The sequence below is a fragment of the Nicotiana tabacum genome, chromosome 7 (assembly GCF_000715075.1).
Source record: "Nicotiana tabacum cultivar K326 chromosome 7, ASM71507v2, whole genome shotgun sequence".
NCBI lineage: Eukaryota > Viridiplantae > Streptophyta > Magnoliopsida > Solanales > Solanaceae > Nicotiana > Nicotiana tabacum.
In genome coordinates, this window is record NC_134086.1 from 160159767 (window position 1) to 160231855 (window position 72089).

The following is a 72089-nucleotide window of genomic DNA, read 5'->3' on the forward strand; positions in this document are numbered from 1 at the left end:
CAATAAAGCGTATAAGCTGCAGAATGAATAAAGAAGCTCTTTATATAGAGCAGAGTTACATCCAGAAAGATACAGAAGAATATGCGTAAAGATACATAAGGATAAGAAGAGATATAAACCTAACAAACTCCTAAAAAATAGGTTAACTGAAGGATAGAGAAAGACACAAAAAGATACAGATAAACTAGTACAAAATCTCCTATGTTAACAGGGCATTAGTCAAGAGTGCCTTACACCCCCCCACCCCACCCCCACCCCGCAAGGTGGGGCTTATGTCAACAAGACCCAACTTGGGATAAATACGTAGCAATGCAGAACAGGGCAGCAACTTGGTAAAAATATCTGCAACTTGATCCACAGAATAAAGATGATGTACCTCGAAAACTTTAGACTAGACAAGCTGACGAACAAAGTGAAAGTTGATTTCAACATGTTTCATATGGCTATGAAAAGCTGGATTGGAACAAATGTAAGTAGTGCTTATGTTGTCACAGAGAACTCGAGTAGGACTTGACAACGTGAAGCGAAGTTCACGAAGCAAGTTGGTGAGCCAAACAACTACAGAGGTTGTAGCAGCAACATCTCTATATTCTACCTCGGTAGACAACTGAGAAACATAGCGTTGCTTTTTAGAAGACCATGAGATGGGAGAATTGATATAATAATGCCCCATAGTAATGCTTCGGGATTGTCATTGTATTTATCAAGCAGTACATAAGTATAAGAGACAAGAATACCCTTATTTAAAAGAGTAATATACAACAATTCCTAGGCTAACATAGTAAAAGATACATGTATATTATCACGCCCCCTCAATCAAGTGTGGGAACATGTGAAGATTCCTCGAAGAGTCTTAAATCGATGAGAGGATAGGCCCTTGGTAAGAATGTCAGCTAGTTGACACTCCGTTGGAAGATAGCGAACAAGAATAGATTCATAGGCTACATGTTCCCATACAAAGTGAAAATCAACTACAAGATGCTTTGTATGATAATGATATATAGGATTCATCGTAAGATATAAGGCACTTACATTATCACAGAAGACGAGTGGCGCATCAGAGAGAAAAATTATGCAAGTCCCGTAGCAGTTGTTGAATCCATAATACCTCAGCCACAGTGTGAGCCATGGCACGATACTCAACCTCGGTACTAGAGCGAGAGACAATATGTTGCTTCTTAGAAGACCAAGAAATGAGATTTGAACCAAAGAAAACCAGAGATCCAGTGGTAGACCGACGAGTATTAGGACAACCAGCCCAATCAGAATTCAAATATGCATTAAGAGAATAGGTAGTAACTGATTTCAATAACAACCCAAAATCGAGAGTACCGACAATATAACACAAAATACATTTAACAGCAGCAATGTGAGCGGAAGTAGGAGCATGTGAGTATTGACTAGCTGTATTTATCGCAAAGGCAATGTTTGGTCGAGTCAGAGTCAAATATTGTAAAACACCCACTAGATTGTGGTATAAAGTACCATCAACAATAACAAAGTCCTCAATAGTGGCAGATCGAGAAGAAGATGGAGTAGAGATAGGCTTGGACTGTAACAAACTAGCACGATCAAGAATATCTCGAGCATACTTACTCTAAAAAGATGCAAACTATTCGCCAACCGAGTGACGCGAACACCCAAAAAATAATGAAGATTACCAAGATCAGTAATAGAAAACTCGGAGTTAAGTAATCTAGAAAACCAAGATATTAAGCTAGGATCATAGCCGGTCAGTAAGATACCATCCACATATAATAACAAGAAAAGATATTGACCACCAGATGAATAAACAAATATAGATGAATCTACATGGCTATTCTGAAACCCATGTGCTAGTAGAAAGGAACCAAACCGACTAAACCATGCACGAGGCGCCTGCTTGAGACCATATAATGCCTTATATAGTTTGTAAACATAGTATGGTCGGACAGAGTCAATAAACCCATGTGGTTGCTCCATATAGACATACTCATGCAAATAACCATTAAGAAATGCATTTTTACATCGAACTGATGAATAGACCAACCACGAGAAATAGCAATAATGACAACTATGCATATAGCAGTGGGACGAACAACAGGACTCAAGGTCTCACCATAATCCACACCAGGTGCCTGAGTATAGCCCTTGGCTACCAATCTTACCTTAGAACGATCAAGAGAGCCATCAGACTTGTGCTTAACTCGATAGGCCCATTTGCAGCCAACAACATTAACAATAGATGGATGAGAAACAAGAGACCACGTCTGGTTTGCAAGTAGGGCATTGAACTCTTCTCCATAGCACTACGCCATCTAGCATCCTTAGTTGCAGAGCTGAAACAAGTAGGCTCAAAAGACATAGAATTAAGAGCATACTTCGGATTTGGTTTAATCACACCACACTTAGATCGAGTAATTATGGGATGAGTAGAATCAGAGATTGAAGGTGATGGCTCAATAGTGGAGGTGGATATAGGACATGAATCAGTACTAGATAACAACAAGGAAGAGAAGTCTAAGGAGATAGGAAGAAGGGAAGATAAACTAGGAGATTCAATCGGAAAAAAGGGGGGACACAAAAGTAGTGGCATAACTAGTAGACTCGAGTGCAGTAGGCGTAGGACTAGGTAATGCAGTAGGTATAAGGAGGAGAACATAGGACACAAAAAAACGAGGAGGTAGAAAAGCAGATAAATTTACATATGGAAAATAATGCTCAATAAAGAGAACAGACCGACTAATATAGACACGACTAGTATCAAGATGTAGACCTCGATATCCCTTGTAACTAGAATTGTACCCTGAAAACATACAAGGAGAAGAAGGTGAGTCAAGTTTGTGAGAACGATAAGGATGCAAATTAGGATAAAAAAGACACCCAAAATGTTTTAAAATGGTATAGTTAGGTGAAACCCCAAATAGATTCTCATAGGGAGAGAGCTTAGCCAGGAAAGAAGAAGGAAGGTGATTAATAAGATGAACATCAGTAAGAAAAGCTTCAAACCATAAAGAAAGAGGGGCATGAGTATGAAAAAGTATAACGCGAGCAACATTTGTGATATGACGGTGCTTACGCTCAGCTACACTATTTTACTGAGGTGTATGAGGACAAGATAATTGATGATGAATACCATGTGAGCGGAGAAATTAGATAAAGGAAGAACTTTGATACTCGCCCCCGCCATCTGAATGAAATATTTTAATAGACCCACATATTGATTTTCAACAAGAAGTTTAAAATGGGTAAAATAAGATATGACATCACTTTTATGACGAAGAGGATAAATACATGTGTAATGAGTGAAATCATCAATAAAAAGAACATAATAATGATAACCACTAACTGAGGGCACATGGGACTGCCAAACATCAGGATGAATTAACTCTAAAATATAAGAAGTAGTTGAAGTACTTAAAGAAAATGGCAAAGCCGAATGTTTAGAGCTTAAACAAGAATTACAAAAAAATAATAGAAAAAGGCCTAGACAATGAAATTAACTTTCTAGATCTAAGTAAATCTAAGACAATATGACTTGGGTGCCCCAAACGTAGATGCCAAATAGAACTAGAGTCATGTAGAGCAGCAAAAGTTGATGGTTGAGCAGACGATGACAATGCAGAGGAAGACAGAAAAGGATAGAGAGGCCCATCAGTGCGGGAGTGATGCAGAACTTTCCCCGTCGCCAAATCCTTAACATCAAAACACCAAGGAAGAAAGTTAGTACCACAATTATTTTCTTTGGTAAATTGATGAACAAATAATAAATTATTGCAAAGATGCGAACATATAAAACATGAGACAAAGTAAAGAAGCAAGAAGGAGTAGAAAGAGAAGTTAACTAACACCATTAACAAGAATATGAGTACCATTACCAGCCAAGATGGAATCATTTGAAACAAGAGAAAAGGAAGAGAGATTACCCAAATCATTAGTCATGTGTGTGGTTGCACCAGAATCCAAGTACGAATTCTTGTCTGGAGGGGACAACAATGAGAGTGCTGCCATATTCGCCTGAAGACTAGGAGCAATATAAGCGTAGTTATGGCGTTGAGGACAAGCAAGTGCCATATGACCAGAAAGATCATAAATCTGACAAATCACAGTAGTAGAAGTGGGAGTAGGAGCCACAAATGCAGGCAAGTGATAAGGTGAGGGAACCAAGATACCACGACCAAAGGTAGAATGCTGGAAAGGACCACCACAAGGAACTGGGGAAGGTGACGGGCTATAATGAAACTGTGAAATATTACCACGACTGTAATCTTGAGCACGACCTCGGCCACGACCACGGCTACCTCCACGATCGCGACCATGACCATGACTACATCCACGATATCCCGAAGAGGTTGAGAAAAGAGGATCAACTACTGTAGCAACCAATGTCGTAGTAGGTGATACTAGATCAGGAGAAGGCAAAGTACGAGCCTTATGAGTAAGAAGCATCATCCACAACTCAGAAAATCGAGGAGCAGGACACATGTGCAAGGCCATAATCACAAAAGATCATAAGACAATGGAAGTCTATTCAAAGCACATCGAACCAACTCAGAGTCATTAACACTACGGCCAGTAGAGTGGAGGCAATCAGCCAAGTCCTGAATCTTAGACATATAAGTATTTGTAGAGAGATCTCCCTTTTTAATAGTATATAATTGATGCTTGTACTGCATTTCTCACGCCGTGGATTAATGGAGAAAGTGATTTTTTAATGTGGTCCAAGCACCTGCAACTGTAGAACAATGCTATAACATAGGAATAAGGTCACTGTGAATTATTGCTTGAATCCAAGTAAGAAGAAGACGGTCTTGCTTTCTCCACGTAACAAAGGCAGGGTTAACTGACTTGGAAGTACCATCACAAGAAATATTAAATTCAGAAGGAGGTGATTCAGAACCATCAATGTGTCCAAACAAATCATACATCTCAATAACAAGTTAAATGAGATGTATCCATTTAAGATAATTAGTTTGATCTAAAACTTTAGGAACAAGATCCTTAATATGCACAGAAAAAACAGTTCCAACCATATTAATAATAAAAGAATATGTAGCAAGAAACGAAATTGAAAGAACAAAATAACGAGAGATGGGCTTTCTTCTTCTTTTTTTTAATTTTTAAATATCAGAATTGACTGGGGGGGAAAAGAAAAGGCAAAGAACAATTCTGTATCTAATGGTTTAAAGAAGAAAGACCAAAAGTAAAGAACTGTGGTATGTAATGCGGGGCACACAAGAAAGTTAAAAGAATATTAAAAAATCTATAAAGTAACAGTGGAAAGGATTAATTAAATAAGGCTTGATAGCAAAAAGAAGACATAAGTAATAGAGAAGGAAAAAACGTGGAGAAAACAAGAGATGCTTCAGCCGTGAATTTCATCGACGGTCGATGCTAGGGGGTTAGGGTAGGATCTTTAGGCTTCTGATACCATGATATAATAATGCCCTATAGTAATGTTTTAGAGTTGTCATTATATTTATAAAGCAGTACATAAGTGTAAGAGATAAGAATACCATTATTTAGAAGGGTAATATACAATAATTCCTAGGCTAAATGGTAAAAGATACATGCTAAAAGAACCACCAAGAAATACAATATACCCTATGATAGAAGTACGATCAAGTCGGTCATTAGCCCGATCCGAAAAAGAATAGGCAACCAATTGAGCAACAGATTTTTTAGCAAGCTTAATACCAATATGAGTAGTATGACAAAGATATCTCAAAAGATGCTTGACAACTTTCCAATGAGAAACACCCGGTTGATACATAAATTGAGATAATTTACTTTCTGCAAAGGCAATGTCAGGCCGAGTGAAGAATAGGTAATGAAGCTTTCCAATGACTCAACGATAAAGAGTGACATCCATTTTGGAATCCTCAAGTGAAGTTTCAAAGGTACATGTAGATGTCATGGGTGTGAGAACACTTTTGCATTCAGCTATGTTAACATCTTGGAGAAGATATTTGATATACTTATGCTAAGATATGAGCAAACCATCTGCTGTGCGTAGAAAGGGTTCCCCCACCAAAGGCATCTCGACTGCTTCCAAAATCAGGTCATCAATCAATAATGCGACTTGTAGAAGACTCCCTACCTATACCTAGCAGAGTTAGCACTAAACCAATAAGGAAAGCAGAAAGCAGCTAGTTGTCATCAGGAGTAACCTCTAGGGGTGGGCGTTCGGTATTTCAGTTCGGTATTTGCGCACTTCGGTTCGGTAATTCGATATTCGATTTATCGATTGTGTATACCAAATATCGTACCAAAATAGTTCGGTACGGTTCAGTATTTCTTATTTTGGTTCGTTACGGTTTCGTTTTGATACATTAATGAGTAAAATTTAAAATATAGACGCGTCAACTACTGAAATTTTTGTTTCAATATTAAATTTTGATACTGCTTCAATATGAAGTTTCTGCTCCAATATTAAGCTGCTTTTTCATATAGACGTGTCAAGGCTGTCAACTACTGAAATTAAGTTGTTGAAGCAGATTAACCACGCATAAAAAATGCATTAACAGGAAAATTTAAAAAAAACACACAAACTGCTGCTACTATAGCACTGTTAGGAACTAAGGACAAAATGATTTTTTACAACAATTGTGTTGCAAGCCTGCAACCATCTTCATACGCACAACAACAGCCAACAAGCATATAATTATAAGTTGTAACTAACATTTAACATATAGCCTTCAGTCCTTCATTCTTAAATAGACACAGGCACACAACAGAATTAGACTGAAGGCTTTAGGCCATGTAACAAGTATCTGCAGCGAAGCTAATAGATCTGCAGCCAAGCAAGAAAAAACAGAATTATTCTTGTCATTCTTTAGAAGAGATGGCTAGCATTCAGATTTCAGGCCATGTAACAAGCATCTGCAGAACACCTGAACAACCAAACCATCTGCAGAACACCTAAACAGCCAAACATTTACATACTGCCAAGCTGCAATTGTAACTAACATGTAGCAGCAACATCAGGAACACCTGAACAGCCAATTGCACTGTGCCAATTACATTTACACACTGCCAATGCCAAGAACAACTGAACAACCAAACCATAAACACAAATACACAACATTTAAGATAAGACAATAGCAGGCAGCAGCCAAAAAAGTCTAACAGGCTCAGACTCTAAGTCTCTAACACAATAGCAGCCAAATAAAAAAAGTGCAAAACAGAGAGGGCATCCCTCAATTCAAGTTTACACTAATAGTCTCGAATCAACTTAGTCTTAATTCTTAAATACAGATTCCAGGAAGACGCGCAAGACAACGCTATATATGCTTCCTTAAACCAGATGTTCCATTCCTCTTTGGATTAACATTATAGTCTTGACCACAATGCTTGCACTCTACTTTGCGAACTTTTTCGTTATCTTCTTTCACTTCAAAGTGTTCCCAAATATCAGAGCGTACTTTAGGAGCATCGGGCATGATTGCACTTGAACCTAAAAAAATATAAATCATAAGTTAGAATATTATTTTTTGATGATAATAAAACAAAACTACAAAAGTATATCACCAAACAAATAGAGTATTAAACTTACCACTCGAATTGCAAGTTGCAACTATACGTCAAACAATGCTAGTAGTGCTTCCATTATTTTCCATATCTAAAGATAATTCGACCAAATATGTCATACAAATAAACAAGTATGATATATTATTTTGAACTAAAATATACACAAAATATTAAAGCTTACCAAGCTCGAGTTCCTCAAGATACTTCAAATCTTCTTCAACACTAATAGGATTCTTCTCTTCTCTAAGACAATCTTGAAAACAAATAAGAGCTTGCACACATTTAGGAGTCAATGAACTCCTAAATGAATCAAGAGTACGGCCACCAGTGCTAAACGCGCATTCTGACGCCACACTAGAAATTGGAATGGCCAACACATCACGAGCCAACTCCGAAAGAATGGAAAATCTAGGAGCATGTGTTTTTCACCCACTTAAGATATCATATTCTTCACTAAAAGGCTCTTGTTCTTCACTAATGTATTTATCCAACTCCGATTTAGCACCCCCACTTCCACTGTCTTCCTTTTATTTCTTCAAGTAAAGCTTCGTCCTTATTAAAGATGCATTTATAACACTCTCACTAGATGTATTAGATATGTTGTTAGATGAAGTAGAACTAGATGGAGATTGAGGACAAGATCCGGTTGAATACTTTTTTAGATACTCTCCAAACAAAGAGTTCATATAAGCATACACCTCAACATTTATTTTCTTCCCTTTTTCCTCCCCAAAAAGTTTCTCAAGTGCTCCCTCAACATATTCAAATTTATTACGTGGATCCAAGACGGAAGCAATAAAAATTATTTTATTCATCTTTTCAGGCTCACCCCAATACTTCTTGAACTTTTCTTGCATTTGCTCAGCCATTTTTCTCAAATGCTCATCCTCACTAACTAACCACATTTTCAAATGACAATAAAGTTCAGATACATCCTCAAAATAAGAATTACAAGGGACATAACGTGAACCTGAAACTTTTTTAGTTAGCTCGTGAAATCTTTTAAGGAACTCTATCACATTCCTCACATTCACCCAATCATCAGATTCAAGAGGACCTGTACTACTACCATCTTCACAAAGATGAGAACATTGATAAGCAGAAAATCCATCATCAAAAAAATGTAACTTGTCAAAGGCCTTTTCAAAGTTTTGTGTCGTACAACATCAAATAGGTAGAATTCCACCTAGTAGGAACATCCAAACACAACGTTTTGGTACATTCTACCTTTACATGTGCACAACACTGTTTAAACTTTAAGGTCCTTGCAGGCGAAGATCTCACATACCTCACAATATTTCTAACACGTGTCACATAAGCATCAAGTTCTTTCAAACCATCTTGCACAATTAGATTTAGTATATGAGCCATGCATCTCACATGAAGATGTTTACCATTCATCATATTAGTTTTCTACATATCTAACTGTTTAGATAATTCTTTGACTGTGACATCATTTGAAGAAATATTGTCCACGGTAATAGTGAAAACCTTGTCTAATTTCATTCAAGCAAACAATCCCTAATAAGATTTAGCCATCTCTTCACCCTTATGACTAGTGATAGGGCAAAAATTTAGTATTCTTTTATGCAACTTCCAATCCCTATCAATGAAGTGAGCTGTCAAATACATATAATTTATTCCTTGTAATGAAGTCCATGTGTCTGTTGTGAGGCAAATTTTTGGTTGTGCTTCTCTAAAAGACCTTCTTAGATTTTGATTCAATTCAACCGTAAACTTCATAACAATCCCTTGTTATTGTTCTACGAGAAGGAAGACGAAATAATGGTTGAGTTTTTTTCATAAACTTCATAAAGCCTTCATTTTCTACAAAGCTAAATGGTAGTTCATCAATAACTATCATCTCAATTAAGGCCCTCCTAACCACTTCTTGATCAAATTTCCAAAGTGATCCTTCATCATTTTGGCAAGATTGAAAATTTATCTTTGTTTGACTTTTATCTTTAACAATGTTAAGTGGGTATTCTTTGTATCTAAGCAAATGATTCTTCAATCATGTTGTTCCATTCTTAGATGAATTAGCAGCATAAGCTTGCTTACAATATTTACATCGTGCTTTACCAACCCTATTTACCTTAAATTTATCAAAATGGTTCCAAACGTCAGACCTAGGTTGCATGGCTTTCCTTTTCTTAGTATCTTGAGTATCAATGGTGTTGGTGTTGCTATCTACCGTAATAGGTAAACTTTCACTTGAACCAACATCACTTACTCTACTTTCTTCTGCCATCTATACAAAATTCAACAAATATAAACACAGATTAAGAATCACTTACAGACTCATGTTTCGCACATTTAAAGAGTTGATCAGGTTACAGGTATATAAGCATAAAAGTAAATAGCAGCCATCCCCACATTCTTGTAGAAACATACCTTTGAAAATTGAAACTATCACAAGTTTGCAACAACAGTGTTTTCGTTTGCCCGGAAATTTGTGAGGAGTGAGGAGTGAGGAATCGGAGCTCGAAAATCGCCAAATCGCCTACTCAATCAGGTTGTCAACTGTATCTGTATTTTGTACTGCCAAATTGCTAATGGCCTAACCTAATGAATTAGCCCTAATCTTTAGAGTGGGCTGGGGCGTTGGGCTGGAGCGCTGGGAAGTGGGAATTAAGTCAAAAAAAGTTTGGACTTGGGCACTGGGGCTGGGAAGTGGACTGGGCAATAAGAAAATATTTTTTAAAAAATCGGTATTTCAGTATTTCGGTATACTGAAATTTCAAATTTCTAATACCGAGGACCGTACCGAAATACCAAAATTGCAATACCGAATTAGACCGAAATACCGAAAAAATCAAAACCGAAATACCGAATTAATTTGGTTCGGTTCGGAATTCGATTTTTCGGATTTTATGCCCACCCCTAGTAACCTCAACACTGAGAAAGCAATGAAGCAACCCAAGATCTTTAAGAGAGAACCTTGAAGACAAAGCATCAATTATGGACTTCATTGTCTGTGGCTAGTTACCAGTCACAATTATATCATCCATATAAACAATGATGTATACAGTAAATTCATATTTATATAGAATAAAAAGAGATGCATCATATTCAGACTTAATAAAACCAAGGGTGAGAAGATGATTTTTCAGCTCATTGTACCAAGCTCGTGAAGATTTTTCAGACCATAGATAGCTTTATTAAGGTTACATACATGAGTAGGATGCAAAGTAGATTCAAAACCTGTAGGCTACCTCATTTAGACATTTTTTCAAGCTTTCTTATAAGAATGGGTCATTGACTTCCAACGGGTGAATGGGCCAAGATAGTTGAGTAGCAATAGCAAGAACTAAACGAACAGTTATGAGTTTAATCACCAAACTAAGGGTGGAATGATAGTCTAAACAGGTCGCTGAGTAAACCCCTTTCGCAACAAGTCTTGCTTTGTACCTATCAACTTAACCATTAGGCTTATGCTTAATCATAAATAACCATATGCAATCAACCTCATTCTGTTTCTGACTAAAATATCAAATTCAGACTGCATGACAACTCACTAGTAAGGGTGGGATTGGGTTTATTTGAAGGTGTTTGGTATAGGTTCAGATAGGTTTCAGACTGTTAGTCTGAGAGCATGCGGTCATTAGATGACGAGGGGGAGAGGGAGGGTGATTAGAGTTGGTCCTAGGGAGTGAGAGTTGATTGTGGGTTGGTGCAGGTTGTTGAGAGAGGGCGTTTCGACTTTGGTAGGTTATGGTGATAGGTGGGTTGGATCTTCGAAGAGCTGCTGAATGTTGATTTGGAATTGGGGATTGATTCCGATTATTTTGGCCAGAAGGGTTACTTTCAGGTGGTGAAGTTTGAGATGAAGTAGAGTTTGAAGACAAAGTGGAGAGATCATTACTTGAACGCGATGATGCACACATAGGAAGATTAGGAGCACTCCATGACTGTATATGCATGGAAATTAGAGATGGCAATTCAAAACTTACACTTAAAGGAGATATATCACTGTGTTCTTTTTTAATATCTTTAACCAATATATCCCATGCTGAGAGTTTATTAGTATCCTTATATTGTTGGAAAATATTTGCAAAAGGGATAATTATATTTCAAAAATACGACATCTCGGAAAAGATATATTTTGGAGGTGACAAGATCAAAACATTGATGAGAATAATATTTATTCGAAAAATCTAAATAAACATATGGTTTTGACTTTGGTTCTAATTTATTTTTGGCATATGGTCTAAGCCATGGATAGCATAAAAAACTAAAAAATTTAATAGACTCATAATTCGGTGCTTCTTTAAATAAAATTTTATACAAGCACCGATTATTTAAAATTTATGTAGTGAGTCTATTTATTAGATATACAGCTTGATGACAAGCAAAACTCCAAAAATTAGAGGATAACGAGGCTTGGTATAGAACTGTTTTTGCAGTTTCAATAACATGTCGATGACAACGTTCTACCAAGGCAACTCGTTGTGGAGTGTATGGTAGGGAAACCAAGTATTCTATGCCCTATAATTTTAAGTAGGAAGTTAAGCTTTGGAATTCACATCCTCCATCAGTGTAAAAAGAAGAAGTTTTTGTTTGAAAACGTCTTTCTAAAAGTGGATGTAGTGTTTTACAGACTTCCTAAACTTCTTGTTTAGATTTTAAGGTGTACAGCCACATATATTTTGAAAAGTGATCCATAAATGGAATATAATATTATTTTTTATCAATGGATAAAATTGATGCAGGCCCCCCACAAATCACTGTAAATTATTTGGAGGGGTCGTTGACTCTTCAAAGAATTAACTGAAAAAAGTAATTTGTGGCCTTTATTAGAATTGCAGGAATTACAATAAGAACTTATTCTAGAAGAACTAACAGACACTGATAACTTATGCAAAATATTGTTTAAAGTGCGACGATTTGGATGACCCAAACGTCGGTGCCATAGTTGAATTGGAACATCCACATTGTACTTAAGATTGCTAGTTGGTGGTCACGCATCCAGTCGCATGTTACTCCGCCCTTGAACTAGCGGCACCCCCGTACTCATATCCTTCACATGATTAAAAAAAAAAGAAATATTTTTCCATGGAGGTGTTATTGTCACGATAAAATTGAGAGACATATATGAGATTATTTTTTATAGCAGGAGAGCAAAGAGTATTAGATAGGGTGAAACAATAATTGATGATTTTAGTTCAGTATTACCATTTTGGGAGATTGGTATGATGGTACCATTACCAATAGCGATTTCCTCTGGCCCGTCGTAGTCTTGAGCAATTGCTAGGCTTTGAGCATCATAGGCAATGTGATGGGTGCCCATGTGTTGATGATGATGCTTGTTGTAGTAGTTGACGTCCAGAAAAGTTGGCTCTAGCCTGAAAATGGTTGTGGGAGTAGTTGCGATAGACTCGGGCAAAGTGACCAAGACGATCACATGGTTGACATGTCAAATTGTTATCAGGCTGAGCAGAGTTCTTTCTAGATTTCCATGGTTGGCCTTGATTGGGTTAATTGTTGTTTGCTGTATTGATACACCTATGTTGGTGTTGTTTCGAGATTGCGCAATAGAGCATTGTGCGACAACATCAGTAACGGAATTTAAGAGAGAAGAGCGAATATCATGATGTTTCAAGAAAAGTTCATGATCAAGTAACTTCTCATACAACTCTTCATATGAGATAGTAGTATCTCGTGTCCGAATAGCTGCTGAAAATTCTTTGAATTTAGTTTCAAGACCAGTGATGATCTTCACAATAAGCTTCTCGTTGGTAACAGAAGCACCAACGGTAACAAGTTCATCACAAAGAGAGTGAACTTAATGCATATAGTCAGTATCAGGTAGAGCATTCTTTGCAAGGCAAGCTAAGCGATCACGTAGACTAAAAATGCGCATTTGGGATTTATTTGCATACACTATGTGAAGCGCATCCCAAGCAGCCTTTAAAGCGTTGGCTGAAGCAACATATGCAGCAATGGTAGAATCAACTAAAGCCAGGATGGCATTTTGAATTAGTTGATCCTGGTGAAACCAAGTTGGGTACGCAAGGTTGGTAACAGTTTCGTTGCTCGAGGAGATAGTTCGGCTAGGAGCAGGGTAGTTCTATCAAGATGGCCATACAGATTGGGGCCAAGCATAAACATCAACACCTGAGCCTTCCAAAGGGAAACATTGTGACTACCTACTAGCTTAATGGGAAGTTATGTGACAGAGTTAAACTGAACAATAGTGTTGTTCGTCACATCAGAGTTGACAACATAAGCCATTTGAGTCGGATAGGGATGGGAAAAGAAATTAGGATATGACTCGCAAGAGCTCCTTTAAGCTTCTAATACCATAAAACGTATAAGTTGCAGAATGATAAAGAAGCTCCTTGTATGAGCATAGTTACAACTAGAAAGATACATAAGGATAAGATGAGATATAAACCTAACAAACTTCTAGAATATAGGTTGACTGAAGGATACAAAAAGATACAAATAAACAAGTACAATATTTCCTATGTTAACAGGACACTAGTCAAGAATCCTTTACACACAACACCTCCTCCATGCATAACATCAATTAGATCGTTCATCCACCCCTATCTCCACCATTACAAATAAAATCCCTTTTATTTTTTCAATTGCATCGCCACACTCTGCAAATTGACTTGAATCCATACGAATTTGCTTAACAACTGCTCCTTCAATTTACAACATAATAACCACCATTTTTATTTTATATCTACTATATCTCATCTTGCTGCCATACTTAATCCATTGTCAATATCAACTTTAATTCACAAAAATGCACACATGAACAATATCACCTTCATTTACCAAACGTGATATCCTTCACATCTTCTTATTTTTCCATTTCTCATACACAACTTAAAAGCTCCATTATCTTTTAGAATTTGAAAATTCTCACAACCTTTTGTTCTCTAAAATTGTTCACAAAAAGTTAAAGATGACTTTGACAAAGCAACAAAAGTCGATTTAACAATTGGTGAAAAAAAGTTTACGGGCATTTTGTCCAATTAGTATTAAAATAAACTAGAGTATGAAATTGGTGATGCATATTAATTCCGGTAGAATTGAGAACTTAAGCATATTTTGATGAATTTGTCGATATTAGTATGTTTGACTAATTGAAGTTTGCTAAAACTTTAGGAAATGAGGTTTTTTTTAGTGGTTTTCAGTGCAAAAATTGTAGCATTCGCCATGCCTTATTGTCGCTAGTAAATGTAATGCCAAAATTTTTAAACCTTGATTTATTCTAACTTGTTCAAATTTGCCAATGAACTATGCAAAACGATTGAGATTTTCCCTTGAACTATTTGTTAATGGTGGAGATCAATCTTTTATAATGGAACCTAGTCACTGAAGAAAAATTGAACCCATTTTTATACTGTAACAACAAAGATTGATCTAACAGCAATTAGACAAAACTTGATCATTTTGCATAGTTTTGGAGACAAATTTGTATCTTTTGCATTGAAATAATGGGCGAGTCTTTCTTTTTGTCACTATAAGAGGGTTCTTGAAAATCACAGAACATCAGGGTGTAATATGTAATTATCCTAAAAGATCCAAATTACAATTCAAAATATACCAAGGACTTCAATGCAAATATAGAACCTATATATAGAAAACTCTAACCCTCCTTCAGTTGTTATTCTAGGGTTTCGCTGACAGACCCAACCGGAGCGCGGCAGCCACTCTCACACCACCGTACGCCACCAAACAGCCACCATGGGTCGTATGCACAGTCGAGGGTTCGTTCATTATTACCTCCTGTTTAAGTATCACTTGTTCATGCCACATTGTACTGATTTTTGTATTTTGTCAATCTTTTTTTTGGGGTGCTTAGTAAGGGTATTTCAGCTTCAGCTCTTCTTCACAAGAGGACTCCACCAAGCTGGCTGAAAATCTCTGCTCCTGATGTAAGGAATTTTTTGCTTATTAAAAAAATTGAATTTTCCTTTTGTTCCTTTCCTACATATAATTTGATAACTAATAAAATGGGGAAGAAAAATATAGAGGTTGTAATGATACCTTGCCTGAATTCTAAATTTCTACATAATGACAGGAGTGAATCCTCTAAATACTAAAACCTGGATAAAGCAAAGTATTCATATAGCTGGTTGTTGATTTACTTATTTAATACTTGTTTAAAAAATTACGGAAATGCTGAATAGCTAGTTTCTTTTAATGATGATTATGTTATTAGTTGGGACCTAAATATGTGCGCATCTTTAGCTTGCGGGTGGGATTTCTAGGTCTAGGAGTGTTGTAAATTCATTTGAAATTTACTGAAGCACCGATATAAGGGATTAACTACTGGCCTTAGGAAATGTGACCTTTAGGATAAGTTACTGCTGCCTCTTCAATGCCTGTAGTTTCTACATGGATGCACGATGACAGATTTCCACTAACATTTGTGTAATCCTTTCTCCATGTTGTTTGAACGTGTGATTTCAGTTCACCATACCTCATGATATAACTTTTTAGGCTTTGGTCCATTGAGAGTTTCAAGTTTTATGTAGAGGAACGGTCTTTGAATTCAAAACGGTCAACTGACTGGTGTGTGACTGTTGAAACGTGATCAAATTATTTCAGCTTTTCTCAAGTAACAGCAATATTGTGCTTTCCAGGTTGAGGATAACATCTGCAAGTTTGCAAAGAAAGGTTTGACACCTTCTCAAATTGGTGTTATTCTTCGTGATTCTCATGGAATTGCTCAAGTGAAAAGTGTCACCGGTAGCAAGATTCTCAGAATCCTGAAGGCTCATGGTACTCATTTTTCTTTTTTGTGTATCTAAGTTGTTCCTTGATATAAGTTTTCTAAAGGAATACTTGTTTAACCTATTAATGTTTCCTATCAGGACTTGCTCCTGAGATTCCCGAGGATCTCTACCACCTTATCAAGAAAGCAGTGGCCATCAGGAAGCATCTTGAAAGAAACAGGAAAGACAAGGATTCCAAGTTTAGATTGATTCTCGTCGAGAGCAGGATTCATCGACTTGCTCGCTACTATAAGAAAACAAAAAAGCTTCCACCAGTCTGGAAGTAGTAAGTTCATTCTTGTGTATTTTATTTTAGCGATGAACTGCTTGTGATTTAATCATCTAGAACACATTTTATTTTGGTTTTGTATGTGTTATATGTGTGCAAGTTGAAATTTTGTTTCAAAATATCTTGTTTTCCCTGGGATGTTAAATACTTGTCATAGGAAAATTTATTAGCTAAATTAATTCTACCTGGAGGCTCTCTGTGGTTCCACCAAATGTGCTATGTAGGTCTATGAATGAAGTGGTGGATTAATTTTAGTTCGGGACTTGTATTATTTGATTTAATAAATTTGTTACTGCTTTTATGCATCCCTTACCTTTTGGCATTGCCTTGATGTGCAAAATACCCAACATTGCGCTCGTATAGATCTTTTACGATGGTCACTAGTGAGGTGCATACCTTGTAAAGTTTTACTTGCAGCTCTCTGTGTGCACAATGTGGTCGAGTGTGTTATAGTTGCTTTGGGTTATATCAGATGAGTTTTATTAACGCCCCCCACTTTAGCCCTTTTTACTTCCTGCATTTCGTATAATTCTACAAAATCTAGTGAATTGCATTACTAAGGTCAATTTTTGCCTTGCAGTGAATCAACCACCGCCAGTACTCTTGTGGCTTAGAGAAGTCATGGCACGGGATTACTAGTTTCTTGGTTAAGTCCCATCTTCAAAATTATAGACTAAGTTGTTTTTGTATGGGCGAGTTTGAATGGAACAAATTTTGTTTTGAGAGATGATAAGGGAACATTTCCAGCTTTAAATTGGCATCCGATTCTCTTAGTACTTCTGGTATATTTATGTTTAGCTAGTGTTTTTCATTTTCCGTCTCATCAATGCTTTGCAAGTACGGCTACATAGTAATTCTACCACATGCTACTAATTGATGAACCTTGTGTAAACCTGAATAGAATTTGAATTATGCTTAGCGAGATAACTAGTTGCTCTTTATCTTGTCCTAAACAAATGGAATGTCGTCAAACTTGGCACTACGTACACAGCTGGTAGTCGGTTGGATGGTTGGACTTGCTCATTAGCATTCGAATACCTCTATGAATATTTGGATTCTGTCTCTGGTTCTCGCCTATGGATCGGTGCTTGGACCTCGACTACTAAGAAGAGCTAAAGGAGGTGAAGGAAGAAATAGTACGCCTTTCTATCAGGGACTATGTTGAGGGTAGAGTGATCTTAATTGTTCAATCACATCCCTAGGTGGTTCAATGTGGATTGGACTCGCTAGTTTTGAATTATTTGCAGGGTTATTTTCTCCCTGTCACGGAATGCCGTGTCTTCCTTTGATTTGTTAGCAGAAACAAATCTCATCAAAATACTTGGCAACTCAATTGAACTCTCAATTGCCGAGTGATGGCGGGATTCTCACTGTTAAAATGTCTGTTAGACCAGTTTGTTCGCAATAGTTTGTGTATTATAAGAGCCAATCCATTTTAATCTGAAATAGTTCAAGGATCTCGGATTTGTATAACCGTTCTTGCAAATCCTCCAACCTCACCAGTAGCGATGAATCTTGTGAACATATAACTTAACATAAAATCTCGTATAATTAATACAATGTTTGATTGCAACATAAAACACAAAGCTAATACTATAAAATATTCACGTAATTAATATAAATGGTGGTTTTTGGCATTATAATTAATGTAACATTGGATTTCTTATATTTGTTATGAATAGTTTGTACATTGGATACTACTTTGAATGCTACATTGGATGCCCATGTTGTGAATAACTTAAAGATTAAATTTCCTACTTTATGTCCATCATCTTTACTTTTTACGCCTATAAAAGGCCATGTAATTGCAATGGAAAAATACACCAAAGTGAAAGAAGAAAACACTTCTCCCTTCTTTCTTTCTCTTCTTATTTACATTTTACTGCATTACTTTTATTTTATAACACGTTATCAGCACGAAGCTCTAATTTTATTCTTAACTCCCGCTAAGTTGAGCCATATTTTATTAAGGTATGTATCATTATAATCATCTTATTTATGGCAGTACATATCATATGCTCACTGTTTGCAGATTACTTGTGCGCTTGAGCATCTTAAATAGTTTAAGTACATTGCAGTGATTAAATAACTATTTCCTTCCGTGTTCAACTCTTAGAGGACCTCAAAGTCATCAAACTAGTTATGCACTAATGTCATGGACTCCCTGGATCAAAATATATCTTTAAGACATTTTGAAGAAAATGAATTGACAAGCAATAATTTTTTAATTACTTTATATTTATTGGAACATATAAATAATGTTAGTCATGTTCAATTCTATTAACACATATATATCAATAATATAAAGTGAAATGAAACAAGTATGTAATTTCTACTTTATGGCAAGAATAAAATGAAATAGTAGATTGTTAACATGATATAGCTCTATTTTCATTTCTTTTACCTTAATCGTTTTGTTTTCATTAATTGTTTATTATTATAATTATTTCTCTAACTTATTCATCTTTTATGATAGTTTTCACTATGTCAAATTTATCAAAACTTGAATTTGTGGCACTTGACATCACCGGAAGGAACTATTTATCATGAGCTCTTGATGTTGAAATTCACCTTGACACTAAAGGTCTTGGAAATACTATTATACAAGGAAATGAAGCATCAAATCAGGATAAAGCGAAGGCCATGATTTTCCTTCGTCATCATCTACATGAAGGGTTAAAAACTGAATATTTACCCGTAAAAGATCCACTTGAATTATGAATTAATTTGAAGGATCAATATGACCACCTAAAACTTACGGTATTACCGAAAGCTCGGTATGAGTGGATACATTTAAGGTTGCAAGACTTTAAAACCGTAAGTAAGTATAATTCTGCTACCTTTAAAGTAAGTTCTCTATTAAAATTATGTGAAGACACTATCACAGATGAGGACTTATTGGAAAAAATATTTTCTACTTTTCACACTTCAAATGTGGGCTACAACAACAATACTGTGAAAAAGGTTTTAAGAAATATTTTGAGTTAATCACATGCCTACTTGTGGCTGAGCAGAATAATACTCTATTAATGAAAAATCATGAAGCTCGTCCCACTGGGTCAGCTCCATTTCCGGAAGTGAATGTTGTAGCAACGTATGATAAGTTTGAAAGAAAACAAAATAATTACCGTGGTCGTGGACATGGTCGTAAACGTGTACGTGGCATGGGGCAAAACAATTATCGTCATTATGGTGGAAATAAATTGGAGAACAATAAGGGTTCTCAAATTAATCATTCAAAAGGTAAAGCTAGTATGTGTCACCGATGTGGTATGAGAGGTTATTGAGCACGCATTTGTTGTACGCCATAACATTTTGTCAAACTTTATCAAGCCTCCCTAAAATAAATGTGGAGGCACACTTGACCTTTCAAAATAATGATGAAGCAGGTCCCTCAAATAAATATGATTCTAAGGCACATCTTGCATATAAAGATCATTATTTTGAAGGCCTAACAAATATTACTCATTTAAAAGTTGGAGACTTTTTTGAGGATATTGACTGAAGAACTAATCATCTTACTGGGGAATGAAGCTATAAAAGTTGTTATTTTTATGTTTGCAACTAGTTTATTTTTCTTGAGTGTATTTTACTAATGCATCATATGTTGCTAGTTTCTACATTCCTAATGTATTTCTTAATGTTTTTTTTTTCGCTTGTCTTTCATATTTCTTATGATGTATTTTTTTTTTTATGAAGAATATGAAAATTCCCCAGTCTTCAGTTGGACTCAAGATTGATATGTCTTCTGGATAGTGCTACAACACACACTATTTTAAAAGATAAGAGATATTTCTCTTATTTGGTAATGAAAGAAGCGAATGTTAATACAATATCTGGTAGTACAAGATTAATTGAAGGTTCTGGAAGAGCCAATTTATTACTACCAGGAGGAAAAAATTTGGTTATTGATGAAGCACTATATTGTAGTAAATCTCAAAGAAACTTATTAAGTTTCAAAGATATTCGCCAAAATGGCTATCATATTGAGACTACAAATGATGAAAAGATTGAATATCTTTATATTACTACAATAATGTCCGGTAAGAAATATGTGCTTGAAATGTTATCTACTCTTTCCTCCGACTTATACTACACAAGTATTAGCAGGATTGAAACACATGCCATAGTAAACGAGAAGTTTACTAATCAAGATAATTTTATTATTTGGCATGACCGGTTGGGCCATCCTGGTTCTAATATGATGCGTAAAATAATTGAGAATTCACATGGACATGCAATGAAGAATCAGAGGATTCTTCAATTTAAGGAAATTTCTTGTGCTGCATGTTCTCAAGGAAAATTAATTATTAGACCATCAACTATTAAAGTTAGGATGGAATCTCCTGCATTTCTGGAACGTATACAAGGTGATATATGTGGACTCATTCACCCTCCATGTGGACCATTCAAATATTATATAGTTTTGGTAGATGCATCTACAAGATGGTCACATGTGTGCTTACTATCAACTCGCAATATGGCATTTGCGAGATTGTTGGCTCAAATAATAAAGCTAAGAGCACAATTCTAGATTATGCAATTAAGACAATTCGTCTTGATAATGCTGGTGAGTTTACATCCCAAGCCTTTAATGATTATTATATTTCAACTGGGATAACAATTGACCATCCGGTTGCTCATGTTCATACACAAAATAGTCTAGCAGAATCATTAATCAAACGCCTCCAATTAATTGCTAGACCAATGCTTATGAGAACAAAACTTCCTATTTCAGTATGGGGTCATGCTATTTTGCACGCAGCAGCACTTGTGCAGATAAGGCCCACAAGTTATCATAAAGTCTCCCCATTGCAATTGGCTTTTGGTCAGGAGCCAAATATTTCCCATCTTAGGATCTTTGGTTGTATCTTCCAATTGCTCCACCACAACGCACAAAGATGGGTCCTCAAAGAAGGTTGGGGATATATGTTGGATATGAATCTCTTTCTATTATAAAATATCTAAAGCCGATGACTGGAGATTTATTTACGGCAAGATTTTCTGATCGTCATTTTGATGAATCAGTATATCCAACATTAGGGGGAGAAAATAAGAAGCTGAAAAAGAAGATAGATTGGAATGCATTATCAATGTCTCATTTAGGTCTTCGAACAAATCAATGTGAACAAGAGGTTCAAAAGATTATTCATTTACAAAATATTGCAAATCAATTGCCAGATGCATTCACTGACCTACCAAGGGTGACTAAGTCACATATTCCAGTTGCTAATGCTCCAATTCGAGTTGATATCCCGGAAGGACAATTAATTAAAGCAAATGAGTCTAAGCCATGCTTGAAACGTGGTAGACCAATCAGTTCTAAAGATAAAAATCCTCGAAGAAGAAAAGGAGCAAGTGATCAAAGTGAACATAACACAGAGGTAGTGGCTCAAGAAGAGCCCCAAGACGTAACAAATGATAAGACCTTAGGAGAGGTCCAGGTACCTGAAAATCATAAAAATGAAGAGACATCAATAAGTTATGTCCCAATCGGGAAAAGATGGAACCGAAATAATATTGTTATCGATAACATTTTTGCTTATAATGCTGCTGTTGAAATAATCAACAAGATGAGGATCTTGAACAAAAATCTGTCAATGAATGTAGACAGAGAAATGATTGGCCAAAATGGAAAGACGCTATCCAGGCAGAGTTAACTTCACTTGAAAAACGTGAAGTCTTCGAACTCATAGTTCGAACACCTGAAGGCATAAAGCCAATAGGTATAAATGAGTTTTTGTGCGAAAACGAAATGATAAAAATGAAGTCGTTAGATATAAAGCGCGACTTGTGGCACAAGGGTTTTCCCAAAGGCCTGGAATTGATTATATGGAGACATATTCTCCTGTAGTGGATGTTATCACCTTCAGGTATCTCATAAATATGGCAGTGCAAAAAAACTTGATATGCATCTAATAGATGTTGTTACAGCCTATTTGTATGGATCATTAGACAACGAAATTTTTATGAAAGTACCTGAGAGATTTAAAGTGCCAGAAGCATATAAAAGTTTTCAAGAAACTTGTTCAATAAAGCTTCAGAAATCTTTATACAGATTGAAACAGTCAGGTCGTATGTGGTACATTCGCCTGAGTGAATACCTGTTGAAAGAAGGGTACAAGAATGATCCAATTTGTCCTTGTGTCTTTATAAAAAGGTCTGGATCTGAATTTATTATAATCGCCGTGTATGTTGATAATTTAAAAATCATTGAAACTCCTGGAGAGCTTCCAAAAATAGTAGACTGTTTGAAGAAAGAATTTGAAATGAAAGATCTTGGAAAGACAAAATTTTGTCTTGGTCTACAAATTGAGTATATGAAAGATATAATATTTGTCCATCAATCAACATACACCGAAAAGATTTTAAAGCGATTCTATATGGATAAAGCACATCCATTGAGTACCCCGATGGTTGTGAGATCACTTGATATAAAGAAAGATCCATTCCGACCTCATGAAAATGATGAAGAGCTTCTTGGTGCCGAAGTACCATATCTTAGTGCAATTGGGGCATTAATGTATCTTGCCAATAATTCCTGACCAGATATAGCTTTCTCAGTAAGCTTATTGGCAAGATTTAGTACTTCGCCAACACAAAGACACTGGAATGGTATTAAACATATATTCAGATACCTCCAAGGGACCATTGATATGGGTTTATTTTATTCAAATGAATCCAAGCCATCATTGATTGGTTATGCAGATGCAGGATATTTGTCTGATCCACACAAAGGTCGATCTCAGACATGCTATTTATTTACAAGTGGAGGTACAACCATATCATGACGTTCGACAAAACAAACTATGGTTGCTACTTCTTCAAATCATGCAGAGATAATAGACATTCACGAAGCAAGTCGAGAATGCATTTGGTTAAGATCTATAACTCAACACATTCAGCAAACATGTGGTCTTTCTTCGAAAGAGAATATTTCAACAATATTGTATGAAGACAATGATGCATGCATAGTGTAGACATGTGATTTTTGACCCTCCCCAAGATCTTTTATATATTAGCGTAAAATAATTAATTTAGGCATAATATAGATATTTTAAGTAATTTTGACTCTTTTACTCTATTTTACTACAAGAAAACAAAATTACAAAAAAACAATAAGTTCATTAATATTTTGTAGTCATTTTAATCTAAAAAAAAATATAAAAATAGTATCGTATTTTTATTTTTAATATAATGTTTGAAAATACAAAAAATAGATTTGTTTTAATGGTTAGTTTTGTTTTAATAATTATTTTAATAGTAGGACTAATTAATAAATGGGCGCGTATTTTTAATCTCATTCGCGTCAAAAGAATAGAGCTTGGGCTCGAGCAACCCATCTTTAGGCCTATTTTGGACCTAGCCCACAATTGTCAAGCTCATAATTCCTAGGCCCATACTCCTTAACCTAAAACCCTACAACTTAGACTCTACACTATAAAAAAGAAGACTAAAGAATAAGAAAGAGGGAAGGAAAAAACCAAAAGAAGGAGCAACTGAAAAAGCTGCGCGACCCCACCCCCTCGCGCATCGTCTTCTCAAAGAGACCCCCTTCTCCGTTGGTCATCTCCTTCAATAACAATAACCAAAAAACATAGACCCCCAAGGCATCCAAAACAAAAATCAGCATTTTTTTTACGATAGGTCCCTCCCCATCGAGCTTTTCCTTCATCTCGCCATTTTCCGATTTGAAAACCTATCCAAGTCTTGAGTCCTCTTCTTCGCCGACTGAACTCCCTAACTACCGGAAATGGCCAAAAACTGGCGACGGAAGTTTGTTTCGTCAATGGAGTTCGTTTAAAGCTTGTGGAGAGTTCGTTTGAGTTTATCGACTGAGTTTCAAGTTTGTCATTATATTTGGTTTAACATTCCTGTTGAGATTGAGTCCTGTTACAGCGCATTCTCGCTGAATCCGTTGGATCCGTTTGTTTTTTTTGGGGTTGCTGAATTCCGTTCGATTCAGACGTTTTCTTCTTCAATGTAATACCAGTCAACATATTAATATATTGAAGTCGCCGTTCACCTGAAAGGTCACACTTCTAACTTTACTTTTCCTCTGACCTTCAGATTTTGTGTCATGAATGTTGATATTGTTTGTTTGATTTCTCCTGCTGATACGCTCATGCTCTTTATTTCGGAACTGGTATATCAAATGGGTATTTTAAAATTGTATAGTTGTTTGTCTTTTCTTTCGTGGAGTACTGTGAGAAGTTGGTTCATTAATTTCATACAGGTATTTGACCCTTGGTCTTTTCATTATTAGCATAATATTGGATTAGTGAAAGTGATTAATGGATTAATAAAAGGGGCGGCGCTGATTAGTTTATCTTGATTTGGTTGGTGATTTTGTACATTAATGTAAAGGAAATATTTGGGCCATAAGGTTTATAGTAGGAATCAATTTACTCTGGACCATTTGAGAAGTCAAGCAATTATTTAGGCTACTTAGTATTTGGCCTAGTGATTAAAGAAGGTCCAAACTGCCTTCCTTTTAAAATGAATTCGGCATTATATTTGATTAAGAGCCAATTTCATAGACATTTGGTTGAACTTACTTCTTTGAATATCGGTCAAGACATGGCCCTCACATTAATATTAACTCAGTATAGAAAACACCTTTGAACATCCGTATTTGCTTTAGGCGCATTTTAAATAATTCATCATAGCTACGGGTATGGTTCCCGTGACGTAGCTGTGGTACCTAATTCCTAAACTAGGGTGTGCATTGATGCGACCCAAATCTAAGTCTCGACGAAGTCGAAACGTGTTGATAACCACGGGTGCATTGATTGCGATGTGGTTCGAAACGCGTTTTCACGACGTTGCAATTCTTTTAAAATAAATAATGATAATAAGCGGTTTGTCAAGTAAAAGGCACATAAGCTAGCATGTATTAAAATCAGATAAAATCAAATACAACAGTTAAGTGACCGTGCTAGAACCACGGAGCCCGAGAATGCCTAACACCTTCTTCCGGGTTAACAGAATTCCTTACTCGGATTTCTGGTATGCAGACTGTTAACAGAGTCATAAATTTCCTCAGTTCGGGATTCAACCGGTGACTTGGGCACCATTAATCTCTCAAGTGGCGACTCTGAATTAATTAATAATTAAATCCCGCTCTGATTGTCCTTTAAATGGAAAAACTCCTTTGCACCCTTGCGGGTGTAGGTAAGATAAAGGAGGTGTGACAGCTCTGGCGACTCTGCTGGGGATCGAACCTAGAATCTCCGATTCAGGGTTCAGAATTCGAGTTTAGATAAATTGTTGTATTTAATTGTATCTGGTTTTCCTACATGCTTTATGGTGAGTGTGCTAAATGCTGCCGCTTTGATATTATCTGAACTGTATATAAACTGTGCCGACACCCTTCTCTCTTCACCTCCGGGGATGTGCTTACTGGTTGAGACTCCCTATTCTGTTAGTGTCATACCTTGAAATAAGAAAGAGGCCGGACAAGTTACGAAGCCGGATGGCCTTTTGGTTCCCGGTAAGTTGCCCCCTCCTCGACTCGAGTTGTCTGCTTGGGTACACAGTCTAGAACACTGACCCAGGTTTTGAATATAGAATAACGTGACCTCATGCCGGATCCCTAGTAGGAACGCTTATTTGCATCACGTTGCATTTGACTTAGGGGACTCAACACAGGGGTTGGGTCCGTCTAGGACTAGCAACCTGAAATAAAAAGACCATCCTGATGCATCCTACTTGTTTTCTGCATTTATTTGCTTCAGACTTGCATGCTGACCGGCTTTTGAATATCAAAAAATTGAGAAAGAGAAAAAGAGAGAAATAATAGTGTAGAGAGCTAATTGCCTATTTTTTTAGAAAAAAAACCAATGCCCAAATACTGCCGAAACTCTGCTGAAATTTTGAGAAAATGAAAAATTATTCTAGTTTTAAATAGTTTGTGTTACTCAAAAAAAAAAAATCTCTGTTTTAGTTTGGAAAAATAAGTTGTTTTATTATTTGTTAAAAAGAAATAGGAACGAGTCTTTTATTTTTAGTTTGGAAAAATAGGTCGTTTTATTGTCTGTTGAAAAAGGAAAAAAAAAGTCTTTTATTTTTAGTTTGGAAAAATAGGTTGTTTTATTGTCTGTGGAAAATGAAAAAGAAAAAAAGAGTGTTATTTTTAGCTTGGAAAAATAGGTTGTTTTATTTGTTGAAAAGAAAAAGAAAAAAAGAGAGTATTGTTTTTAAAAATAGTTTTTATTCGCTTATGAAATGCCAAAAATAAAAATGGAAAAGAGTCATGTTTTAAAATAGTTCGGTTAATTTTCCCGAACTACGCATGGTTTGATTCTCACAGGGCATGAGATACGTAGGCAACCCTCATCGGGTCCAACCTCCTCTTTTGCAAAAATAACCAAAAAAATATCAAAATTTTAATTTTTGTCATAAATAAACCAGGTGATGCCGTTTTTGTCAAAAATAGCCAAATGTTCCCAAACGGGGCGCCCGAAGACTGACTTTGTATAAACAACCACCTTTGGTCGTATTTTGATTTTTGACCCTCACAGCCTTAAAATCTTCGCCCCCGAGGCGCAGGAAGGCCGTGTTTGCAATACCCAGTCATTTATTTTAATTTTGAAAAAACAAGAAAAGAGTCAGTGGTCAAGTGAATACCGTTCGTATTATTGGGTCAAAGTTGGCATATAGGGGAAGGAATCTGTCATTTTGGGGTTTGTATTTCTTTTGATTAGAGTATATGGGTCGTTTGATTTTCGAGTCTGTATTTCATCATTAAGTTGGTTAGTTTTGTTGTTATTATGAAAATGGGAAATTCCAAAAAAATGTTTTATTGTCGTTTACCTTTTATTTGCAAGAACTACGCACGGTCTGATTCATGCGGGGTCATGATACGTAGGCAATCTCCATAAGATTTGACCACAACCAAAAAAAAATGAAAAATGAAAAATGGAATAGAAGAATTTAAGAAAAACGGAAAAAGATGTTGTGAATAATGAGGACCGACCCAATCCATTCTAACATGTTTTGTTTTGAATTGTGAAGAAAGTTGAGGTGGTCGGTTGTGGTAAGCTGGAAACACAAGATCCAAGGAAAATGATAACTGACATCGAAGCTGTTACGAGTGCTCAAGAGACTCAGGGTCAGAGGATTCAACAAGGGTCTACTGTGGTTGAGGAAAATAGAACACTGAAACAACAAATGACCAAAATGCGTCAAGCCTGGGCCAATGGCCAAGGACAGCCTTGTCACGAGTCACAATTTGCTACACAGCAAGAATAATACCACTATCCCGAGTACCACTCGTACTCGTTTGAGCTTCCTGTAAACATCGAGAAGCCTGCCCGAAAAAGAGTACAGGAAGAAATAACCCAAAGAGTGAAAAGATTAGAACAACGGTTGAAAAACACGCAAGCAATGGCAGGTCAAAAGAGCGTTGCCTTCAGAGATCTATACATGTTCCACGATGTCCACTTCCCTCCTGGCTTCAAGGTTCCCAAATTTGAAAAGTACAATGGACATGGAGACCCCATAGCCCACCTGAAAAGGTATTGCAACCAATTGAGAGGTGTGGGAAGAAATGAGGAATTGCTTATAGCTTATTTTGGGGAAAGCCTCACAGGAGTAGCATCTGAATGGTTTTTGGATCAGGACACATCTTGTTGGTACGTCTGGGATGACATGGCACGAGCCTTTGTCAAACAGTTTCAATACAACATCGACATCGCCCCAGACCGCATTTCCCTTTCTAACCTAAAAAAGAAACCAACTGAAAGTTTCAGGGAATATGCCATCAAATGGAGAGAGCAGGCAGCTAGAGCTAAGCCACCCATGGATGACCACGAGTTAATCACTGTCTTTCTACAGGCTCAAGAGCCAGATTATTTTCAATACATGACACCGCAGTGGGTAAATCCTTCCCGGAAGCAATCAAAATGGGAGAAATGGTGGAGAACGGTCTAAAGACAGGCAGAATTATAAGCCAAACAGCTCTCAAAGCTGCAGCTCAAGCTGTCCAAATTGAATCTGGTAACACGAATGAGAGGGATGAAGAAATCATGGTGATATCAGGGTCGAGAAGAGGTCCTAGGAGAACATCTCGAAGGTATGTGCAGCCTCATCAAGTTTCCCATGACCCCTTTAAGCATTACTATCCACCTCCAAACCCCCATACTCTGTTGATCCTTCCCATTATGTTGCCCAGCCATCAAATCACCCAAGAAAGCGAGCACGAGTATCACAAAATCTCCACCAACCTCCGCAAAATTTTCAATTACTTTGTAACCCACATCCAAGCCAGAGGTATAGAAGGGAACAAAAGTTGAAAGATAGTTTTACACCAATAGGAGAGTCCTATGCAAGCTTATTTGAGAAGTTAAAACAACATGACATGATTGCACCCATTCCTCCAAATCAGGTGGACCGACGTGCGAGAAGCTTTGACTCATCTAAAAGGTGTGAATACCACTCCAATGCTCTGGGGCACAATGTGGAAAATTGTCGGGATTTGAAAAGAGAAATAGAAAGGATGATCCAGGAAAATTTGATTCAAGACAGTGGCACCCAGAATATCACGCTGCATCCCTTACATGAGGAGGCACACTTGGTGGGGATGATACCCGGTGACATGGGGTATGAGAATACTCTTGGGAACTTGTTGACTGAAGTTGAAAATACTGAAGTAGATAGTGGTCATGGCAATATGGATGCGAAGCTTAGTGGCTAAGATGCCGTGCTTGTAATTGGAAAGACGCTCCATTCCTAAGTCAGCTGGGGAGGAGCTTTAGTGGTCCATTTGGCTGTCATTTATGTTGTCCGGATTATTGGCAGGGTTGTAATCCGGATATGGTCTTGTGTTCAAACCCTCCTATCCTTTCATTTTTGTCTAGCTTGTTTAGTCGTAATGGTTCGTTTAAGTGTTGTCCATGGATGTTTCAGGTTCATTCTAGGGTTGTACTCCAGTTTGTTTGCTTGTTTTGTTATTCGAGTTATTTCATCGTTGTCTAAATGCAAAATTCCGGTCTTTTGTTACTTCCAATCATTGTTCTTCGTTTAGTTCTTTTCTATCCTTTTGTTTTGTCTTTTGTCTAATGCTGGTTCTAGTGCCATGACATGCACGCATAATTCTCAGTCGGGTCTTTAAAAGCTATGTTAGTCGGGAAGCAAGGAAACCATTTTTGAAAACGATAAGGGCACTTGAGGGAATAAGAACAGATTGGGATGTTTTGAGATTGTTTGATGCCCGAACGATGTGAAACTGGGGCAAGTAAAACATAAAAATCCCCGTAAAAGCAAGTTGGCCAAATCGACAGGGGGCCGGTTGTGGTAATAAGAGTAAAAGTGTTGTCGAATGGCACGTTATATCTGACAGATGTAGAAGGAAAATGTGTGGAAATGACCGTCAATTCCGATGCGGTCAAGAGATGATGTGTATGGTTTCTTTATTCTGATTGTACTTGTTTTGTATTTGGCATATTTTGAAGTTTGAAATGACGAAGACATTTTGTTCTGCTATCTAAACACTTTACCCTTTTGTCAACCTCTTTGAGCCTTATTTGTTTTCTTTCATACCCCTCTTTCGGAATCAACGACACAATTAAAGAAATGCAAGTGTCGGAGATACGCAAATGGAAAAAGAAGGAAAAAGAAAAAAAAAGGAAAAGGAAGAAAGGAAAAGGAGAAAGAAAGAAAGAAAGGAAGAAAGGAAAAGAAAAAAAAAAGAGAAAATTGAAGAAAAGAAAAGAAAAGAAAAGAAAAATCCAAAAAAAAAGTAATTTCTATGTCGTGAACTACGTTTGACTTGATCCCGAAGGGGTACGTAGGCAGTCTCTCTGAGGTTCAGTCATACCAAAACAAAAATCCAAAAGTCCCCAAGCAAGAAACTGGGGCAGAAATTGTGGTTGTTGTGAGAAGTTGGATTTCGAAAATTGTAATTTTAACCCATTTTGAAATTGTTTTGAGCCTTTTATACCCTTTCTTTCTAACTTATCCAAAAGCCTACATTACGATCCAAAGAAAGACCTTCTGATCAGTCTTTGAGAAATGTCAAGTCAAGCAGGTAAGGTAATTCCTATCAAGGGCAATACTCCGGTCCAAACAAGGAAAATGAAGACGAGAGAATCTTATTGATGAAAATCCTCATGGGTAGCGCAAGGTGATGAAAACTGAGAGAAATAAAAAATGAGAGAGTCTTATTGGTGAAAACCTTCACGGGCACCTTGAGGCGACAGTAAGTTGAGAGAAAGAACGAAATGAGAGAGGTTTGATGGTGAAAACGCTTTGGGGCACTACAAGCCGAATAAGGAATGCGAATCAAATTGGATAAGTGGAGCAATGAAGCCCAGTTTCACGGCAAAAAGGAACAAGAGATGAACATCAGGTTTGCTTAACAGAATAGGTAGCAGGTGCATGTCAAGGTCATTAGAGTCGGTATCCACATCCGATAGGTTTCTACTGTGTAATTTTCTTATTAGGAATCATCTCTTTCTATTGTCCTTTACTCTGTTCCTTTTGTTTTGTTTATTTCCCCTTTCTGAGTCTTTTGGTCGTAACAAGTGAGGAATGACTTCAAAATTTTCCACCAGCTTTCCAATTGCACAAAATGGGGTCACAAGTCAGGAAAAATAACAAGAGCACTGAGCTGGTAATAATCAACATACTTTGGGATCCTTATGAAACACAAAGTTTGGTAGATGTCGGTTCAGGAATAATGCAACAGATAAAGGGTATTGGGATTGAACGGGGAAAAGGGTATTTCAGTGACACAGATGACGGGGAAAGCGGTTAATCAGTAAACATGCAAGACCTTCAAGAAGAATCAGTTGTCACAAAACATATGAGGTTAGATAAGAAGACTAGAAGTAATAATTGAGAGATAGTCGTCAAGAAGGGCGGAAGTTATCAGCCAAGTTTCAAAGATGGTCGGAGAACGCAAAGCATGGAAAGGAGAAAAGGAAAGTCATCCCAGCGGGAGCACCACAACCAACCACCGCACTTTTAAACTGACAGAATTTTCTTTGATTTGAAACAAGGGCATGGAAATGATATTGATGACAGGAAGATATGCTACAGGAGGATTATCAAACTGGGGCAGAAAATTTTCTGTCTCGTTGAAATTTTTTCGGGTACCCATCTGAAAAACATGAAGGTCAATACAAGTGTTTTTTAAAAAAAAAAAAGAGAAAAGAGAGGGGAGTAGTTTTCAGGAAAGAAATACTAGTTCTAAGAAAGGTAATTTTTGGAGGAATGAAACACTAGTTTTTAGGGAAGTGGTTTTTTGAAGGAGGACAACACCAGTTTTTAGGGAAGCAGTTCTGAAAGAAGATAATTCAAGTTAGTGGGTAGATAAAACAAGTTTTGAAGAAAAATGGTTAAAAGAAATCTTAGTCTGATGAATTTTTCACCTAAGATAAAGAAATCTTAGTCTGTTGAATCTTTCACCTAAGATAAAGAAATCTTAGTCTGTTGAATTTTTCACCTAAGATAAAAAACTTAGTCCGATGAATCTTTCACCTAAGATAAAGACAGAAGTTGGAAAAACGAAAGGAAGGCATAATTTGGGAAAAGATGAAGGCAGAAATTGAGGAGAAAGAAAGGAAGGCATAATTTAAAGAAGGGGATGGCAGAAGTCGAAAAAAAAGGCATAATTTGGGAACAAGAAAGGAAGGCAGAATTTGAAAAGAAAGGAAGTTGGAATTTGGAAAATTAAGAAAGTTGAGATCACGCAAAATGGACCTAGTCTGATGAATTATCTCCTAGAGTCACAATCTTAGTCTGTTGAATCTTTCTCCTAAGATAAAGAAATCTTAGTCTGATAAATTTTTCACCTAAGGTAAGGATAGAAATCTTAGTCTGTTGAATCTTTCTCCTAAGATGAAAATCTTAGTCTGATGAATTTTTCACCTAAGATAAAGATAAATCTTAGTCCGTCGAATCTTTCACCTAAGATGAGAATCTTAGTCTAATGAATTTTTCACCTAAGATAAAGTTTAAATTTTAAGATACATTGCGGTCTTTAAATTTTTAAAAGTTGCATTTCAGTCTTATCACAATTCAAGTTTTAGTTCTTATTAGTATGTGGTAACAAACAACCAGTATTCCAACTGGGGCAGAAAGTTTTCTTTGTTTTGTCTATTTTTGTGAAGTCAGGAGCCCGCCTGAAGAACAGAGGCATACAATTCAAGTTTCGGAAGTCAGGAGCCCGCCTGTATAACAGAGGAACCCGCCTGAAGAACAGAGGTATACAGTTCAAGTTTCGAAAATCAGGAACTCGCTTGGATAATAGAGGAATACATTTCAAATTTCAGAAGTCAGGAGTCCGCCTGGAGAATAGAGACATACAATTCAAGTTCAGTAGTCAGGAGCCCGCCTGAATAACAGAGGTGATACATTCAATTTCAAGTTTCGGAAGTCAGGAGTCCGCCTTGAGAATAGAGATATACAATTCAAGTTTCGGAAATCAGGAACCCGCCTGGAAAATAGGGCGCCCATCTGGAGAACAAGGGAAAACAACTCAAGTTTCTAGGGAAGACAGTTTCGATGGAAGACAGTTCGAGTTTCGGGGAAAATAGTTCAAAGTGTAAGGGAAAATAATGTCAAGTAACAAGGGAAGACAGTTCAGGTTCAGCAATCACGCGCTCACCTGAAAAAAGAAAAAAAGGGAATGCAATTCAGAAGTTGATGAAGGATGTGAGCTGCTCAAGACACGGCCGAGGTCACAAGCACTACATGACCGGTCCTGACCCAAAAGCTGTAGAAGAATGAGCTAGCACCTGCAGCTAACAAGTGTCAAGGTTCAAATCTAAAGTCTGCATGAAGAACCATTCAAGACTCAAGATCAAGCTTCAGAAGACTTATAGATAGGAATCTTGTAGCTCGTGGTCGATAGGCTTAGCTAGTCTTTTTCATCTTTTGATTTTGATGTAATAACAGGGACCGCAGATCGGAACCTCGCCGGAACGGCACCTCAACCGGATCTCCACCTCGGCATACTCCGTCATCTCACTCATTTCTGAACTACACGTGGCCTGATTCCTTTATAGCCAAGGATATGTAGGCAGCTCAAATGCCAGAGCTCGGTCACACTCCCTTCTCTCTTAGTCTTAGTCTCTCCAAATAAGGGTCGGGTCAAAAACTTGTCTAGTCAGTCTTTGTCTGAAAACTCTGTACGTTTCCAGTCAAAGAGGGGCAGTTGTAGACATGTGATTTTTGACCCTCCCCAAGATCTTTTATATATTAGCGTAAAATATTTAATTTAGGCATAATATAGATATTTTAAGTAATTTTGACTCTTCTACTCTATTTTATTATAAGAAAACATAATAATAATAATAATAAGTTCATTAATATTTGTAGTCATTTTTAATCTAAAAAAAATATATAAAAATAGTATCGTATTTTTATTTTTAATATAATGTTTGAAAATACAAAAAATAGATTTGTTTTAATGGTTAGTTTTATTTTAATAATTATTTTAATAGTAGGACTAATTAATAAATGGGCACGTATTTTTAATCTCATTCGCGTCAAAAGAATAGAGCTTGGGCTCGAGCAACCCATCTTTAGGCCTATTTTGGACCTAGCCCACAATTGTCAAGCTCATAATTCCTAGGCCCATACTCCTTAACCTAAAACCCTACAACTTAGACTCTACACTATAAAAAAGAAGACTAAAGAATAAGAAAGAGGGAAGGAAAAAACAAAAAGAAGGAGCAGCTGAAAAAGTTGCGCGACCCCACCCCCTCGCGCATCGTCTTCTCAAAGAGACCCCCTTCTCCGTTGGTCATCTCCTTCAATAACAATAACCAAAAAACATAGACCCCCAAGGCATCCAAAACAAAAATCAGCATTTTTTTTACGATAGGTCCCTCCCCATCGAGCTTTTCCTTCATCTCGCCGTTTTCCAATTTGAAAACTTATCCAAATCCTGAGTCCTCTTCTTCGCCGACTGAACTCCCTCACCACCGGAAATGGCCGAAAACTGGCGACGGAAGTTTGTTTCGTCAATGGAGTTCGTTTAAAGCTTGTGGAGAGTTCGTTTGAGTTTATCGACTGAGTTTCAAGTTTGTCATTACATTTGGTTTAACATTCCTGTTGAGATCGAGTCCTGTTACAGCGCATTCTCGCTGAATTCGTTGGATCCGTTTGTTTTTTTTGGGGTTGCTGAATTCCGTTCGATTCAGACGTCTTCTTCTTCAATGTAATACCAGTCAACATATTAATATATTGAAGTCTTCGTTCACCTGAAAGGTCACACTTTTAACTTTACTTTTCCTCTGACCTTCAGATTTTGTGTCATGAATGTTGATATTGTTTGTTTGATTTCTCTTGCTGATACACTCATGCTCTTTATTTCGGAACTGGTATATCAAATGAGTACTTTAAAATTGTATAGTTGTTTGTCTTTTCTTTCGTGGAGTACTGTGAGAAGTTGGTTCATTAATTTCATACAGGTATTTGACCCTTGGTCTTTTCATTATTAGCATAATATTGGATTAGTGAAAGTGATTAATGGATTAATAAAAAGGGTGGTTCGCTGATTAGTTTATCTTGATTTGGTTGGTGATTTTGTACATTAATGTAAAGGAAATATTTGGGCCATAAGGTTTATAATAGGAATCAATTTACTCTGGACCATTTGAGAAGTCAAGCAATTATTTAGGCTACTTAGTATTTGGCCCAGTGATTAAAGAAGGTCCAAACTGCCTTCCTTTTAAAATGAATTCGGCATTATATTTGATTAAGAGCCAATTTCATAGACATTTGGTTGAACCTTACTTCTTTGAATATCGGTCAAGACATGGCCCTCACATTAATATTAACTCAGTATAGAAAACACCTTTGAACATCCGTATTTGCTTTAGGCGCATTTTAAATAATTCATCATAGCTACGGGTACGGTTCCCGTGACGTAGCTGTGGTACCTAATTCATAAACTCGGGTGTGCATTGATGCGACCCAAATCTAAGTCTCGACGAAGTCGAAACGTGTTGATAACCACGGGTGCATTGATTGCGACGTGGTTCGAAACGCGTTTTCACGACGTTGCAATTCTTTTAAAATAAATAATGATAATAAGCGGTTTCTCAAGTAAAAGGCGCATAAGCTAGCATGTATTAAAATCAGATAAAATCAAATACAACAGTTAAGCAACCGTGCTAGAACCACGGAGCCCGGGAATGCCTAACACCTTCTTCCGGGTTAACAGAATTCCTTACTCGGATTTCTGGTATGCAGACTGTTAACAGAGTCATAAATTTCCTCGGTTCGGGATTCAGCCGGTGACTTGGGACACTATTAATCTCTCAAGTGGCGACTCTGAATTAATTAATAAGTAAATCCCGCTCTGATTGTCCTTTAAATGGAAAAACTCTTTTGCGCCCTTGCGGGTGTAGGTAAGATAAAGGAGGTGTAACACATAGCTCAATTGAAAGGAGGATATATCAAAGGAGATAGAACAAAACACATTTCACCGAAATTCTTTTTCACTCATGATCTTCAGAAGAATGGTGAAATAGATGAACAACAAGTTCGTTCAAGTGACAATTTGGCTGATCTGTTCACTAAGGCGTTACCAACCTCAATATTTGAAAAGCTGATAAATAAGATTGGAATGCGTCGTCTTCGAGACATTAAGTGATTTTTCTTCAGGGGAGTAACTACACGCTGCACTCTTTTCCTTAACCAAGGTTTTGTCCCACTGGGTTTTCCTGGTAAGGTTTTTAATAAGGCAGCAAGCAATGCATATTATAAATAACTATGTACATCCCAATATGTTTTTTGTAAGTTTTTAATGAGGCACATTATCTTACATGGACATCCAAGGGGGAGTGTTATGAATAGTTTGTACATTGGATACTACTTTGGATACTACATTGGATGTTATATTGGTTGCCCATGTTGTGAATAACTTAAAGATTAAATTTCCTACTTTATGTCCATCATCTTTACCTTTTATGTCTATAAAAGGCCATATAATTGCAATGGAAAAATACACCAAAATGAAAAAAGAAAACATTTTTCCCTTTCTTTCTATCTCTTCTTATTTACATTTTACTGCATTACTTTTATTTTATAACAATATTAAAATTGTGTTACTAATAGATGCTTAATTTATGCAAGTATTATGTAATAAAATTTGGGATAAGAATAGGTTAATGTAAAGGTCCTTAAAAGTTGTCCACAACAATCTATACGGTCTTTGAATTCAAAACGGTTAATAGAGGAACGCCATAAGAGAAATCTCAGAGAGCTAATTGGAGCTTTGACCCACTAACCCAATTGGTTTCCCCAGCTTATTCCATATGTTCACTTCTCGACTGACTACCTCCAGTTTGCGACTTGTACGTTGCCGCATCTTTTCTCTTCCTTCACCCCCTTTGACATCCTTCCTCTCCACTTCTCTGCTCTGTCGTTTCCCTGCTTTTACTTCTTCAATGGACAACACGGGTTTCCACAAACCTTCTTCATCCTCCTCCTCCTCTGCCTTTGCTCATTCCAATCGAAGGTAATATGTTTTCTTCTTCTTTTGCTGAGTAATTCTCTGTAAAGTTTCAATCTTGAATTGGAAAATTATGGTTCTGAATCAATGGCAGCGGTGGTAGAGGAAGAGGGAGAGGATGGGACAATAACGAAAGATCAGGAGGCCGTGGCGGTGCTGCTGCCAGCTCCGGCAAAGATAAAATTGATGCTCTTGGGAGACTCTTGTACGTTTATCACTATGTATTTCTTCTTTCAGGCTTTTGGTATTGATTTTTTTTGTTATGTGACGCCATGGTAGTAAATTAATCAACAAAAAGCCTCAATTCCAAATTAGTTGGGTGCGCTGTATGAATCATCTGTTTACATTTCCTCTATTCAGGTCAGGTGCCGATGATTTCAGTAATTCATGTAGATAGACTATCCTTCTTCTTGTGACATATGATAGTACAAGCAGTTAATCAACAGAACAGTAATCCCAATTAGTTGGCTTTAGCTTTACGAATCCTCTCTAACCAGCAATGCTTTGTGAAACTAAGGGGGAGGGGAAAAGGAGTTAATAAAGGAAAAAAATAATACTTAGAAAATTTTGACTAGCTATGATGATCATTGGAAGTGATTAGTTCCAGGCTTCTAGGGATTAAGGGTATGTACATACTGTAGTGTTTGAAACTATAGTTCGTTAAGTACCAAGTGTCACTTGTTTTAAACTTTCTAAGTTCTCTTATCAAAAACCAAACTTTGCCTAAACCAAATATGATATTTCGAATATTCTGTAATGTTGCAACTGTTGTTTAAACTTACGCATTTTGCGGCACATGGCCTCTGAGCTAAACTTGAATATGAGGAATGATGGGTATGTGAAGGTGCAGGATCTTTTAAAGCTAAACTTAAAAACATTTGCCAATGTCCCATTGAGGTCACACACTGTTGATGATGTCAAAGAGGTTAGTTATGTGAAGCCTTGTGCTCCTTTAATTTGTTGCCTCCATTTCTTGTATGAGGTTGACGAAGTCCTCATTTGTTTTTTTAAGATTAAGACGTCTGAATCTGAATACACATCTGAATATCAAGATGTGTATTACGATTAAGACATCTGAATTTGAATACACATCTGAATATATTAAGATGTGTATTAAGATCTGGATAGAAATAATTAAGACTGTTTGATTTTTAACATCTAAATGCATAAAATTTATCTTTATTTGAAAATTAATAAACATAAAATTCAAATGAAGTACTAACTAATCTAATATTCTATCAATAAAATATATAGTTTTTCTAAATATGATAGTTGTTGATGGTGATGGCTAACAGGTGAATGCCGACTAGAGGTGGTGGTTGGTGGTAGTTTTGGTTGATGATGGTGGTTCATGCTAGTAGCTAGTAGTGATTGGTAGTGGTGGCGATTATGATTGAGGATGGTGGTGATGGGTGGTTATAGCTAATAATTGGGGGTGGTAGTAGTAGTTGTGACTGAGGAAGGTGGTGGGTGGGTGGTGGTAGGTTATAATGATGGGCAGTGCCGGCTGTGGTTGTTGATGGTGATGGGGTGGTCAGTTGTGGTAGTTGAGGTGGATGAGTGTTGATTGTGGGTGAGAATGACAGTGGTCGGAATGGTGGGGATAGCAGGTGGTGATGGTCAATAATGATGGCGACTATAATTGAGGATGATGGTGGTGGTGGTGGGGTGGTGGAGTATAGTGGTAGTTGATAATGGTAGGCAATGGCAGCAATTAATAATGAATATGTGATAGCATCTTAATAAAATTAAGTCTCTGTTATAGATCTTAATCATACAGACCTATTCAGACCCGCTAAGTGGTTGTGAAGTAAAAAAACAAACACACTTAATGATTAAGATCTGATTAATTAAGATTCAGACTTTAAAAACAAACACACTTAATGTCTTTGATCTGGATGATTAAGATTCAGACATCCATTAAGTGCAAACAAATGAGGCCGAAAACTCTGATCTGTTTATTCCTTGGATTGCAAATGGTTCTCGAGTCAATTTAGTTGAAAAAGAGCTATACCTTCTGGTCCTAACTGGAAAACAAATGCTGGCTTTTCATTGAATGAACTTCCTTTCTTTCAGTTGGGTGAACTGGTTTTCGTTGTATTTTTATAGGCAGTACGGAACGATAACAAGCAAAGATTCGGCCTGTTGGAAGAGAATGGAGAGCTTCTGATACGTGCTAACCAGGGCCACACAGTAAAGGTACGTTCCCTCCTTAAAGTGGAATAATGTCATTTCCTTTTCTATTTCGAGCAGAACTATGTTGGAAATCAATAAATTAGGTCATTCAGAGGGAGGAGCCTCTGGTGGGTACTTCCAGTCTTCCACTATAGCTGGACAAATTCGTGGACTTTTGATGAATGAAGAGGTAAAGTCTCAATATGTTTGGGGATGAGAAGAGAAGGAGAAGGAGAATGAATACTGGAAAGTGAGAGATTAAACATGGATTTTCCTTCAATTCGTGCACTTTAGAAAGTGTGTTAGGGAAGTGCCTATAAGCATACTTCATTTAGTGCAAGCAATTACACCATTATTGTTCCTAATAATTTTGTATTACAAATGAAACACTATTATGAGATTCTCAGTGCATCCGTATCTTACTCATAAACTGCTACGCCTCAGTCCCAAATAAGTTGGGGCCAGCTATAAGATTCTCACTTATTGTGTTTTTTTTATTTAATTTATCTCAGGCCAACCTTATACAAAGTAAAAATTAATTCTCTGTATATTTTGTATTACAAATGGAACACTATTATAAAATTCTCAGTGCATCGGTATGTTACTCATGTTTCTAAAAATTCCAATTTCATCTTTTCGTTATTGAAAAGTATCTCATGATATGCAGACCCTTCTCATATGTGTTTTTCCCTTGTATGATAAACTAAAGTAATGGTATAGCAGAAATCCAACAGACTTCTGTGGCCCACAAGTTAGCAATGTCATCGTTAGTAGCTGAAAATATATTGTTCCAGTCGAGGAGACTCCAATGTTCTTTGTTGTTCTTCTTCTTTATTCTGAACAGGGTTGACATCAAAATTACTTTTGTATAAATAGATCCAGCTTCTTCTTCTCGTTTACTGAGTATGTCAAATATTTATTCTTTTTTTTTGCACAACTATGTACTGCTTCTTCTGTTCTTTTGAACATAGTTGATGTCCAAGTTTTTAGTTCTTTCTATTTTTTATGACTAGATTGGCGTTTATGTTTTTATTCTTGTAGAAACTTCAAATGACCAGCAGTTGTTTTTTTCAATGTCAACTATACTGTATTCATTTACAAAGTCTGACACTGCAAATGAAAATAACATATATGTGCCCTTTACCCAATATCAGTTCATAATCTTTGAGTTGGCAATTTTTTTCTCTGAGTTTTTATGTCTCTTAGCAGATAGTTGAAACTCAGAGCTTATTAAAACCGATCCTTTCAGCTGACGAAGTTCCAGGTAAAGTGAATTTTGTGCATTTAATAACACTTATAAATACCTTAGTTGGAATATTTCTCTTTTCATAGGAAAAATCACTCTTATTTGGAGTCTGTCTGGGCTACTATTTGAACTGTTTTATAAATTCTAAGCACCCGTTCAGCATCATGGGGGTGCGGGTTGATTGGTCATAGGGCTAAAAGGAATAAATTTGGATCTTGCACAATGTCAAACTGCCATGTATTCCTTCTATTGCAACTTAACTGTCAACAATTTTATATTGTTGATAATTTTCCCGAAAAGATCATGCTTTTCAATGTAGTAGCAAATACTAAAATCGGAGTAATTTTTTTTTGTATAAAGTGCTAAAATCTGAGTATTAATGTTAATAAATGTATAATGTATGAGTACAAAAATTCAGAGTTTCATTTTCAAATTCTCATTTTGTATATTGTAATGTCGACCAGAAAAGGGGTGATCCTGAACTCAATACATGTTTAATGTAAGTTCAGAAAACTCTTCAAGTTTCATTTTTAGGTTCTTGTTTTCCCAACATAAAAAAGGGTGGGTCTTGACCTCAATTCATTAATTGTGTCTATAAATTGAGATCACTTCCTCATCTCGTGCTGAACAATAATTTTTATATCAATGTCCCCTGGGTCTTACTTGAGAATTTTCTGTCTCTGGTGTCTTGATTTTCGTTTGTGGCAATGCAGTTTGTGTACATGGCACTTATAAGAAGAATTTGGAATCAATTTTGGAGCATGGACTCAAACGGATGAAAAGGTTACATGTTCATTTCTCATGTGGCTTGCCAACAGATGGGGAGGTAATTAGTGGTAAGATATCTCATAGGATCTTGTATCTGTTGCTATTATGTATTATCACAATTTATATTTCATTGTATTTTATGCTAATGTCATAAATCCACTTGCACCGATTACTGTTTCTCATGGCATGAATAATCCCTGTAACACACAAATTTCTCAACTGTACCATCAAAGATACAGTATTGATCTAGTAGAATCCCGACATGGTGCATTTCTAAGAATCATTTCCTGCGATTTCTTAATTGTTGTGCTTTCTGACCCATGTATAAACTTATGCATATCATTCTTTATCTTTGACCTTCTGTATCTTCCTCTACCAACAACAAACTCTTGATTTTAGACAGTTCACCTGAACTTCAATATACTTGGTTTCTTGGGTAACCGAATAATCTTTTTCTCTGACCAGGAATGAGGCGAGATGTTAATGTCCTCATATTTCTTGATGTGAGAAGAGCTTTGGAAGGTAACTGTTTCGATTTTTGAATTCTAGTCAAGTTTTTCTAAAGTATTATCATACTCCAATAAAATGGAATCGAATAAGGTATTAGTTAGAGACTGAACGTATTAGAACTTATAATGGGTTCTCAAGAAATAAGTAATATCTGCAGTGAGATGACAGGAAACGATATTCTAACTCTCTGTATTGAGAGTGAAGTCTTAGCTTATTTATATATTCTTTCTAGATTCAAAAACTAACCTTGAAATCACAAAGAGAACATATTCATAAGTTGATACTTGCGTGGAAGTGATGAAAATTCAAAAATTCTACTTTTCCCTGTTTCTCACTGCTATGCATTGCTTCAGATGGGATGAAGCTTTATATCTCAGACAACAGAGTTATCTTGACGGAGGGATTTGATGGTACCGTGCCTGTGAGGTATTTTGAGAAAGTAGAATCATGGCCAGATAGAAAACCTTTGCCTTTATAAATTGGAATATGTCACTTTTTTCCTTCATTCCCTTTTGCATCCTTCTTTCTTCTTACTCCCTTGCACTGCACCTACCCTCCACCCCCTGGAGAAAAAAGAACGAAAGAAATTTGTAGCAGGTCATAATGCTCTTTGTTCTTCGCTATTTTCCTTACTATTACCCACTTTTCCACCATGAGATTAAATCTTACTATCATTGTGATTTGATTACTAATTTTAATGTATTTCCCCCAAAAGGAAAAGAATGTTTAGTGAAATGAAGGTCTTGACGTCTGAGCAAACGAAGGTTAACTTCCCTTTTGCAAGAAGAAATGAAAGCTGATTTGTTGCACTTATTCTTTTCTATGTATTTCTGGAAGAACAAGTAGATCCTTTTAAATCAGATATGAGACTTAACTATGACTAGTTTGGTGATCAGACGCATCTGCATTGCAGCTTTGATATACAGTCAAACCTTTCTATAACAGTCTCCTTTGTTCCGAATATTTTTGGATGTTATAACGAATTGTTGTTATAGAGAACATATATTGTAATACAACATGAAATTTGGTTCCGAAAAAAAACTGGCTTTTATAGTGAAGTTTTGTTATATAAGGATGTTATAGAGGTTTGACTGTATTGTTATCAAATTCTTTTGGTTAACTCTGCTTGAAGCAGAAGCATATATGCAGCTTTCTATCCGCCAGACTGACATGGAATGTTTAATCTATGAAGTGGCTTGGCTTGCATGAATAACAATATTAAGTTGAAAACGTGTCATGGGTTTGGTTTATGAAATGGTTTCTCGAAAATTAAGTAATATCTGCAGTGCCTAACGCTCAAATGCATGTAAACATTGTGACAGAAGATTGCAGAAAAGAATAACTGGCAAAAAAAGCATCCTAGAAGTTGGTTCATTTATTGATTTTTTGGACAATGGAGATGTCCCTTGTTTACAATTTGGAAAATCGGTAATTAACGGGTCTGTTTCTCTCTATTTAATATTAATACTAGAGTTTGATCACAATAAGATTCTAATACCAGATTTTGTTCACAATAAATATTCCAACTCGTCTACGACAAACCTTGTGTTGTATAGCCTTTATACTACTGCACCAAAGTCAGGTTGGTTTATCGTGCATTGAGGGCAGGAAGGAAAGGGCTAGCAGTAGAATAATAATACCCACCGTCCCCATTCTGAGGGAAGAAAGAGAGTTACCAAAGTGTCTAAGATATCGTCAAATGAATAGGCCGCGAATCATGCAACAAAATGTGGCTACCAAGACACTAAAGCAGGGTTACGAAAGGATAATTCCATCTGTCAAAGGGAGAAGGTGTTGGGAATGTCAATAGTAGATAACAACGCAAAAAGAATTGTCGGTTAACAATTTTGCAGCAAACTGTCAAAATTGATCTTACAAGCGACTCCAAAATAAAAACATTATATGATACTACTAAGTACTATATATTTTACTCTGGCAGAAAAGAGGATTTACCATTTTATCATGTACACGGTTATGCTTGATATGCAAACTATTAAACCAAATCTTAATACATAGCATGATGTGCAAACTGAAAATAACAAGATTCATGACAACGCTACAGATGTCACAAATGCTATTCCAAACGTCTGAAAATTGGTAGAAAGGAAAAGAAATCCAAGGAAAGCTCTAGCTACAGACTCCAGAATTCCAAATGTTTGTAAATGCTCAGAAAAGAATGAAATTTGGGAAGAGCTTTCACTGTTAGTGCTCAACCTGAGATTTCCGTAAAGATATCTCATGAAATGAAATAGAATAAACAAAGTGCAGATGAACTCAGTTTCTCCCTATAAGAACTATAAACCTATAATACAACATAAACCTCATCAAACACCACATGTTCAGAGCCATTCAAGAGTATTTCAGCTTCTTCAACCTGAATCAGTGCCGCTATTATCCAAAAATCAATGAAACATGCATATTTGTAAAATAAGCACACTTACAAGTTAACAGAAGGTAGAGCTGCAAGTTGATCATACATGCTACTATGCCCTACTCTTTCGGAGGAAGAGTAAAAATAAGTTCTGACCGTTTTGAAAGGACCAGATATATAATGTGTAAGAGCCATCAAACAAGGTTTAGTACAATATAAACATAAGCAAGATTGTGAAAGTTAAATTTCCTATAGCACATATCTTGACGGTTTAGTGTTTGCGTGTTACTACTGAAGATTTTCCAAAAAGCAGAAGTTATTCTAGCTTGCAGACATAAAAATATAAAAGTACGTAGGAGGAGATGAAGGGCAAATTTTATCTCCTTGATCCTGTACTAGCTAGTTTTCTCGTTGAGCGTTAGGGAGTTGCAACCTCAAAGGGAAGTTGAGCGCTAGGGAGTTGCATACTCAAAAGGAAAGGAAAAACAGAAGCTGGATTTGGGGTTTCTCTTCTAGCTTCTAACAGCATGAAGATATCATTCTATAGTCTTCCGATTTCCCTACTTCATCCATTTTTACATATCTTGGAGTAACCTACCTCTTCTGAAATATACTACTTTTTAGTTTTAAATGGTGCTTCCTATTCTCTGCCCCCTTTTCCCATAAAGAAACTCTCTAACGAACAGGGAAAAGAACAATGGAAATAATCCTTCTAACGAAAAGGGAAAAGAACAATGGAAATAATCTATCTAACAAACAGGGAAAAGAACAATGGAAATAATCTTATTCTAATGAGTCTACATAAGCAGCTTCCAATAATAAACCACGAAATATAGAATCACAAAGTACATAATCCTATATTAACTGCCAAAATAAGAAATATACAACCTCAGCATTCATGTAAAAGCATGATCTCAGAAATGTCCTAACCAAATAAATCTATGGAAGAACACAAATGTGGAACTATCGTGTGCTATGTTTATTAGAATTTAACAAAAGATGATACATGTCCACTGTCCATCAATCAGCAGTGGTCTATCAGTCATGAATCCTAAATTGATAAAACTACAACAATTACATTCCAAAAGTAACAAAAGTTTGTTTCAGGTTCCATTTTGAAGCAACCAATGTGCATCCACCACAAGACTTCATCATCAGGGGATCTGATGTGCTTCATCATCAAGATATAGAAAGCAAGAAAGTAGGGCAGCAATCGGTGATGCTTTTAAAAACAATCATAAGAATCAAAATGAACAAGAATTGAATGGTAGGATCCTACCGCACAATCGAAAGAATGTATCACTGGGCACTCTTCTTTCCATTACCATAGTAATTGAGGTACCATCGAACAAATTTCTTCAATCCCGTCTGCAGATCGGTACTAGGCTTATATCCAAGCTCCCTCTGGGCCGAACTTATATTCGCATGAGTAAACTGCACATCCCCATTCCTTGGCAACTTCATCACCAATCTCTTAGCCTTCACCTTTAGCAACCTCTCCAAAATGCTGACAAGATCAGAAACCGGGACAGGGGATGTGTTCCCCAAATTAAACACCCGCAATTGAGCAGGGCCTTTCTTCTTCCCACCACTTCCAGTGCTCTTCTCCGCAGTATCCAATGCTGCCAAACAACCCTTCACTATATCATCTACGTAGGTAAAATCCCTAGCTACCGTGCCATGGTTAGCTGCCTCGAATATGGGAATCGACTTTCCCTACAAGATATCCCTTGTGAAAAAGAAGTAAGCCATGTTTGGCCTACCTTCAGATTCAACAACAACAAACAAGTATATTCAAATCATTGAGTTCAAATTCAAATTAAACTTAAACGGAATAAATAAACAGATTCAAATCACTAAACTCAATAATCAATTGAACCTCAAACTAAATCTAACAATATTGCAACCAAGATGAAGGATTCAAGTTATCAAACTAACACACTTCTATATTAAAACTAAAAATTCTTTTAAATGAATAAAAACAAACTGAAGAAATAATAAAGAAACGATAAACCACGAACAAGAAAGAAACAAACATACACTGATTTCGGATCCGAGAATATCAAGCAAAATACGGACAGTAATGAAACTTAAACCAACTAACCGGATCGGAACAACGACGAACTCAAATGGAAACCAATCTGCCCGGAAACTTTGAAACCAAAACAACTCGAATCTACCCGAAAATTTTGTATATTTTCCGGTTGATTTTAGGCAACGAAACTGGACGACGAAGACGACCACGAACCGGATGACGAAAGACGACCATGAACCGGATGACGAAGACGAGAGGTTGACGACGAGGAGATGAAGCAGCTGGTGAAGCTGCACGCAACAGTGGCGGCGCTGGGCAGTCCGTCGATGGCTGGAGGCTGTCGTGGTCGTTGGGCTGCTTCACGTAGCAGAAACGATGGCGGATCTGGGTGGTGTATTGGTGGCGCTGTGTGTGTTGTTCACGGCTGGAAGACGAAGCAGGAGGGGGGTAGTTCATGGCTGGTCGTTCAGCTGAGGAAGATGGACGACGGGGCAGCTGCTGCGTCCATGGCGACGTGAAGACGAAGCAGAAGAAGGTGAAAGGGTCGCCATTGACGGGCTCGAGCTCGACTAGAGTTGTCGAAGACGAAGAAGATGAAGGATGGTCGTGGGGCTGCTCGTGCGTGTGTGTGTGTGTTGAAGGAGAAGAGTCGGGGGGAAGGGTAGCCATGGTTGAGCTCGAGCTCGAGCTCGGCTGGAGAAGGTGAAGGGAGGGTGGTTTGGAGAAGAAGAAGGAGAAAGAGAGGGGGCGGGGGTAGTTTAGGTTTTTAGGTTTAGGTTTTTCAAAAAAATGAAAAAATGAAAAATGGAAGAAGGGGGTTGGGATTTGTTTGGGTTATGGGGCGGACCGGGTCCGGTCGACCCGGTGGAGTTATTTGATTTGGGTCAGGGTTGATTTAAATTAGAAGGTGGCCCAATCCGATTTTCCTTATATTTTTTGCTCTCTTTTCTTTTACTTTCTAATTAATAAAACTAAAATTATAAATTAAGTTATAAACTAAATTAACTTATTAAAAATACTAATTAATTCCTAACAAAAATTATCATATAAAATGAAAATGGCAATTTAAAATACAATCACGCAATTTGGACATTAAAGGCTAAAAATGCAAAAGATGCCTATTTTTGTAATTTTCATTCTTGTAAAACAAACTTAATTACTCATAATTGTGAACTTAAATCCTAAACGCAAATGCGACGTATTTTTATATTTTTTATTAATTTAGCAAATAAACATGCACAGACAAATGCAAACAATACAAGAAAAATAACACAAAACTCACAACAATTGCAAACAAACAAAAAATTGTTTTATTTTTGGAATTTTTGGGAGTAATTCTCATATAGGGCAAAAATCACGTGCTTACAGCTAGCACGTGCCAGAAGCATCTAGTGTTCCTTATGTAATGAACTAGAATTGAAAGAAGATAATTAAGGCTAAATTTCAGTAGTTTTATTGATTTGTGCTATTACAATCTACTCTCACTCAATTACTTCAAGGATTACAATGATTAGTAATATATATAGAGAGAGAGAGAGAGAGAGAGAGAGAGAGAGAGAGAGAGAGAGAGAAATATTATCTTTCAATTTAAATTAAATACTATAATAAATATTGTCCTAAATTGCCAAGTGGTTTTATATTAGTTTGTCACTTGGCTTAACCACAATGCAAACTTTTTTCTTGCTTTATTATATATATAGATATAGATTCAAAAGAATCTTATTTACTATCTTTCTATTTAAATTAAAAAAATATTATCTTTCAATTTAAATTAAATACTATAATAAATATTGTCCTAAATTGCCAAGTGGTTTTATATTAGTTTGTCACTTGGCTTAACCACAATGCAAACTTTCTTGCTTTAATATATACTAGTATTAGTACCCGCGCGATGCGCTGACACAAATATCAAATTATAATTTGAGTTATTGGAATTACTTTAAAATTTAAAACTTCTAGATAACATGTTTCTTTTTATTTATATTTTTATTTTATATTTGTAACAATCTAACTCCTTGATTTAGTGCTTGTATTTTATTTTGTGGACAATATTAAATAATACTAAACATATCACGTTTGTGATATGTCTTGTTTAAGCATATTATTTAATAAAATTCTTATTACCACTTGATGTTTCATCGCAAATTCGAATAAGTCTTATCCTTCTACATTTTCACCAAAACAACTCTCTCTTTATCTTTGCTTATAGTTACTGCATTATCTATTACTTAATAATGTTATATTCACGTGATCTTTTATTAGCTTACCAATTGACTTGATATCTTACTTATTACCCTTTTGATAAACATATATATATATAAATTTTTTTATTCCTAAAATTTAATTTATTTTTGTACTTTTATCCTCTTACTTGGAACTCTATTTTCATTTAAATCTTTCAATAATATTTTTGAGTATTATTTAATTATTTAATATACTTATACTTAATTAATTCAAAGTATAAATATTCTCACACTATCTCTATTTTCCTCTTTATACATCCTCTTCCCTACTATGAATTTTAATTAGTTTTTTACATTAATATTTTACCAATAAACAAAATATATAATATCACATTTTATTTTAAGTTATAACTTTGAACTAGTTAAAAATATTAATAGATAATTTTTTTATTATTATATTTTAAATCTATTGAATTTTCTTATAATTGTTTTTTGTATCACGTGTAATTAAATTTTCTTTCTCTTTTAACGTTAGGATACAAATAGACTTTAATTTTCGTTCATAAAATTACCCACACGAGATATTTATTTTGTATTTCCTTAGTTTTAATTTGTTATTCAATTTTTAATTTTTTATCTAGTAAAACTTTAATTTTGTAGTCTTATCCATAGTTTGAGTGTTTCATCATAATTTTAATCTAAATCTCAAGTTCAATCGTCTTTCCCTTCTATTTTTAATATTAAATATTTTTAAATTTTTTATTATTGCTATGAAGTTACCTAGTATATAGTATTTTATTTTCTTATGTGGCTTTCATTAACATGCCTCTTTATTTAATATCATAATCTGTTTATATCCTTTAATATTATTATATAAATCGATGTATGATTTTTTTAATCTTGAAATAATTATTTATTTTATTTAAAATTAATACCCAAATTATCAAATAGTTTAAATTTATTAATAATATTTTTAAGCATTATATATTTACTTTATTACTTTTTTTAAACTATTTTATTTCCCTTCTATTTCTTAGTATTAGTATTTTGATTTTTTAAATTTTTTTTAATCTATTAAACTTCAGTTATGTGGCCTTATCCACATCATGACCATTTTTTATCATACTTAAAAAAAACTTTTTTATATCAAATTTAAATAAGTTTTATCCTTTTTTGTTCTTTATGATAGAAATTTTGATTTTTTTCTCTGTTTGTTTCTCATTTTGCTATTGTATATTCAATACTCAATATTATTAACGTTGTCATATGCTTTTTATTAGTTTACTTGAATATAATATCCACTTTTATCACATTCATTTTAATATAATACAAATAATAAATAAAAATTATTTCAATAGTAACTTTGACTCTATTGTTCATATTCTTAAATATGAATTTTCTTATCATATTAAAAAAAAAGTCCCATCTCAAATTCAAATATATCTTATTCTTCTATTTTCTCCATTGGACCACATTTTCAAAAATCATCTTATACTTTCAAACTTAACCTAGCAATACTCAATTCAAATATTAATCGTAAAAACTCTAATTATTGCAACAATATTTTCACTATTATTTTAAGAAATATTTATTTATGTATAAAATATTTATTGTCCGAATTGTCAACATTAATATAACTTCATTATATATATATATATATATATATATATATATATAACTATTTAATTATTTTTCCTACCATAATTGAATTATGCACAAAATTTAATTAAAGGTACCTATAGTAATGTATATCGTTCACAAATAAGGTCAGATACAAAGCTTGTACTAAATAAAAAATTATTATTTCAACTTAAAATTAATGTGTAAGATACAAAATAAAAATTTAATTAATTCTTTCTCAAAAAAAGATACCTACCATAACTGAATTATACACAAAATTTTAATTAAAAATACCTATAGTAATTTATACTGCACCCAAATAAGGTTAGATACAAAGTTTGTACTAAATAAAGAATTACTATTTCAACTTAAAATTAATGTGTAAGATACAAAACGAAAATTTAATTGATTCTTTTTCAAAAAGGATACCTACCATAACTAAATTATGCATAAAATTTTAATTAAAGATACATACAGTAATGTATATTGTACCAAAATAAGGTCAGTTACAAAGCTTGATCAATTAACTAAAATTCGTCCCTACCATAATTTATTTCATCCCTACCATAACTATAAAAAAAATGTTAACTAAATTATACTACTAATAGAGATTTGTATCATAATTAAAAAATAATTCTTATTGAACTACTACTTCCATTAATTATGTTTTCATTTATAACAAATTTTTAATATTGTCTTAAAATTGTTAAGTGGCTTTTTTTTAGCTTACCACTTGGCTTAATGTCATGCTTCACTACTCTCCTTTTAATATAATATAGATATATAGATAGATTATAAATATTATCCAAAGTTGTCAAATAATTTTATAGTAGCGTGCCACTGCCCACTTAACTTAGTCACAATGCAAATTATTCCTTTAATATGTATAATATATATAAATATAAATATAGATTGATTTCAACATTGAGTTTACTGATTGCTGAAGAAAATGTTCTATCACCTAAGCAAATTTTTGTTAAGTGGCTTTTTTTTAGCTTACCACTTGGCTTAATGTCATGCTTCACTACTCTCCTTTTAATATAATATAGATATATAGATAGATTATAAATATTATCCAAAGTTGTCAAATAATTTTATAGTAGCGTGCCACTGCCCACTTAACTTAGTCACAATGCAAATTATTCCTTTAATATGTATAATATATATAAATATAAATATAGATTGATTTCAACATTGAGTTTACTGATTGCTGAAGAAAATGTTCTATCACCTAAGCAAATTTTCCTTTATTAATCACCATATAAGTTGATGCTTCAATTTATATTTTCTGTCTTCTGTTATCACTACTAATATAATATAAATCTCAATTTCATATTTGTTATACTTAAATTTATTGAATTAACGTCTTAGGCACACGGAGAAGTGAACACTGTTGATCACCTAAGGTAGTTACGAAAGTTAAGTTTTGATCCAACAACTCGGTAATTATGAATATGGGTTCGAACCTAGATTCTTTTAGTCTTATTTCTATTAACAAACACGTTTTTGTTTTTTTATTATTTCTGTTGTGAACTCAAATTTCAAAAAATTCTTTCTCATTTTTTAGAACAATTCGCCTCACTCGTTGAGTCTCTCGTTTGAATTGGAACATTTATGTGTTGATCAGTTTTCCTAATTAATTAATCAATCAATTCAATTTTAACTTTCTTTCCATTCAGATTCAAAAGAATCTTATTTGCTATCTTTCTATTTAAATTAAAGAAATATTATCTTTTAATTTAAATTAAATACTATAATAAATATTTTCCTAAATTGTCAAGTGGCTTTATATTAGCTTATAACTTAGCTTAATCACAATGCAAACTTTCTTGCTTTAATATATATATATATATATATAACTTTATTAAAGGAAACTAACTACATATGATTCAAATGAATTTTAAGATGTGACCTGTGGGCTGTGACCTTGACGAAGCACAATAATGTTATTGTACAGCAATTTCCATTATTAACTCTTTGTCCTTTTTTGTCAGGAAGAAGTGATACTACAGTCCTCTCATGTGGATTCACAGTTGGGAAAATGATGATGATTCCTTTAATTTTGTGCTAAAGAATTTTTTTGACAGGGATTGCATCTCTCGACTTCTTGTTTCTTTTGGTTGTTGCAATACTTTGGAGAAAATAAAAATCTCCTAACTGATGACACACGAAGAAGCAGAAGAAAACAGTACCTTTTGGTTATCAATATATATGGTCAGGATCAACTACAGCATAATATTCAAAATCGCTAACACATGACATAGTAAAAATCCTAAAGATACAATAAATAAAAATAAGTGGAAGAAAACAAAATATAAATCTGAAATGAACCTTAACCTTTCAAATGCTGGCTGTGAGTTTTGTGACGGGGGCGACTCCAAGCCATTTTTGCCACCTCACTTTTTCTCTTATCTATTACTATTATATTAAGATTTTAAATTAGCAACCTATCTCTTTTAAAGCTTATTTAACTTATTAAAAAAAAGAGAAAAAAACGTGACTTCCTTTTATTTATTTTACGGTAATTGATGATGTTATTTTCCTGAACTCCCGTTAGTTCGTACTGTAGTATTATTTTTTCTTTGTATGTATTTGTAAATATTCCACTGAATCTTTTTCAACGTGTATTATGTAATGAAGTTGATATTATTCGAGTAATTCAGTTTTCTTTATAAATGTTTTATTTTTTCATGTTAATCAATTGTTTTAAAGTAATTATAAACATTGTTAGTATGGATTCACATAACTTACCTTAACTTATTTAAAATTGGGGCATTGTAATAATTGTTATCGTATAAGACCACAATTTATAAAACCAATATGTACAACCGGGTTAATAGACTAACAACTATAAATCTCGACCATTTCGCATTATTCATGAACAAATTTGGACATTTTCCCAACTTTTAAATCTTAAACCATCACAATAAAGCGTATAAGCTGCAGAATGAATAAAGAAGCTCTTTATATAGAGCAGAGTTACATCCAGAAAGATACAGAAGAATATGCGTAAAGATACATAAGGATAAGAAGAGATATAAACCTAACAAACTCCTAAAAAATAGGTTAACTGAAGGATAGAGAAAGACACAAAAAGATACAGATAAACTAGTACAAAATCTCCTATGTTAACAGGGCATTAGTCAAGAGTGCCTTACACCCCCCCACCCCACCCCCACCCCGCAAGGTGGGGCTTATGTCAACAAGACCCAACTTGGGATAAATACGTAGCAATGCAGAACAGGGCAGCAACTTGGTAAAAATATCTGCAACTTGATCCACAGAATAAAGATGATGTACCTCGAAAACTTTAGACTAGACAAGCTGACGAACAAAGTGAAAGTTGATTTCAACATGTTTCATATGGCTATGAAAAGCTGGATTGGAACAAATGTAAGTAGTGCTTATGTTGTCACAGAGAACTTGAGTAGGACTTGACAACGTGAAGCGAAGTTCACGAAGCAAGTTGGTGAGCCAAACAACTACAGAGGTTGTAGCAGCAACATCTCTATATTCTACCTCGGCAGACAACTGAGAAACATAGCGTTGCTTTTTAGAAGACCATGAGATGGGAGAATTGATATAATAATGCCCCATAGTAATGCTTCGGGATTGTCATTGTATTTATCAAGCAGTACATAAGTGTAAGAGACAAGAATACCCTTATTTAAAAGAGTAATATACAACAATTCCTAGGTTAACATGGTAAAAGATACATGTATATTATCACGCCCCCTCAATCAAGTGTGGGAACATGTGAAGATTGCCTCGAAGAGTCTTAAATCGATGAGAGGATAGGCCCTTGGTAAGAATGTCAACTAGTTGACACTCCGTTGGAAGATAGCGAACAAGAATAGATTCATAGGCTACATGTTCCCATACAAAGTGAAAATCAACTACAAGATGCTTTGTATGATAATGATATATAGGATTCATCGTAAGATATAAGGCACTTACATTATCACAGAAGACGAGTGGCGCATCAGAGAGAAAAATTATGCAAGTCCCGTAGCAGTTGTTGAATCCATAATACCTCAGCCACAGTGTGAGCCATGGCACGATACTTAACCTCGGTACTAGAGCGAGAGACAATATATTGCTTCTTAGAAGACCAAGAAATGAGATTTGAACCAAAGAAAATCAGAGATCCAGTGGTAGACCGATGAGTATTAGGACAACCAACCCAATCAAAATTCGAATATGCATTAAGAGAATAGGTAGTAACTGATTTCAATAACAACCCAAAATCGAGAGTACCGGCAATATAACACAAAATGCATTTAACAGCAGCAATGTGAGCGGAAGTAGGAGCATGTGAGTATTGACTAGCTGTATTTATCGCAAAGGCAATGTTTGGTCGAGTTAGAGTCAAATACTGTAAAACACCCACTAGATTGTGGTATAAAGTACCATCAACAATAGCAAAGTCCTCAATAGTGGCAGATCGAGAAGAAGATGGAGTAGAGATAGGCTTGGACTGTAACAAACCAGCACGATCAAGAATATCTTGAGCATACTTACTCTGAAAGAGATGCAAACTATTCGCCAACCGAGTGAAGCGAACACCCAAAAAATAATGAAGATTACCAAGATCAGTAATAGAAAACTCGGAGTTAATTAATCTAGAAAACCAGGATATTAAGCTAAGATCATAGTCGGTCAGTAAGATACCATCCACATGTAATAACAAGAAAAGATATTGACCACCAGATGAATAAACAAATATAGATGAATCTACATGGCTATTCTGAAACCCATGTGATAGTAGAAAGGAACCAAATCGACTAAACCATGCACAAGGCGCCTGCTTGAGACCATATAATGCCTTATATAGTTTGCAAACATAGTCTGGTCGGACAGAGTCAATAAACCCATGTGGTTGCTCCATCTAGACATACTCATGCAAATAACCATTAAGAAATGCATTTTTACATCGAACTGATGAATAGACCAACCACGAGAAATAGCAATAATGACAACTATGCATATAGCAGTGGGACGAACAACATGACTCAAGGTCTCACCATAATCCACACCAGGTGCCTGAGTATAGCCCTTGGCTACCAATCTTACCTTAGAACGATCAAGAGAGCCATTAGACTTATGCTTAACTCGATAGGCCCATTTGTAGCCAACAACATTAACAATAGATGGATGAGAAACAAGAGACCACGTCTGATTTGCAAGTAGGGCATTGAACTCTTCTCCATAACACTACGCCATCTAGCATCCTTAGTTGCAGAGCTGAAACAAGTAGGCTCAAAAGACATAAAATTAAGAGCATACTTCGGATTTGGTTTAATCACACCACACTTAGATCGAGTAATTATGGGATGAGTAGAATCAGAGATTGAAAGTGATGGCTCAATAGTGGAGGTGGATATAGGACATGAATCAGTACTAGACAACAACAAGGAAGAGAAGTGTAAGGAGCTAGGAAGAAGGGAAGATAAACTAGGAGATTCAACCGGAAAAAAAGGGGGGACACAGAAGTAGTGGCATAACTAGTAGACTCGAGTGCAGTAGGCGTAGGACTAGGTAATGCAGCAGGTATAAGGAGGAGAATATAGGACACAGAAAAACGAGGAGGTAGAAAAGCAGATAAATTTGCATATGGAAAATAATGCTCAATAAAGCGAACAGAGCGACTAATATAGACACGATTAGTATCAAGATGTAGACCTCGATATCCCTTGTAACTAGAATTGTATCCTGAAAACATGCAAGGAGAAGAAGGTGAGTCAAGTTTGTGAGAACGATAAGAATGCAAATTAGGATAAAAAAGACACCCAAAATGTTTTAAAATGGTATAGTTAGGTGAAAACCCAAATAGATTCTCATAGGGAGAGAGCTTAGCCAGGAAAGAAGAAGGAAGGTGATTAATAAGATGAACATCAATAAGAAAAGCTTCAACCCATAAAGAAAGAGGGGCATGAGTATGAAAAAGTATAGCGCGAGCAACATTTGTGATATAACGGTGCTTACGATCAGCTACACTATTTTACTGAGGTGTATGAGGACAAGATAATTGATGATGAATACCATGTGAGCGGAGAAATTAGATAAAGGAAGAACTTTGATACTCGCCCCCGCATCTGAATGAAATATTTTAATAGACCCACACATTGATTTTCAACAAGAAGTTTAAAATGGGTAAAATAAGACATGACATCACTTTTATGACGAAGAGGATAAATACATGTGTAACGAGTGAAATCATCAATAAAAAGAACATAACAATGATAACCACTAACTAAGGGCACAGGGGACTGCCAAACATCAGGATGAATTAACTCTAAAATATAAGAAGTAGTTGAAGTACTTAAAGAAAATGACAAAGCCGAATGTTTAGAGCTTAAACAAGAATTACAAAAAAAAAAATTAGAAAAAGGCCTAGACAATGAAATTAACTTTCTAAATCTAAGTAAATCTAAGACAATATGACTTGGGTGCCCCAAACGCAGATGCCAAATAGAACTAGAGTCATGTAGAGCAGCAAAAGTTGATGGTTGAGCAGACGATGACAATGCAGAGGAAGACAGAAAAGGATAGAGAGGCCCATCAGTGCGGGAGTGATGCAGAACTTTCCCCGTCGCCAAATCCTTAACATCAAAACTCCAAGGAAGAAAGTTAATACCACAATTATTTTCTTTGGTAAATTGATGAACAAATAATAAATTATTGCAAAGATGCGAACATATAAAACATGAGACAAAGTAAAGGAGCAAGAAGGAGTAGAAAGAGAAGTTAACCAACACCATTAACAAGAATATGAGTACCATTACCAGCCAAGATGGAATCATTTGAAACAGGAGAAAAGGAAGAGAGATTACCCAAATCATTAGTCATGTGTGTGGTTGCACCAGAATCCAAGTACCAATTCTTGTCTGGAGGGGACAACAATGAGAGTGCTGCCATATTCGCCTGAAGACTAGGAGCAATATAAGCGTAGTTATGGCGTTGAGGACAAGCAAGTGCCATATGACCAGAAAGATCATAAATCTGACAAATCACAGTAGTAGAAGTGGGAGTAGGAGCCACAAATGCAGGCAAGTGATAAGGTGAGGGAACCAAGATACCACGACCAGAGGTAGAATGCTGGAAAGGACCACCACAAGGAACTGGGGAAGGTGGCGGGCTATAATGAAACTGTGAAATATTACCACGACCGTAATCTTGAGCACGACCTCGGCCACGACCACGACCACCTCCATGATCGCGACCATGACCATGACTACGTCCACGATATCCCGAGGAAGTTGAGAAAAGAGGATCAACTACTGTAGCAACCAATGTCGTAGTAGGTGATACTAGATCAGGAGAAGGCAAAGTACGAGCCTTATGAGTAAGAAGCATCATCCACAACTCAGAAATTCGAGGAGCAGGACACATGTGCAAGGCAATAATCACAAAAGAGTCATAAGACAATGAAAGTCCATTCAAAGCACATCGAACCAACTTAGAGTCATTAACACTATGGCCAGTAGAGTGGAGGCAATCAGCCAAGTCCTGAATCTTAGACATATAAGTATTTGTAGAGAGATCTCCCTTTTTAATAGTATGTAATTGATGCTTGTACTGCATTTCTCACGCCGTGGATTAATGGAGAAAGTGATTTTTTAATGTGGTCCAAGCACCTGCAACTGTAGAACAATGCTATAACATAGGAATAAGGTCACTGTGAATTATTGCTTGAATCCAAGTAAGAAGAAGACGGTCTTGCTTTCTCCACGTAACAAAGGCAGGGTTAACTGACTTGGAAGTACCATCACAAGAAATATTAAATTCAGAAGGAGGTGATTCAGAACCATCAATGTGTCCAAACAAATCATACATCTCAATAACAAGTTAAATGAGATGTATCCATTTAAGATAATTAGTTTGATCTAAAACTTTAGGAACAAGATCCTTAATATGCACAGAAAAAACAGTTCCAACCATATTAATAATAAAAGAATATGTAGCAAGAAACGAAATTGAAAGAACAAAATAACGAGAGATGGGCTTTCTTTTTCTTTTCTTTTTTTTTTAAATTTTTAAATATCAAAATTGACTGGAGGGGAAAAGAAAAGGCAAAGAACAATTATGTATCTAATGGTTTAAAGAAGAAAGGCCAAAGGTAAAGAACTGTGGTATGTAATGTGGGGCACACAAGAAAGTTAAAAGAATATTAAAAAATCTATAAAGTAACAGTGGAAAGGATTAATTAAATAAGGCTTGATAGCAAAAAGAAGACATAAGTTATAGAGAAGGAAAAAACATGGAGAAAACAAGAGATGCTTCAGCCGTGAATTTCATCGACGGTCGACGCTAGGGGGTTAGGGTAGGATCTTTAGGCTTCTGTTACCATGATATAATAATGCCCCATAGTAATGTTTTAAGGTTGTCATTATATTTATAAAACAGTACATAAGTGTAAGAGATAAGAATACCCTTATTTAGAAGGGTAATATACAATAATTCCTAGGCTAAATGGTAAAAGATACATGCTAAAAGAACCACCAAGAAATACAATATACCCCATGATAGAAGTACGATCAAGTCGGTAATTAGCCCGATCCGAAAAAGAATAGGAAACCAATTGAGCAACAGATTTTTTAGCAAGCTTAATACCAATATGAGTAGTATGACAAAGATATCTTAAAAGATGCTTGACAACTTTCCAATGAGAAACACCCGGTTGATACATGAATTGAGATAATTTACTTTCTGCAAAGGCAATGTCAGGCCGAGTGAAGAATAGGTAATGAAGCTTTCCAATGACTCAACGATAAAGAGTGACATCCATTTTGGAATCCTCAAGTGAATTTTCAAAGGTACATGTAGATGTCATGGGTGTGAGAACACTTTTGAATTCAGCTATGTTAACATCTTGGAGAAGATCTTTGATATACTTATGCTAAGATATGAGCAAACCATCTGCTGTGCGTAGAAAGGGTTCCCCCACCAAAGGCATCTCGACTGCTTCCAAAATCAGGTCATCGATCAGTAATGCGACTTGTAGAAGACTCTCTACCTATACCTAGCAGAGTTAGCACTAAACTAATAAGGAAAGCAGAAAGCAGCTAGTCATCATCAGGAGTAACCTCTAGGGGTGGGCGTTCGGTATTTCAGTTCGGTATTTGCACACTTCGGTTCGGTAATTCGATATTCGGTTTATCGATTGTGTATACCAAATACCGTACCAAAGTAGTTCGGTACGGTTCAATATTTCTTATTTTGGTTCGGTACGGTTTCGTTTTGATACATTAATGAGTAAAATGAAAAATATAGACGCGTCAACTACTGAAATTTCTGTTTCTATATTAAATTTTGATACTGCTTCAATATTAAGTTTCTGCTCCAATATTAAGCTGCTTTTTCATATAGACGTGTCAAGGCTGTCAACTACTGAAACTAAGCTGTTGAAGCAAATTAACCACGCATAAAAAATGCATTAACAGGAAAATTTAAAAAAAAAAAAACTGCTGCTACTATAGCACTGTTAGGAACTAAGGACAAAATGAATTTTTACAACAATTGTGCTGCAAGCCTGCAACCATCTTCATATGCACAGCAACAGCCAACAAGCATATAATTATAAGTTGTAACTAACATTTAACATATAGCCTTCAGCCCTTCATTCTTAAACAGACACAGGCACACAACAGAATTAGACTGAAGGCTTCAGGCCATGTAACAAGTATCTGCAGCGAAGCTAATAGATCTGCAGCCAAGCAAGAAAAAACAGAATTATTCTTGTCATTCTGTAGAAGAGATGGCTAGCATTCAGATTTCAGCCCATGTAACAAGCATCTGCAGAACACCTGAACAACCAAACCATCCGCAGAACACCTGAACAGCCAAACATTTATATACTGCCAAGCTGCAATTGTAACTAACATGTAGCAGCAACATCAGGAACACCTGAACAGTCAATTGCACTGTGCCAATTACATTTACACACTGCCAATGCCAAGAACACCTGAACAACCAAACCATAAACACAAATACACAATATTTAAGATAAGACAATAGCAGGCAGCAGCCAAAAAAGTCTAACAGGCTCAGACTCTAAGTCTCTAACACAATAGCAGCCAAATAAAAAAAGTGCAAAACAGAGAGGGCATCCCTCAATTCAAGTTTACACTAATAGTCTCGAATCAACTTAGTCTTAATTCTTAAATACGGATTTCAGGAAGACGCGCAAGACAACGCTTAATATGCTTCCTTAAACCAGATGTTCCATTCCTCTTTGGATTAACATTATAGTTTTGACCACAATGCTTGCACTCTACTTTGCGAACTTTTTCGTTATCTTCTTTCACCTCAAAGTGTTCCCAAATATCAGAGCGTACTTTAGGAGCATCGGGCATGATTGCACTTGAACCTAAAAAAATATAAATCATAAGTTAGAATATTATTTTTGATGATAATAAAATAAAACTACAAAAGTATATCACCAAACAAATAGAGTATTAAACTTACCGCTCGAGTTGCAAGTTGCAACTATACATCAAACAATGCTAGTAGTGCTTCCATTATTTTCCATATCTAAAGATAATTCGACCAAATATGTCATACAAATAAACAAGTATGATATATTATTTTGAACTAAAATACACACAAAATATTAAAGCTTACCAAGCTCGAGTTCCTCAAGATACTTCAAATCTTCTTCAACACTAATAGGATTCTTCTCTTCTCTAAGACAATCTTGAACACAAATAAGAGCTTGCACACATTTAGGAGTCAATGAACTCCTAAATGAATCAAGAGTACGGCCGCCAGTGCTAAACGCGCATTCTGACGCCACACTAGAAATTGGAATGGCCAACACATCACGAGCCAACTCCGAAAGAATGGGAAATCTAGGAGCATGTGTTTTTCACCCACTTAAGATATCATATTCTTCACTAAAAGGCTCTTGTTCTTCACTAATGTATTTATCCAACTCCGATTTAGCACCCCCACTTCCATTGTCTTCCTTTTATTTCTTCAAGTAAAGCTTCGTCCTTATGAAAGATGCACTTATAACACTCTCACTAGATGTATTAGATATGTTGTTAGATGAAGTAGAACTAGATGGAGATTGAGGACAAGATCCGGTTGAATACTTTTTTAGATACTCTCCAAACAAAGAGTTCATATAAGCATACACCTCAACATTTATTTTCTTCCCTTTTTCCTCCCCAAAAAGTTTTTCAAGTGCTCCCTCAACATATTCAAATTTGTTACGTGGATCCAAGACGGAAGCAATAAAAATTATTTTATTCATCTTTTTAGGCTCACCCCAATACTTCTTGAACTTTTCTTGCATTTGCTCAGCCATTTTTCTCAAATGCTCATCCTCACTAACTAACCACATTTTCAAATGACAATAAAGTTCAGATACATCCTCAAAATGAGAATTACAAGGGACATAACGTGAACCTGAATTTTTTTTAGTTAGCTGGTGAAATCTTTTAAGGAACTCTATCATATTCCTCACATTCACCCAATCATCAGATTCAAGAGGACCTGTACTACTACCATCTTCACAAAGATGAGAACATTGATAAGCAGAAAATCCATCATAAAAAATATGCAACTTGTCAAAGGCCTTTTCAAAGTTTTGTGTTGTATCCAACATCAAATAGGTAGAATTCCACCTAGTAGGAACATCCAAACACAACGTTTTGGTACATTCTACCTTTACATGTGCACAACACTGTTTAAACTTTAAGGTCCTTGCAGGCGAAGATCTCACATACCTCACAATATTTCTAACACGTGTCACATAAGCATCAAGTTCTTTCAAACCATCTTGCACAATTAGATTTAGTATATGAGCCATGCATCTCACATGAAGATGTTTACCATTCATCATATTAGTTTTCTACATATCTAACTGTTTAGACAATTCTTTGACTGTGACATCATTTGAAGAAACATTGTCCACGGTAATAGTGAAAACCTTGTCTAATTTTCATTCAAGCAAACAATCCCTAATAGATTTAGCCACCTCTTCACCCTTATGACTAGTGATAGGGCAAAAATTTAGTATTCTTTTATGCAACTTCCAATTCCTATCAATGAAGTGAGCTGTCAAATACATATAATTTATTCCTTGTAATAAAGTTCATGTGTGTGTTGTGAGGCAAATTTTTGGTTGTGCTTCTCTAAAAGACCTTCTTAGATTTTGATTCAATTCAACCGTAAACTTCATAACAATCCCTTGTTATTGTTCTACGAGAAGGAAGACGAAATAGTGGTTGAGTTTTTCTCATAAACTTCATAAAGCCTTCATTTTCTACAAAGCTAAATGGTAGTTCATCAATAACTGTCATCTCAATTAAGACCCTCCTAACCACTTCTTGATCAAATTTCCAAAGTGATCCTTCATCATTTTGGCAAGATTAAAAATTTATCTTTGTTTGACTTTTATCTTTAACAATGTTAAGTGGGTATTCTTTGTATCTAAGCAAATGATTCTTTAATCCTGTTATTCCATTCTTAGATGAATTAGCAGCATAAGCTTGCTTACAATATTTACATCGTGCTTTACCAACCCCATTTACCTTAAATTTATCAAAATGGTTCCAAACGTCAGACCTAGGTTGCATGGCTTTCCTTTTCTTAGTATCTTGAGTATCAATGGTATTGGTGTTGCTCTCTACCGTAATAGGTAAACTTTCACTTGAACCAACATCACTTACTCTACTTTCTTCTACCATATATACAAAATTCAACAAATATAAAACACAGATTAAGAATCATTTACAGACTCATGTTTTGCACATTTAAAGAGTTGATCAGGTTACACGTATATAGGCATAAAAGTAAATAGCAGCCATCCCCACATTCTTGCCACAGAGTGCCAATCTGGTGTGCAAGTATTGTAGCCGTATAATTAGTTAACTTCAAGAAGAAACTGTTGCATTTTCACGAGGAGAAAACTGAAAGATCTGCTAAAGGCTTCATTTGGAACTTCTACGGAATATGCAACAATTCAATGGTTTCAGGAACCCACATTGGAGATTAGAGAATTTTGCGGGGACAGATATAATACAAATATTATTGAGAATCTATTGAAACTCTCTGCTCATTTGTTCCTAAGCATCACAGATCACTTTCAATCATCACTTGCAGACACTTAAACATCACTTGTAAACAAGAATTAGCCATAGTAATTGAGTGTATATGAGAAATCTCCAAATCACAAGTTCGCAAGTTCGCTAGAAAGTAGAAACATACCTTTGAAAATTAAAACTATCACAAGTTTGCAACAACAGTGTTTTCGTTTGCCGAAATTTTGTGAGGAGTGAGGAGTGAGGAATCGGAGCTCGAAAATCGCCAAATCGCCTACTCAATCAAGTTGTCAACTGTATCTGTATTTTGTACTGCCAAATTGCTAATGGCCTAACCTAATGAATTAGCCCTAATCTTTAGAGTGGGCTGGGGCGTTGGGCTGGAGCGCTGGGAAGTGGGAATTAAATCAAAAAAAGTTTGGGCTTGGGCATTGGGGCTGGGCAATAAGAAAATATTTTTTAAAAAATCGGTATTTCGGTATATTGAAATTTCAAATTTTTAATACCGAGGACCGTACCGAAATACCGAAATTGCAATACTGAATTAGACCGAAATACCAAAAAAATCAAAACCGAAATACCGAATTAATTTGGTTCGGTTCGAAATTCGATTTTTCGGATTTTATGTCCACCCCTAGTAACCTCAACACTGAGAAAGCAATGAAGCAACCCAAGATCTTTAAGAGAGAACCTTGAAGACAAAGCATCAATTATGGACTTCATTGTCTGTGGCTAGTTACCAGTCACAATTATATCATCCACATAAATAATGATGTATACAGTAACTCCAAATTTATATAGAATAAAAAGAGATGCATCATATTCAGACTTAATAAAACCAAGGGTGAGAAGATGATTTTTCAGCTCATTGTACCAAGCTCGTGAAGATTTTTCAGATCATAGATAGCTTTATTAAGGTTACATACATGAGTAGGATGCAAAGTATATTCAAAACTTGTAGGCTACCTCATTTAGACATTTTTTCAAGCTTTCTTATAAGAATGGGTCATTGACTTCCAACGGGTGAATGGGCCAAGATAGTCGAGTAGCAATAGCAAGAACTAAACGAACAGTTATGAGTTTAATCACCAGACTAAGGGTGGAATGATAGTCTAAACAGGTCGCTGAGTAAACCCCTTTCACAACAAGTCTTGCTTTGTACCTATCAACTTAACCATTAGGCTTATGCTTAATCCTAAATAACCATATGCAATCAACCTCATTCTGTTTCTGACTAAAACATCAAATTCAGACTGCATGACAACTCACTAGTAAGGGTGGGATTGGGTTTATTTGAAGGTGTTTGGTATAGGTTTAGATAGGTTTCAGACTGTTAGTCTGAGAGCATGCGATCATTAGATGACGAGGGGGAGAGGGAGGGTGATTAGAGTTGGTCCTAGGGAGTGAGAGTTGATCGTGGGTTGGTGCAGGTTGTTGAGAGAGGGCGTTTCGACTTTGGTAGGTTATGGTGATAGGTGGGTTGGATCTTCGAAGAGCTGCTGAGGTAGGTTGATTTGGAATTGGGGATTGATTCCGATTATTTTGGCCAGAAGGGTTACTTTCAGGTGGTGAAGTTTGAGATGAAGTAGAGTTTGAAGACAAAGTAGAGAGATCGTTACTTGAACGCGATGATGCACACATAGGAAGATGAGGAGCACTCCATGACTGTATATGCATGAAAATTAGAGATGGCAATTCAAAACTTGCACTTAAAGGAGATATATCACTGTGTTCTTTTTTAATATCTTTAACCGATATATCCCATGCTGAGAGTTTATTAGTATCCTTATATTGTTGGAAAATATTTGCAAAGGGATAATTATATTTCAAAAATACGACATATCGGAAAAGATATATTTTGGAGGTGACAAGATCAAAACATTGATGAGAATAATATTTATTCGAAAAATCTAAATAAACATAGGGTTTTGACTTTGGTTATAATTTATTTTTGGCATATGGTCTAAGCCATGGATAGCATAAAAAATCAAAAATTTTAATAGACTCATAATTCGGTGCTTCTTTAAATAAAATTTTATAAAGGCACCGATTATTTAAAATTTATGTAGTGAGTCTATTTATTAGATATACAGCTTGATGACAAGCAAAACTCAAAAATTTAGAGGGTAACGAGGCTTGATATAGAACTGTTTTTGCAGTTTCAATAACATGCCGATGACAACGTTCTACCAAGGCAACTCGTTGTGGAGTGTATGGTAGGGAAACCAAGTATTCTATGCCCTATGATTTTAAGTAGGAAGTTAAGCTTTGGAATTCACATCCTCCATCAGTGTAAAAAGAAGAAGTTTTTGTTTGAAAACGTCTTTCTAAAAGTGGATGTAATGTTTTACAGACTTCCTAAACTTCTTGTTTAGATTTTAAGGTGTATAGCCACATATATTTTGAAAAGTGATCCATAAATGGAATATAATATTATTTTTTATCAATGGATAAAATTGATGCAGGCCCCCCACAAATCACTGTAAATTATTTGGAGGGGTCGATGACTCTTCAAAGAATTAACTGAAAAAAGTAATTTGTGACCTTTATTAGAATTGCAGGAATTACAATCAGAACTTATTGTAGAAGAACTAACAGACAGTGATAACTTATGCAAAATATTGTTTAAAGTGCGACGATTTGGATGACCCAAACGTTGGTGCCACAATTGAATTAGAACATCCACATTGTACTTAAGATTGCTAGTTGGTGGTCACGCATACAGTCGCCTGTTACTCCGCCCTTGAACTAGCAGCACCCCCGTACTCATATCCTTCACAAGATTAAAAAAAAAAAGAATTTTTTTTCCATGAAGGTGTTATTTTCACGATAAAATTGAGAGACATACATGAGATTATTTTTTATAGCAGAAGAGCAAAGAGTATTAGATAGGGTGAAACAATAATTGATGATTTTAGTTCAGTATTACCATTTTGGGAGATTGGTATGATGGTACCATTACCAATAGCGATTTCCTCTGGTCCATCGTAGTCTTGAGCAATTGCTAGGCTTTGAGCATCAGAGGCAATGTGATGGGTGCCCATGTGTTGATGATGATGCTTGTTGTAGTAGTTGACGTCCAGAAAAGTTGTCTCTAGCCTGAAAATGGTTGTGGGAGTAGTTGCGACAGACTCGGGCAAAGTGACCAAGACGATCACATGGTTGACATGTCAAATTGTTATCAGGCTGAGCAGAGTTCTTTCTAGATTTCCATGGTTGGCCTTGATTGGGTTAATTGTTGTTTGTTGTATTGATACACCTATGTTGGTGTTGTTTCGAGATTGCGCAATAGAGCATTGTGCGACAACATCAGTAATGAAATTTAAGAGAGAAGAGCGAATATCATGATGTTTCAAGAAAAGTTCATGATCAAGTAACTTCTCATACAACTCTTCATATGAGATAGTAGTATCTCGTGTCCGAATAGCTGCTGAAAATTCTTTGAATTTAGTTCCAAGACCAGTGATGATCTTCACAATAAGCTTCTCGTTGGTAACAGAAGCACCAACGGTAACAAGTTCATCACAAAGAGAGTGAACTTAATGCATATAGTCAGTGCCAGGCAGAGCATTCTTTGCAAGACAAGCTAAGCGATCACGTAGACTGAAAATGCGCATTTGGGATTTATTTGCATACACTATGTGAAGCGCATCCCAAGCAGCCTTTAAAGTGTTGGCTGAAGCAACGGATGCAGCAAGGGTAGAATCAACTAAAGCCAGGATGGCATTTTGAATTAGTTGATCCTGGTGAAACCAAGTTGGGTACGCAGGGTTGGTAACAGTTTCGTTGCTCGAGGAGATAGTTCGGCTAGGAGCAGGGTAGTTCTATTAAGATGGCCATACAGATTGTGGCCAAGCATAAACATCAACACCTGAGCCTTCCAAAGGGAAACATTGTGACTACCTACTAGCTTAATGGGAAGTTATGTGACAGAGTTAAACTGAACAATAGTGTTGTTCGTCGCATCAGAGTTGACAACATAAGCCATTTGAGTAGGATATGGATGGGAAAAGAAATTAGGATATGACTCGCAAGAGCTCCTTTAAGCTTCTAATACCATAAAACGTATAAGCTGCAGAATAATAAAGAAGCTCCTTGTATGAGCATAGTTACAACTAGAAAGATACATAAGGATAAGATGAGATATAAACCTAACAAACTTCTAGAATATAGGTTGACTGAAGGATACAAAAAGATACAAATAAACAAGTACAATATTTCCTATGTTAGCAGGACACTAGTCAAGAATCCTTTACACACAACACCTCCTCCACGCATAACATCAATTAGATCGTTCATCCACCCCTATCTCCACCATTACAAATAAAATCCCTTTCATTTTTTCAATTGCATCGCCACGCTGTGCAAATTGACTTGAATCCATACGAATTTGCTTAACAACTGCTCCTTCAATTTACAACATAATAACCACCATTTTTATTTTATATCTACTATATCTCATCTTGCTGCCATACTTAATTCATTGTCAATATCAACTTTAATTCACAAAAATGCACACATGAACAATATCGCCTTCATTTACCAAACCTGATATCCTTCACATCTTCTTATTTTTTCATTTCTCATACACAACTTAAAAGCTCCATTATCTTTTAGAATTTGAAAATTCTCACAACTTTTTGTTCTCTAAAATTGTTCACAAAAAGTTAAAAGATGACTTTGACAAAGCAACAAAGTCGATTTAACAATTGGTGAAAAAAAGTTTATGGGCATTTTGTCCAATTAGTATTAAAATAAACGAGAGTATGAAATTGGTGATGCATATTAATTCCGGTAGAATTGAGAACTTAAGCATATTTTGATGAATTTGTCGATATGAGTATGTTTGACTAATTGAAGTTTGCTAAAACTTTAGGAAATGAGGTTTTTTTTAGTGGTTTTCAGTGCAAAAATTGTAGCATTCGCCATGCCTTATTTTCGCTAGTAAATGTAATGCCAAAATTTTTAAACCTTGATTTATTCTAACTTGTTCAAATTTGCCAATGAATTATGCAAAACGATTGAGATTTTCCCTTGAACTATTTGTTAATGGTGGAGATTAATCTTTAATAATGGAACCTAGTCACTAAAGAAAAATTTAACCCATTTTTATACTGTAACAACAAAGATTGATCTAACAGCAATTAGACAAAACTTGATCATTTTGCATAAGTTTGGAGACAAATTTGTATCTTTTGCATTGAAATAATGGGCGAGTCTTTCTTTTTGTCACTATAAGAGGGTTCTTGAAAATCACAGAACATCAGGGTGTAATATGTAATTATCCTAAAAGATCCAAATTACAATTCAAAATATACCAAGGACTTCAATGCAAATAAAGAACCTATATATAGAAAACTCTAACCCTCCTTCAGTTGTTATTCTAGGGTTTCGCTGACAGAGCCAACCGGAGCGCGGCAGCCACTCTCACACCACCGTACGCCACCAAACAGCCACCATGGGTCGTATGCACAGTCGAGGGTTCGTTCATTATTACCTCCTGTTTAAGTATCACTTGTTCATGCCACATTGTACTGATTTTTGTATTTTGTCAATCTTTTTTTTGGGGTGCTTAGTAAGGGTATTTCAGCTTCAGCTCTTCTTCCATACAAGAGGACTCCACCAAGCTGGCTGAAAATCTCTGCTCCTGATGTAAGGAACTTTTTGCTTATTAAAAAACTTGAATTTTCCTTTTGTTCCTTTCCTACATATAATTTGATAACTAATAAAATGGGGAAGAAAAATATAGAGGTTGTAATGATACCTTGCCTGAATTCTAAATTTCTACATAATGACAGGAGTGAATCCTCTAAATACTAAAACCTGGATAAAGCAAAGTATTCATATAGCTGGTTGTTGATTTACTTATTTAATATTTGTTTAAAAAATTACGGAAATGCTGAATAGCTAGTTTCTTTTAATGATGATTATGTTATTAGTTGGGACCTAAATATGTGCGCATCTTTAGCTTGCGGGTGGGATTTCTAGGTCTAGGAGTGTTGTAAATTCATTTGAAATTTACTGAAGCACCGATATAAGGGATTAACTACTGGCCTTAGGAAATGTGACCTTTAGGATAAGTTACTGCTGCTTCTTTAATGCCTGTAGTTTCTACATGGATGCACGATGACAGATTTCCACTAACATTTGTGTAATCCTTTCTCCATGTTGTTTGAACGTGTGATTTCAGTTCACCATACCTCATGATATAACTTTTTAGGCTTTGGTCCATTGAGAGTTTCAAGTTTTATGTAGAGGAACGGTCTTTGAATTCAAAACGGTCAATAGAGGAACGCCATAAGAGAAATCTCAGAGAGCTAATTGGAGCTTTGACCCACTGACCCAATTGGTTTTCCCAGCTTATTCCATATGTTCACTTCTCGACTGACTACCTCCAGTTTGCGACTTGTACGTTGCCGCATCTTTTCTCTTCCTTCACCCCCTTTGACATCCTTCCTCTCCACTTCTCTGCTCTGTCGTTTCCCTGCTTTTACTTCTTCAATGGACAACACGGGTTTCCACAAACCTTCTTCATCCTCCTCCTCTGCCTTTGCTCATTCCAATCGAAGGTAATATGTTTTCTTCTTCTTTTTCTGAGTAATTCTCTGTAAAGTTTCAATCTTGAATTGGAAAATTATGGTTCTGAATCAATGGCAGCGGTGGTAGAGGAAGAGGGAGAGGATGGGACAATAACGAAAGATCAGGAGGCCGTGGCGGTGCTGCTGCCAGCTCCGGCAAAGATAAAATTGATGCTCTTGGGAGACTCTTGTACGTTTATCACTATGTATTTCTTCTTTCAGGCTTTTGGTATTGATTTTTTTGTTATGTGACGCCATGGTAGTAAATTAATCAACAAAAAGCCTCAATTCCAAATTAGTTGGGTGCGCTGTATGAATCATCTGTTTACATTTCCTCTATTCAGGTCAGGTGCCGATGATTTCAGTAATTCATGTAGATAGACTATCCTTCTTCTTGTGACATTTGATAGTACAAGCAGTCAATCAACAGAACAGTAATCCCAATTAGTTGGCTTTAGCTTTACGAATCCTCTCTAACCAGCAATGCTTTGTGAAACTCAGGGGGAGGGGAAAAGGAGTTAATAAAGGAAAAAAATAATACTTAGAAAATTTTGACTAGCTATGATGATCATTGGAAGTGATTAGTTCCAGGCTTCTAGGGATTAAGGGTATGTACATACTGTAGTGTTTGAAACTATAGTTCGTTAAGTACCAAGTGTCACTTGTTTTAAACTTTCTAAGTTCTCTTATCAAAAACCAAACTTTGCCTAAACCAAATATGATATTTCGAATATTCTGTAATGTTGTAACTGTTGTTTAAACTTAGGACACGCATTTTGCGGCACATGGCCTCTGAGCTAAACTTGAATATGAGGAATGATGGGTATGTGAAGGTGCAGGATCTTTTAAAGCTAAACTTAAAAACATTTGCCAATGTCCCATTGAGGTCACACACTGTTGATGATGTCAAAGAGGTTAGTTATGTGAAGCCTTGTGCTCCTTTAATTTGTTGCCTCCATTTCTTGTATGTGGTTGACGAAGGCCTCATTTGTTTTTTTAAGATTAAGACATCTGAATCTGAATACACATCTGAATATCAAGATGTGTATTACTATTAAGACATCTGAATTTGAATACACATCTGAATATATTAAGATGTGTATTAAGATCTGGATAGAAATAATTAAGACTGTTTGATTTTTAACATCTAAATGCATAAAATTTATCTTTATTTGAAAATTAATAAACATAAAATTCAAATGAAGTACTAACTAATCTAATATTCTATCAATAAAATATATAGTTTTTCTAAATATGATAGTTGTTGATGGTGATGGCTAACAGGTGAATGCCGACTAGAGGTGGTGGTTGGTGGTAGTTTTGGTTGATGATGGTGGTTCATGCTAGTAGCTAGTAGTGATTGGTAGTGGTGGCGATTATGATTGAGGATGGTGGTGATGGGTGGTTATAGCTAATAATTGGGGGTGGTAGTAGTAGTTGTGACTGAGGAAGGTGGTGGGTGGGTGGTGGTAGGTTATAATGATGGGCAGTGCCGGCTGTGGTTGTTGATGGTGATGGGGTGGTCAGTTGTGGTAGTTGAGGTGGATGAGTGTTGATTGTGGGTGAGAATGACAGTGGTCGGAATGGTGGGGATAGCAGGTGGTGATGGTCAATAATGATGGCGACTATAATTGAGGATGATGGTGGTGGTGGTGGGGTGGTGGAGTATAGTGGTAGTTGATAATGGTAGGCAATGGCAGCAATTAATAATGAATATGTGATAGCATCTTAATAAAATTAAGTCTCTGTTATAGATCTTAATCATACAGACCTATTCAGACCCGCTAAGTGGTTGTGAAGTAAAAAAACAAACACACTTAATGATTAAGATCTGATTAATTAAGATTCAGACTTTAAAAACAAACACACTTAATGTCTTTGATCTGGATGATTAAGATTCAGACATCCATTAAGTGCAAACAAATGAGGCCGAAAACTCTGATCTGTTTATTCCTTGGATTGCAAATGGTTCTCGAGTCAATTTAGTTGAAAAAGAGCTATACCTTCTGGTCCTAACTGGAAAACAAATGCTGGCTTTTCATTGAATGAACTTCCTTTCTTTCAGTTGGGTGAACTGGTTTTCGTTGTATTTTTATAGGCAGTACGGAACGATAACAAGCAAAGATTCGGCCTGTTGGAAGAGAATGGAGAGCTTCTGATACGTGCTAACCAGGGCCACACAGTAAAGGTACGTTCCCTCCTTAAAGTGGAATAATGTCATTTCCTTTTCTATTTCGAGCAGAACTATGTTGGAAATCAATAAATTAGGTCATTCAGAGGGAGGAGCCTCTGGTGGGTACTTCCAGTCTTCCACTATAGCTGGACAAATTCGTGGACTTTTGATGAATGAAGAGGTAAAGTCTCAATATGTTTGGGGATGAGAAGAGAAGGAGAAGGAGAATGAATACTGGAAAGTGAGAGATTAAACATGGATTTTCCTTCAATTCGTGCACTTTAGAAAGTGTGTTAGGGAAGTGCCTATAAGCATACTTCATTTAGTGCAAGCAATTACACCATTATTGTTCCTAATAATTTTGTATTACAAATG

General features: G+C 35.8%; 5 protein-coding genes and 2 long non-coding RNA genes across 11 annotated transcripts in view; 3 read left to right on the forward strand and 4 right to left on the reverse strand.

Moving 5' to 3' along the window:
- Positions 1-3342: 3342 nt before the first annotated feature.
- LOC142182593 (uncharacterized) lies at positions 3343-5104 on the reverse strand. The gene is made up of 2 exons (XM_075256804.1): positions 3906-5104; positions 3343-3674 (listed from the first exon to the last, which is right to left on the reverse strand). The coding sequence occupies exons 1-2, from the start codon at positions 4474-4476 to the stop codon at positions 3634-3636; spliced, it is 612 nt and encodes a 203-aa protein (XP_075112905.1). The 5' UTR covers positions 4477-5104; the 3' UTR covers positions 3343-3633.
- A 1869-nt stretch (positions 5105-6973) lies between these two features.
- Positions 6974-10056, reverse strand: LOC142161902 (uncharacterized). Of its 3 annotated transcripts, none has more exons than XR_012693627.1 (4): positions 9904-10056; positions 7691-7863; positions 7535-7600; positions 6974-7435 (listed from the first exon to the last, which is right to left on the reverse strand). It is a non-coding gene; the product is annotated as an uncharacterized LOC142161902 (long non-coding RNA). The 3 variants fall into 3 exon arrangements; XR_012693626.1 differs by having other exon boundaries at positions 7691-9760; XR_012693625.1 differs by having other exon boundaries at positions 7691-10056.
- Positions 10057-15088: 5032 nt separating this feature from the next.
- On the forward strand, positions 15089-17290 carry LOC107827027 (small ribosomal subunit protein uS15-like). Its single transcript, XM_075217951.1, has 5 exons — positions 15089-15236; positions 15332-15404; positions 16116-16254; positions 16347-16533; positions 17117-17290. The coding sequence occupies exons 1-5, from the start codon at positions 15214-15216 to the stop codon at positions 17148-17150; spliced, it is 456 nt and encodes a 151-aa protein (XP_075074052.1). The 5' UTR covers positions 15089-15213; the 3' UTR covers positions 17151-17290.
- Positions 17291-36701: 19411 nt separating this feature from the next.
- LOC107773662 (uncharacterized) lies at positions 36702-42801 on the forward strand. The gene is made up of 8 exons (XM_075217952.1): positions 36702-37012; positions 37101-37212; positions 37785-37931; positions 39116-39205; positions 40391-40445; positions 41141-41263; positions 41661-41717; positions 42059-42801. Exons 1-8 carry the CDS (start codon positions 36810-36812, stop codon positions 42181-42183), a joined length of 912 nt encoding a protein of 303 aa, XP_075074053.1. The 5' UTR covers positions 36702-36809; the 3' UTR covers positions 42184-42801.
- A 2233-nt stretch (positions 42802-45034) lies between these two features.
- LOC142161903 (uncharacterized) lies at positions 45035-46916 on the reverse strand. The gene is made up of 2 exons (XR_012693628.1): positions 46181-46916; positions 45035-45839 (listed from the first exon to the last, which is right to left on the reverse strand). It is a non-coding gene; the product is annotated as an uncharacterized LOC142161903 (long non-coding RNA).
- Positions 46917-66502: 19586 nt separating this feature from the next.
- Positions 66503-69168, reverse strand: LOC142162389 (uncharacterized). Its single transcript, XM_075218738.1, has 2 exons — positions 69049-69168; positions 66503-66787 (listed from the first exon to the last, which is right to left on the reverse strand). The coding sequence occupies exons 1-2, from the start codon at positions 69166-69168 to the stop codon at positions 66503-66505; spliced, it is 405 nt and encodes a 134-aa protein (XP_075074839.1).
- The window catches only part of LOC142161904 (uncharacterized), a 6997-nt gene continuing 3247 nt past the window's right edge, over positions 68340-72089 (forward strand). The window contains exons 1-6 of one of the 3 annotated variants that reach the window (XM_075217949.1): positions 68340-68444; positions 68540-68615; positions 69219-69532; positions 69621-69731; positions 70308-70455; positions 71640-71729. In XM_075217949.1, the coding sequence (XP_075074050.1) occupies positions 69333-69532; positions 69621-69731; positions 70308-70455; positions 71640-71729 (549 nt within the window). In that variant the 5' untranslated portion in view covers positions 68340-68444; positions 68540-68615; positions 69219-69332. Of the gene's footprint in view, positions 68445-68539; positions 68616-69153; positions 69533-69620; positions 69732-70307; positions 70456-71639; positions 71730-72089 lie in introns of all 3 variants that reach the window. The other 2 variants (XM_075217948.1, XM_075217947.1) reach the window with 2 other exon arrangements.

Coding starts and splice junctions, on each gene's coding strand:
- LOC107827027 (XM_075217951.1), top strand. CDS start 15,214: ATGGGTCGTATGCACAGTCGAGG. Junction 15,405..16,115: donor TGAAAATCTCTGCTCCTGAT/GTAAGGAATTTT, acceptor TGTGCTTTCCAG/GTTGAGGATAACATCTGCAA. Junction 16,255..16,346: donor CAGAATCCTGAAGGCTCATG/GTACTCATTTTT, acceptor GTTTCCTATCAG/GACTTGCTCCTGAGATTCCC.
- LOC107773662 (XM_075217952.1), top strand. CDS start 36,810: ATGTTCACTTCTCGACTGACTACCTCCAGTTTGCGACTTGTACGTTGC. Junction 37,013..37,100: donor TTTGCTCATTCCAATCGAAG/GTAATATGTTTT, acceptor AATCAATGGCAG/CGGTGGTAGAGGAAGAGGGA. Junction 40,446..41,140: donor TTCAGCTGACGAAGTTCCAG/GTAAAGTGAATT, acceptor GTGGCAATGCAG/TTTGTGTACATGGCACTTAT.
- LOC142162389 (XM_075218738.1), bottom strand. CDS start 69,168: ATGAGGTATGGTGAACTGAAATCACACGTTCAAACAACATGGAGAAAG. Junction 66,788..69,048: donor CAGGCATTAAAGAAGCAGCA/GTAACTTATCCT, acceptor CCATCTTAATAG/AACTACCCTGCTCCTAGCCG.
- LOC142182593 (XM_075256804.1), bottom strand. CDS start 4,476: ATGGCCTTGCACATGTGTCCTGCTCCTCGATTTTCTGAGTTGTGGATG. Junction 3,675..3,905: donor ACACATGACTAATGATTTGG/GTAATCTCTCTT, acceptor TTTGATGTTAAG/GATTTGGCGACGGGGAAAGT.